The 72,089-nt window shown below is 37.8% G+C and overlaps 1 protein-coding gene across 3 annotated transcripts; it reads left to right on the plus strand.

Moving 5' to 3' along the window:
- Window positions 1-16,996: 16,996 nt before the first annotated feature.
- On the plus strand, window positions 16,997-54,312 carry TMEM106B (transmembrane protein 106B). Of its 3 annotated transcripts, XR_010322694.1 has the most exons (9): window positions 16,997-17,127; window positions 19,364-19,585; window positions 21,906-21,969; window positions 38,287-38,446; window positions 42,201-42,341; window positions 42,602-42,651; window positions 43,611-43,664; window positions 45,847-46,053; window positions 48,663-54,312. XR_010322694.1 is itself a non-coding variant. In XM_064290021.1 (8 exons), exons 2-8 carry the CDS (start codon window positions 19,366-19,368, stop codon window positions 45,983-45,985), a joined length of 828 nt encoding a protein of 275 aa, XP_064146091.1. In that variant the 5' UTR covers window positions 16,997-17,127; window positions 19,364-19,365; the 3' UTR covers window positions 45,986-47,820. The 3 variants fall into 3 exon arrangements, 2 of the variants coding, with proteins under 2 accessions (XP_064146091.1, XP_064146092.1); XM_064290021.1 differs by lacking the exon at window positions 48,663-54,312 and having other exon boundaries at window positions 45,847-47,820; XM_064290022.1 differs by lacking the exons at window positions 16,997-17,127; window positions 48,663-54,312 and adding an exon at window positions 17,293-17,418 and having other exon boundaries at window positions 45,847-47,820.
- Window positions 54,313-72,089: the final 17,777 nt, after the last annotated feature.

Here is a 72,089-nt window from a genome sequence, read left to right on the forward strand (position 1 = left end):
AAATACTGACTCCCACTTGTTTGCACATCACTGTGTAACAGTTCATCTAGTTTAAAAAGAAACAGAATCAAAGAGTAAACCAATACTAATGTAGTAATTATTATTTCATATGAACATAAAACATTATTACAGCTTATCATACATTCATTATTTATTTATTACAAAAGATTGTCAATTTTACAGCCTGACTGTTTACAAAACAAAACAGGACATATGGAATAAATCTTATCAAGCTAGATCACTTGTATAATAACTAGAAATTTACACAGAATTCACAATGCAGTAGTTAGAATCACTGGTCATCCAGCAACTTTAAAGACAAATAATTTATTAGGAAAGAATATGCTTTGTGTGCTTTGGAAGTAGAAATATTACATCATCATTGTAAGATAAATGTTATTTCACAGTAAATAATAATGCCTACAACATGATTAACCTCAGAAGAACTGATCTTGGCGTCTTGAGGAAACTAACTTTACACAGATGAAGCAAAACCTAACGTTCATCTAGTAATTCCAACTGATCTTTCTTTTCCAAGAAAAAAATAATTGATACTACAGTATTAGTCATTGGCTCTTCAAAGACAAGTACCCTCCATATTATAAACATTTATCCATTTTCTGTTGTAATTTCTCTTATATGAACTTGAACCAAATGAAATTGCCCATATTTGATCATTTTGAACTGCAGAAATTGCTATTTCATATGGTTCAGCCAAATTGTAAGAGCAAGAAAACTAAGGAATTGAAATCAAGAAAATGCAAAGAATAACACTGGTTTAGTAAATATAGAAAAACCTTCTTTACTTGAATTATATGCAAATTATTTGAAGAATAATTTAGGAAAATCATAAAAGGCATTAATATTCAAATGGCTTTTTTACTTTGAAGTATTTATATAAGACATAGTAAGATTTAAACAATGCATATGTGACATGTAAATTTTACACTTTAACTTGGTGTCATAATCAGCAATGTAATGGATGACAGATTGATAAATTGAAACATTCCACTTAACACGGAATGGTTAAGTATAATGTACGTATAATTCTTAATATAATTTATACAAATTGGCAATGCATTTGCAGAAGAACATATCCTTTATTTTTCTCTAACAATTAACAATGGCTTTTTGACCCTATCATGACTTAGATATAAAAATTGTACTGTAGGGACAAACAGATGGGTTGTGATACTCAAGCCCAAAACCTAGGCAGCAATCTGGCATTGGTTTATCAATAATGTGGTGTCTGTAATTAATTCTAAGTTATGAATAAACTATATAATTGACAAATTTTTAAGGATATATATGCTAATTTCATGTGACATTAGATTATTAATACTGATCTGCAAAGAGCACAAATGAGGGAGATGCTATTGATCTTAGTTTCAGTTTGATAATTTATAAAATTGATATAATATCCAAGTCAAATAAAATACAATCAGGTAATCAGGAAATAACACCTAATGCAAAACATTTACAGACCAGAACTTTAAAGTATCCAAAGCTCTCAAGGTAGGATGTAAGACTTTATTCAATACAAATCTCATTGACCACATTTTTTCTACTTGAGGACTGAATTTTGGGTATTCCTCTAAGGTGCAGAATCAACTGGTAATGGTTTAGGCTGAAAGAATGACTCAGTGGTTTCTTGCTTTGTCCAGTATTATCATATTTTAGTTGCTATTGTTGACTCCTTGAGACAATCAAAAACTAAACGTGGAGAAACACTTCATTAAAACTTCAGCTTACCATTTAGAATGGCTAAAATCCAGAACAATCTTAGAAGAAATACAACCAGAACGTTCCTCAGAAGCAAGGATGGTGAAACTTCAGCTTGCTTACTTTGGACACTCCATGAGGAAAGACCAATTGCTATCATGTTTGGTAAAACAGAGGGTCAGCGAAAGCAATGGAGCCCTTAATGAGATGGACTGCAACAATAGCCACAATAACGGACTCAAATACACCAACCATCGTGAGGATGGTGCAAGATGGGACATTTCCTTCTGTTATATATGAGGGTTCCATGAGTCAAAGCCAATTTGATGGCAAACAACAACAACGTGCAGAACACTGACAACAACAAATGTTAGCAAGGATGTGGTGCAACAGGAACTCTCATTCATTGCTGGAGAGAACGCAAATGTTACAGTCAGATTAGCAGTTTCTTACAAAGCTAAACACAGGCTTACCATATAATCCAGCAATCATGCTAAATGAGTTGAAAATATATGTCCACACAAAAACTTGCACATGTATGTTTGTAACAGCTTTATTCATACTTGCCAAAAATTGGAAGTGACCCAGATGCTTTCAGTAGGTAAATGGATAAACAAATTGTGGCACATCCATACAGTTGATAAAAAGCAATGAACTATTAAGCTTCAAAATGACATGGGGGATCATTAAGCACATACTGCTAAATGAAAGAAGCCAGTCTGAAAAAGCTACATTCAAAACCCAAACCCACTGCCGTGGAGTCGATTCCGACTCATAGTGACCCTATAGGACAGAGTAGAACTGCCAGTAGAGTTTCCAAGGAGCGCCTGGCGGATTTGAACTGCCGACCTCTTGGTTAAGAGCCGTAGCACTAACCACTGTCCCACCAGGGTTTCCAGAAAAAGCTACATAAAAAAAATAGTATAGTAATATTCTAACTACCTGACATTCTGGAGCCCTGGTGGCGTAACGGTTAAGAGCTCAGGTGCTAACTAAAAGATTGGCAGTTCAAATCAACCAATCGCTCCTTGGAAACCCTACGGGGAAGTTCTACTCTGTCCTGTGGGATCACTATGAGTTGGAACCGACGCGACAGCACCTAACAACAATAATATGACATTCTGCAAAAGGCAAAACTATAGAGACAGTAAACAGATCAGTGGTTTCCAGGGGCTCAGGGAAAGGAAAGAAGGATGAATAGATGGAACACAAGCAATTTTATGACAATGAAACTATTCTGTATGATACTTTAATGACAGATGCATGACATTATATATTTGTCAAAATCCATAGGATTACACAACAAAAAGAGCAAACCCTAATGTAAACTCTAGACTTTAGTTAATAATAATGTACCATTACTAATTCATCAAGTACAACAAATATAACACAAGAAGAGAAAATGTTAATAACAGGAGAAAGAGTAAGCAGGAGGAAACAGGATATATGGGAACTTTCTGTATTTTCTGCACAATTTTTCTGTAAACCTAAAACTGCTCTAAATAATACAGTCTACTTTAAAAAAAAAACTCCATCTTAAATTTCTTCCTCTGAGCTGATATAATGATGTCATCAGTAATTATTATATTTGGACTGTGTCAGAGCCTAGAATGCCAAATATATATATATATCTCAGTCAATATGTCAATATTTCTTAAGGGCAAGGGAAGTGCATTAGCTATTGCTTATATTATAATCATACACAAGATAAATACAGTCATGTTACTAAAGCCACATCTATGGTGAAACTCATTACCTACATCACATAATATCTATTTGCAAAATTTTCGTATTCTGTAATTAGCCATTTATAGGATACTGGCACTGTTATCTAACTACAAAAGCCATTTTAAAGGCTTTACTCATATTCCTAGAATACTTGCGGTTTTGAGTCTGTTATAAAGACAATATCACATTAACTTACAGAAAGTTTGAGAAATAAAAAATTCAACATTTTAGAAAATTTCCTTCTAGTCTTGGTATACACATTTATAGTTCTGTATCCAACATTTTTCCACATTGTTTCAGAGTTACTTTTGAATAATATTTCAATAAGTATAACTAGTAATACTAATTTAATTAACTATTCCCTTATTTTTAATTTGTTTCATTTCATTTTGTCATCTTTACAAAGAAGGAAGAGAGAATACCCTTAAACATATTTCAAAATAGATTATTTTACATTTCCGATTATATGCCTTACTTTTTCATCTCAAAAATTTCAAAACAACTATGGCAAAGTAAAGCAAAAAAAAATAAAGGCACCCATAATATTCTCACTGACTAAAAACTGAAAACTTTCATCTTTAAGATTAATTACCACAACTGTATTAGTTCTCTATTGCTGCATAACAAATGCAAGTGGTTTAGCAGTTTCTGCGTGTCAGGACTTTGCCTGCAGCACAGCTCGTTCTCCTGGTAATCAAAGTGTCACACAAGGCTGCAATCAAAGTGTTGGTTAGGCTGTGTTCTCAGCTAGAGGCTTGACTAGGAAAGAATTAGACTCTAAACTCCCTCAGGTTTTTGGCACAATTCATTCCCTTGCATCTGTATGACTGAGGGCCCCTACTTCTTACTGGCTGTTGAGTGGAAGCTGCTCTTGGGTCCTAGAGGTCACCAGTAGTTGCCTGCCATGTAGTCCTTCCTTATCTACAGGAATTTGACAGTATGACTGTTTGTTTATTCAAGGCCAACAGGAGAATCTCTCTCCACTCTACTTGGACAATCTTATATAACAAAGCATAATCATAGGAATGACAGCTCATTACCTTAGTCACATTTGATTTGTCAGATGCAAGTCACAAGTTCCACCCACACTCCAAGGAGGGATTTCACAAGGGCATGACTCATTGGGGGCCATGTTAAGGCACGTATACCGCAACAACTGAATGACTATAGTTAGCTTCCTCCTCTCCCCTGGACTCCAGGCTACCCGACATCTCCACTGGATGTTGAACGTCAAAATTAAAATGTTCAAAAACATAAAGCTTCTTATCCCCACTCAAAATCCTCAACCAAACCTACTTGCCCCAGAGTCTTCTCCATCTCAGTTGAAGATGGCACAATTTATACTTTGCTCGGGCCACAAAACCTTGCAGTAATTTATGATTTATTCTCAACTCCACCTATTACACTCAATCCGTCAGTAAGTCCTGCTGGCTCAACCTTAAAAATGTGTCCCAAATCTAACCATTTACCCTGTCCACTGCTCACCATCCTAGTCACTCATCCAGGTTAATGGAAAGCCTCCTTACAGTTCTCACAGCTCAGACTCCCCACAGTACATTTTCAACATAGCAAACAATTATTTTTAAGATAATGAAAGTCAGAGAGAAAAATATGGAAGGGGAAAAAGGAGCAGAAAGGCAGAGAAAAGCAGAAGGTAAGGTAGGAAATGAAGGACAGACGGGAAGAGAGTTAAGGAGAGTGAGCAGAGGTCTGTGTGTGAGAGAGAGAAAGAAGAGAGGAATGATGGGGGGGTATTGAGAAGGTGGATGGGTAACAAAAGAGAGGAGAGTTGAGAGAGAGAGAGAGCACCATCTTGGAGTCACCCTTGATTTTTATCGCTTCTTCATTTGTGATTTATCAGCAACTCTTATTGATCCCACCTAAATAATATATCTAAAATCTGTCCATTTATGACCACTTTCACCACTACCACCCTAATACAAGCTATCATCTCTTGCCTAGACTACTTCAAAAGCCTCCTAACTGGACAACCTGCTTCTGTTCTTGCTATTTTTCACACAGTAGCCATAGCGATTCTTTTAAAATGTAAAATCATTTTCCCCCTACTCTTAGTCCCAGCTTCCCACAATACTGAGAAAATAATGATGCTTGATGATCTAGTTCTATGACCATGGTTCTAATTACTCTCCCCTTTCTCACTCTTCTCCAGGCACACCGGTCTCCTTCTTTTGCTGGAATATGCCTCACAGTCCCTGATCTCAGAGTCACTGCTGCTCCTCTGTCAAAATGTTCTTCCTCTACATGATCACGTGGCTGGCTTCTGCCCTTTAATCAGTCCCAGCCAAAGCAGCATCTTCTCAGAAAGATGTATGACAAATATTACTCTTTCATTATTCTTTTACCTCTTATTCTATTTACATTTGTTCATAGCACTTATCAATACTTGGTATTTCAGTACGATGATCTATTATTTTACTGGTTTATTGTCAGTCTTTCCCACTAGAATATAAATTACATGATTCTACAAACTACATAATAGCCATCTTTTTGTGGTTTCCTTGTTTTCAAACTATTATCTAAGAGGCGACAACAAATTCTAAATAAATATTCCTTATTAATAATAGTAATAAACAGAATAAGTCTGTATTCATGCACATGCGATTGTTAGAAAATCAAAAATATTCTGAAATAAACTTATAGTGACAACACCCATAGGTTGATCTGTTCTGTATCAACTTACAAAGCAACTCTTTTTCAGCATGACTTTTTAAATACAGTACTTTTAATTCAAGTATTATCATTAAAAGATCTTGACCATTTAACAGATTTTTAAATAAAATATTAAAACATAAATTACAGAAAATGAACATTTTTTGCTGTGAAATTTAACTCGTTAGGCTTTGAATAATGCAGGAAAGTTTTTAGAGTATAAAATGATGAACAAATCAGTTAATAAGAGCAATATGCTAATGAGATACAAGTTCCTTTATAAGCCAATTAATTTCAGTCTGTTGTATACCTCCAAAACATACCCTTAAATCTTAAGACTGAGTAAGTCCGTTTGTGCTTGTGTGTTCTTGTGGTGTGTTTAGGGAGAGAGGGAAAGAGAGAGAGAAATTGCTGAATTAAGGTAAATGATCCCCTATGTCAGGAAGAACAGCTATGAGTATACATGCTACTGGTATTAGGTTGGTAGTATTATATGTTTTAAAATGGTATTTCGCCACATTGCTTGTTAAATCTGGAGTGTATTATGGTCTCCACAATCACCTATGCAATTTCATAATTGATAAAATAGTTTTTGGTGGGTCTTCCCAGCAGAGTTACCAATGCTGATTCCAGGAATTAAACCAACCTATTCAATTGAGGGTGGTTCAATTTCACCCAATTGGCTTACACTTTACTCACCCAAGGACTATCATTCATTAAATTGCAACATGAAATTCCCTTGATACAACAATAAAAGCATCATATATATAAGCAATAGAACAGCTATAGTGAAACAAAACACTCTTCCCATTTGGTGACTGTTAGAAAACCAAATCTGATAGGTGAAGTAAACCTATGGGCAGAAGCACAGAGAGAGCAGCAAAACAATATGGATAGTACTGCTTTACAGAATTATGATTCTGTTAAGGGAAAGTTCTGTCTAGAGTATTATGTAACTATCATCAATACCTCCTTATTTGTCCACATTAGAATACCTATACATTGCTTGACAAATTTAAAGTACATCTATTTCAAGTATGAATTCCATATTAAAAGTTTCTGATGTTTCGACATTACTCAGGTACCCCATTTCTCTCCTCAAATTTAAAGCATATAGGTAATAATATTATTATTACTATTTCATTATTATACCATTTCGCATTTTCCTAATAAAATATTTAACATTGACTATGCCTAATTTATGGAGCCCTGGTAGTGGTTAAGAGCTCAGGCTGCTGACCAAGAGGTCAGCAGTTCAAATCCACCAACCACTCCTTGGAAACCCTATGGGGCAGTTCTACTCCATCCTATAGAGTCACTATGAGTCAGAATCAACTCAATATCAACAGGTTGGGTTGGATTTTTTCTGTGCCTAATTTTAATCAATCACTGACATCATTTTCATATGTATTGATATTCACATAATTAATGAAACATTACTTTCCTGTGTCATCATCACTACTTATTACAGTGTTTGCATATATCCAAGGTAAGGCAGTACAAGGCGGCCATGTTCAAGGCATTTCTAGTGCACCAAAATTCTGGCAGATTTTTATTAACGTAAATTAAAATGTATGTTTTAAGAGAGCATTTCAATCTATGCAAAAGCATGTACTGTTGGTAAGCTCCAAAGAATAAGATGAAGCTTTGAAGAGACAGAAAGAAAACAGACTGGTGGAGTGAAAGTATACGGATGAGGACAACAGTAGATGAATACATTTAATTTACAATCACATAAATTTTATTCTTAAAATTAGTGTTTTTTTCATCCTGTGTTAGTAGGATTACAAAATGAGGCAGCCACTGTGGAAAACAGTTTAGCAGTTCCTCAAGAAGTTGAACTGTTTCCCACTTCTTGAACACAGAAATATCACAAACCAAACTAAACCAGTTGCCATGGAGTTAATTCAGACTCATAGCCATCCTACAAAACACAGTACAACTGCCCAATAGGGTTTCAAAGGAGCAGCTGGTGGATTTGAACTGCTGGCCTTTTGGTTAGCAGCTGAGCTCTTAATCGGTGCACCACCAGGGCCTCAAAATTACCATATGACCCAGCAATTCCGCTCTTAGGTAAATGCCTGTCATGGATTGAATTCTGTCCCCCCAAAATATGTGTCACCTTGGCTAAGCCATAATTCCCCGTATTGTGTGACTGTTCTCAGCCAATTCTCATGAAGGGTCGTTAAAGAAGGGTTGTATGCTGGATTAAAAAAGAAGCCAAGAAAGATATTCAACATTTCAAAAATACAACCAATAAAGGCTATGCTTAACAAATTTTGGAGACTTGGGGCAAGAACTAGAAAATTTTACAAAATCAAGAGCACAGAGAGACACAAAAGAAGACTCAACCAATTTGGATTTCACAAGAAAATGAATTCAGACTTGAACAAAAAAAAGGCAACATCCTCACATACATGAGGCTACATCATATTGCAACTTTATAGTGAAAAAGGAATCTGAAAACCTGCTGTCTGTTGCACTTGATTATGTCCCCAGTGGACTGTAGAGTAGAATTTATATAGTTCTCAGTCTATAGGGAGTTCAGTGGTTCTAAACATAAAAAAAAAAAGTCTTCATAATGTCCAAATAGAAGAATTTTTTATCAGATACATTTGAAACAATGACCTGTCTGTGATTACTCTAGCCAAGTTTTGTGTCATGAGTAGGAAAAACAAAGTAAGTCGAACCTTCTCGCAGATGATTGCTTTAACAAGGCTTATTTTTGTTTGGGTGTTCTATCAGTTACATACGCAAGCCTGATCTCTTGTGAAACTAAAGCCTTATAGGAAGGACAAAGTTAGAAGCAGGACACTGTAATTTTCCATTAGTCATCAGGTACTAGATTCAAGCAACAGACTGTGTCTTTCCATTGATTTACTTAGCTGGTGCCAAAGTCTGTTCAAATGTTCCCTGAGTGTTGTTTACTTTTGTATCTGTGATTCAAAGCATTGCTGCCCAGTATTCTATGAGCTTTCCAACGTATTTTAATGAAAATGGATTGGCAAATGCCATCGGAATGATCATATTAAGGAAAAAGTTCAAGTAAATCTGTAAGCAAATGAATAATAACACTTGCATGTAGATCATTAATTCTTAAAAATGAGGTTAATAAAAGTAAGGTACTAACGATATACAGCACTAACACTACTTATTTAACATTAGCTGGCAAATAATGATTAAGCAGTAAAAACACACAAAACTGCAATGGGAAGGTGGTAAGCACATTCTAAGAGAGCAGAACAGGAATGAAGTCTCAGTGGGAGAGAGAACAAGTCAGGAAAGGCAGATGAAGACCAAGGGCAGCAAGGTCTGGCAATGTGTTTACAGTTGGATTCCCCTGCAGAAGGCATCAGTATCTCGTCAAACAGCCATCCTAACAAACACTCAGCCCATATGCCCAAGGCCAGACATCAAGGGGCTAAAAGTCAAACAAAAGGGCACGCTCTTGTGGAACTAATCAGCTAGCTCTGCAGGCTACAATCCTCAATGCTTTTTTCCAGTGGAAAAAGAACATTCACTAGCCCTTTCCCTAGATAAAGGTACAAACGACATGTCAGTATCATCATCTGGTATCAGCTCATTAAAGCTACTGTCAATTATGCCTCTTGGTTCGTACTAGTCAGTCTGAATCTGCTGTCTGCTTCTGAATTCTGGATTATCACATGGATCTATTTCCTCTCTCTTCTTGGTCTCTTTGTCAAACCGGATTGTACTAACTGGACTTAATAAGCCAGAAAACAACTAATAGTAAATATGAAGGAGAACTAAAGATAAACAACATACAATCGTTTTCATGGAATTTATTATATGAGAAGGTAATATTTATTGGATTTAGAAGTTTCATCCAAATTATTTATGATCAGGTCAGGTCAGATGTGTAGGAAAAAAGCATTCAAATACAGAGACAAAGGTTCAAATTCCACTTATTAGTCACCTCCTTTATCTCAATTTACTTTTTATAAAAGTAATTTTTTTCAAATTTATAGTGTGTAATGTTAACACTTATTTCAACACCAACAAATCATTTTTCTGTTTCACATAATTGCACTGTGTAAATATTGCAATGTTAAAGACCCATAAAATACAAGAAGGGTCTTCAGAGTTTAGGTAGTACTGATGGTCAGATCAGACGATAGGTACCGTCTTAGTTATCTAGTGCTGCTAACACAAAAATACGAGGAGTGGATAGCTTTAACAAAGAGAAATTTATTCTCTCACAGTTTAAGAAGCTGAAAGTCCAAATTCAGGGTGCCACCTCTACAGGAAGGCTTTCTCTCTCTTTTGGTTCTGGGGAAAGATCCTTGTCACCAATCTTCCCCTGGTTGAGGAGCTTCTCAGTGCAGGAACCCCAGGTCCAAAGGACATGCTCTGCTCCTGGCATTACTTTCTGGTGGTATGAGGTCCCTCTGTCTCTCTGCAGCTTCTCTCTTTTGTATCTCAAAAGAGACTGACTCAAGATACAACCTGATCTTGTAAATTGAGTCCTGCCTCATTAACATAACTGCCTCTGATCCTGCCTCATTAACATCAGAGAGGTAGGATTTGCAACACATAAGACAGTCACAGCAGATAACAAAATGATGGACAATCACACAATACTGGGAATCATGGCCTAGCCAAGTTGACAAATATTTTGAGGGTACACAATTCAATCTATCCTAAACCCGTTGCCACTGAGTTGATTTGAACTTACAGTAACCGTACAGGACAGAGTAGAACCGTCCCATATGGTTTCCAAGGTGTGGCTGGTAGATTCAAACTGCCGACCTTTTGGTTAGCAGCCAAGCTCTTAATCACTATGCCACCAGAGTTCCTCAAACTACAGAAAACTGAAAATTACACATGTGACTTAATTATGTTTGTGCCAGACAAAGTTGGTCTAGGGATTCTACTATTCATATTTAACTTTTTACCGTTTAGCTTCAAATGATAAATTACTGCTTAAAGAACAGTACATATATAGTTTTCTGTTCAAGGTGCCTTGTGGTATGATGGCGAAGAACCACATTTAAACATGTGGCAAAGTGATGTAGAGAGACCAAAAGAGCATCCAGAAGTGGTGATACGACTCTACAAAATCATGGAGACTTGAGCCAGGAGCAGAGCATAGAAAACAATGACAATCAATTATTAACAAAAGTTACAAGCCCTCCTCAGAAATCTTCAGAAAAATTGGGGAGTACAGCCTCGGGAGAAGAGGTTCAGGCAGAGCTTGGCTCCAATCAAAAGGTCGGCAGTTCAAATTCACCAGCTACTCCTTAGAAACCCTATGGGGCCGTTCTACTCTGTCCTATAGTCAGGTCTGCTGAGTCAGAATCAACTCAATGGCAATGGATTTGATTTGGGTTTACTAATGGAAAGGGTGACTCTGGAAGACAGGAGAACTAGGGAGACACGTTGGGTAATTACACACATGAAATCTCTACTCTCATGTATGTTCAGTTTCTTGTCTATTTTATTTAATATTTAATGAGAGAGAACAAATTTATTGAATTATATGCCCTATATAGTCTTTTTAAAAAATTATCTTGAGCTCAGGGAAATATTCGGTGTGGAAGCGATGAGATCTACACATGTAGGAACTCCCTCGAAACATAAACTTTAAAATTTTAATTAATTTGATTTTGATTAAATTATTCATACTTTATATTTACTGTGTCATATCTAGAAGATCATCACATATGATTAGGGTGTTGGTAAGTTTTAAATGACAATCCATATAAAGCTGAATCCACTTACACTTCTCCCCACCCCTCCTCACCTTGGTTGCCACTGAGGCAACTTTGAGAAACCCCTATAGCCAGAATCGAGGGTATCCAAGCAGCTTCCTGTTCCATAAATAAAAATGAAAATTTGTTTATTTAAAACTTAAAGTTCAGTTTAAATAATGATAACACTTTTTCAAGACAGAAAATAGAAAAACTGCAAAAAGAAGAAAATGAATTTGTTCAGGGTTTTCTGAAAAGAAATGTAGGATCAACTAGTACTGATAAGCCACATTTATATCCTGCCTTTCTAACTCTACTTCATAATTATTATGTCCGAAAACCACTTTTGGGGATGAGAAGAAATAATTACTAGCAAATATAACACCACTGTTGTAATGACTTGGGCCTAAATATAGCTGTCTTTATCTAATTGGGTTTTACAATCCTTTTCCTTGCCACATTAATCCTTCCCGATTTTATAGCCAGATTTTTAAATCTGGACTTCATGGAGAGACTTCAAGGGAATCTGTGAACCGTTTAAAAATAAATACGAAGCATTTTTGTATGACTCTTTCCTTTCTTGGGAGAGGAAAGTCAGATTGCTAAAGAGATTCGTGACATAAAAAAAATTTAACAAGCGTTGCTCTGGAATACATTTTGAATGAATTCTAATTTGATAAATCCTGTTATCACTTAAAAGAAGAACTTATGGCTGTGTTATATGTGAAGTACTAGGCTAATACTTGAAAACACAAATAATATTAATATTCTTGACCTGTTGCAAAAGAGTATGCACGAAAAAGTTAGAAATATCTAAAAGCATATTTGTTTAAGACCCTATCTTAGCTATCTAGCACTGCTATAACAGAAATGCCACAAGTGCGTGGCTTTAACAAACAGGAATTTATTTTCTCACAGTTTAAGAAGCTAGAAGTCTGAATTCAGGGTGCCTGCTTTAGGGGGAGGCTTTCTCTCTCTATCAGCTCTGGAGGAAAGTCCTTGTCTCTTTGAGTTTCTCCTCCTGGGTGATCTTCATGTGGTGTGGCATCTCTCTTCCCTCATCTTGGTTTATTAGTTTGTGTTTAATCTCTTTTCTCTGTCAAAATAGATTGACTGAAAATACACCCTACACTAATCATGTCTCATTAACATAACAAAGACTACCAATTTCCAACTGAAATTATAACAACAGGCATGTTGTTGTTGTTGATAGGTGCCTTCAAGTAGGTGCCGGCTCATACCAACTCCATGTACAACAGAACAAACACCGCCCGTTCCTGCGCCCTCCTCACAATCGTTGTTATGCTTGAGCCCATTGTTGCAATCACTGTGGCAATTCATTTCATTGAGGGTCTTCCTCTTTTTCACTGACCCTCTACTTTACCAAGCATGATGTCCTTCTCCAGGGACTGATCCCTCCTGATAACATGTCCAAAGTATGTGAGACATAGTCTCACCATCCTTGAGTATTCCATCATGGGGCAAAATTCCTTTTATCTGTGAACCTGTAAAATCTAGATGACAAATTATGTTTCCTAAGTACAATGGTGGAACAGGTACAAGGTAGACATTTCCATTACAAATGGGAGAAACTGGAGGGAAAAAGGAGATAACAAGCACCAAGCAAGTCCAAAACCCCCAAGAAAAATTTACATTAGCTCTCAAGGCTTGATAATAATCCTCTGTTCGCTGAGACCATCTAGGCAATGGTCTTGCTCTCTAGACTCTGGGTGTTGGCCACACCCTCTGGATTCTGGGTGGAGGTCCCTCAGCCCTGGGCTTCAGGTCCACCTTCCAGCCTCACTGGGACAACAACTCTGCTCCTTTGTCTTTGGGAAGCCCCATTCTCCTAGGCCATCTGAGTGGCAACCCTACTACCTCAGCCCCAGGAAACCCCATTTTTCTGCCCCTTGGGCATAGTGGCCTCACCCCTTCAGCTCTGGTGGTGGCTCCATGTCCCTGGCACACCTTAATGGTAGCCCCACACTCCAAAAATGAGTTGACGAAGATTCAACTCTTTGTAAGCTAGGAGGCTGTGGCTCCACCCTTTGAAACCAAGAAGGTTCTGCTTCCCATTCTTTCTCATTAGATTAAATTTGAGATTAGAATTGGAAATAGACAAGAAACTGAAAATACCTGAGTAGAGATTCCGTATGTGTAATTACCCAACATGTCTCCCTAGTTCTCCAGTCTTCTACGGTCACCCTTTCCAAAGACAAACCCACTGCCATTGAGTTGATTCCAACTCAGAGCAACCCTACAGGACAGAGAAGAACTGCCCCATACAGTTTCCGAGGAGCAGCTGGTGGATTTGAACTGCCGACCTTTTGGTTAGCAGCTGAACTCTACCTAAACCCTCTTCTCTAGTGGGCTGTACTCCCCAATTTTTTCTGAAGATTTCTGAGGAGGGCTTCTAACTTTTGTTAAAAATTGACTGTCATTGTTTTCTGTGCTCTGATCCTGGCTCAAGTCTCCATGACTTTGTGGTGTCATATCACTGCTTCTGGATGCTCCTTTGGTCTCTCTACATCACTCTGCCACATGTTTAAATGTGGTTCCTCACCATCATACCACAAAGCACCATGAACAGAAAACTATGTGTGTCAGATTATTACCAAAGATTTACAGACCGTAAAATGTAATTAAAACACACAAAACATGAAATAATTTAAGAGCAAATACCAGATATTGTAACAGATCATCCTTCACTGGGTTAAACTAGTCCTACCACGCACAAAACCTCTTTAAACTGTTAAAAAGCAAAGATGTCACCTTGAAGACTAAGGCGCGCCTGACCCAAGCCATGGTATTTTCAAATGCCTCAAATGCATTTGAAAGCTGGACAATGAATAAGGAAGACCAAAGAAGAATTGACATCTTTGAATTGCTGTGTTGGTGAAGAATATTGAATATACCATGGACTGCCAGAAGAATGAACAGATCTGTCTTAGAAGAAGTACAGCCAGAATGCTCCTTAGAAGTAAGGATGGTGAGACTTCATCTCACTTACTTTGGACATGTTATCAGGAGGGTCCAGTCCCTGGAAAAGGATGTCACGTTTGGTAAAATAGAGGGTAATGGAAGAGAGGAAGACCCTCAATAAGATGGACTGACACAGTGGTCAGCAATGGGCTCAAGCATAACAACGATCGTCAGGATGGCACAGGACTGAGCAGTGTTTCATTCTGTTGTACACAGGGTCACTATGAGTGGCAACCAACTCAACAGCACCTAACAACAACAATAATTATTCTTATTAGAAATTATGATGATTATTATAATGAGAATACAAAAGATTCAAATAACTATAGCGGAAATCATTCATGAGCTTTAAATTCATATTTTGGAAACGACATTTTAACATATGGAAAGAGAAGATTAGCCCCATATTAGAGTGAGGCAACACGGAGGGGACACAGGGCATATAGAAGATCTTACCTTAAAAGCAATATGAACTGAACGACTTGTGTAGAAAACTGTTAAATGGGAACCTAATTTGCTGTGTAAACTTTCACCAAAAATGCAATAAAATATTATTTTAAAAAAGAGAAATATGGACACAAAGATTGGAGAGAGGAATTATTTGCAGAATTTAATACAGGATACAGCTTTTAAAAGAAAGGGAATGTGAAGATTTCGATTATGAAAATAAGGGGTTGAATGGGGGACAGTGGTTACAGGAAATGGTAGTTCTGCTATCTATCTAGGGAGTCATTCCTGAAGTCAAGCCAGAAAGAATTATATACTATTTTAATATTATATATTCTCTTACCTATTGCATCCTACTTTATTCTTTAAGGTATTATTATCATTCCCCATGTAACAAAACATCTCCACGATATGAGTTTTACTGGCTTTATAGGATGTCACTGCATGGCTGTTCCTTAATTCAAATAACTCAGTAAGTCTAAGAAGCGGACAGTCATACCTTCAAAGGAAGCTTTTTAGAAAAAGCTTTGGAGTTGCTCTTTTTTTTTTTCCCCACAACTTCAGACATGAGCTAAATAAAGCAGGATGAAAAATAACAATTTAATTAATATCCCTTTGTTAGACCTTTAGGTTACTGAAGGAAAAACACCTGGTACATAAATGGTTGTAAAGCTCTCATGAGGTTTAGGATCAATTCCTAAGAGTGGAATTGCTGTGCCAAAGGATGTCAGCATTTTTAAGTCTTGATACATATTGCCTGTCCCACTAGAAAACAGTTAAGAATTTACATCTTCACCAACATCTTCACCTAACCAACCTGGATATAATCACTGGAAATATTAAATGGTGTATTGTTTTACCTTCCATTTCTTATATTACTACTCCATATCTTCACATTCCATTGGCCAAACACACTGTGATCCTGTCAGAATAGAGAAATAAATTACCATTATGGTTCTTTGCTTGTTTACTACGTATCTTGTGAATCTGATTCTAACAATAGCTACCATTCATTAAATGTTAACCTTTCGCAGATAGTGAGAATAGTCTGCTCTTGGTAGCTATTACAATTTCATTTAAACCTCAGAACAACTCTGTATTATTATTCCTATTTCCTAAATGAGAATATCTAGGCTTAGAAGTGTTGGGGAGAGTAGCTCCAAGTCACAGCGATGACGTGTGGCACTAGGATTTTACCCTGGGTCTCACCACAGCATAGCTAATCACTGAGTTAAGGACCACGAATCAGACAGCACAAGTAAAAAAGGAGAGACAGCATAAGCAAAACCAAAACCAAACAAAAACCAAAACCAGGGGTCCTGTTCGCTTGCAGTTTCCCTTTCCTAGTGGGCAAGAGATTCTAGGTTAAAATAGATGTAACTTTTTGGCTGCCGGACCTGTGTGCGAGGCAGGTGTCATGGACGACACCTAGAGCATGGGCCGGGGGTCTGCTCAGGTGAGGACGTGCGTGTTTTCCCCTTTTGCAAGAGGAAATGGACTGCTAGGGAAAAAAGCAGGAGGGACTACTCTGAAAGCTTCCAGAATTAGAGCGGCCATAATTTACTTTTAGGTCTGGAGAAACATGGTTGTCCACATCGTAAAAGGTCACAATCACATCGGCTGCGCGTCCGGGCTTCAGGAAAGCCGAGGAAAGGCGCATGCGTAGTGCATTCGTTGGCGCTTTGGGGAGCGCTCTGCGCAGGCGCGGGCTTCAGCTGATGCTGTGTTTGTGCTGCTCCTCCCCCGCCTGCAGCCGGCGGCGCCCCACGGGCCACCCCCGCGTCCGCAACTGCGGACTTCGTGACCCATCCCCGGGCCTGTCCGCTTCGGAGCAGTCCGGGACTGCGCAGCTGCGCCCCGCTTGCCGGTGAGCGACCCCGGAATCGCAGCCTTCAGGTCCCCTTTGGGAACGGGACCGAGCAGCGGCGGCGGCGCCACGGGAAGAGACGGGCCGGACGAGGAGGAGGAGGGGAGGCCGTCGGGGCCGGGCGGCGCGCAGGCTGGGAGGTGGAGGTGTCGTGTGACTTACCCTGCGGGCCGCGCCGCCTGCCAAGGGGCTGCGGGGTCGGCACAAGTCGGGCGCTGGGGGTTGATTCGGGCCCCCACGCCTTGCGTGGCCCGCTGGCCAGTTTTGACTGTTCGTGAGGTTTTTTGCATGGTTGGTTTGAATTTTTTTTTCTTACCCTTAATGCGTAGGCTGTATGCTGGGTTTCGTTTACAGCGCTTTTGAAAGCTGCTGGTTTTCCTGTATCTCAAGCTTTTTCAGAACTAGAATCAGTATTTTGTGCAGGGGATCACGACCCATTTAAGGATAGGTTGCTGTACTTTTTTTGTTTTTAATTTTACCCAGTCTGAGATCCGTGTTGGTTTTCAGGAAATTAAGAGACTGTGATAAAAACATCGAGCATAGGGAAGAGGAGGTGTTTGGCACCTGTTAATAAATCAACGTGTCTCCAAGAATAAACGAATTGAACGCTCAGGGCTCAGACAAAAACCTGGCGAGGAGGCAGGGATGCCTAGTACCGGGTAAAATCTGGCGCTTGGCCATAAGCTTTGACGAAACACCTGTAAGAGGCAGACTCTGTTAGGCAACTGTTGCATAAGGATAGAGAACGGCCCGCCCGAGAACCATTTGGCTTTGCCTTCTTTGTCTTTCCCCTTAAGGCCTTCCAGTGGACTGCGCCTTACACCCCCACCTGCGTTAACTGAGATCCTGGAGCCATTGCCTCTGGGGCAAGCTCTGAGGCCCACTGAACCCAGCTCTTGTGGTATCTCACTAGGCGGCAAGGTTAGATGTGGGGACAGGGATGCTAATTCGCCTTTCAACCACCTGTACCTGGTAAATGGTTTGGTTCCAACTTTATGTAACTGGGCCAAATGAAGAGAAAATAATGCTTTTTTAGAAATCATAAATCGTTTGTTTTGGAACTTATATAGGCAGCTTGTATGTGGATTCTTTTAAAATTTTATTTATTTTGTTGTGAGACTATACACAGCAAAACATTTACCAATTCAGTAGTTTCTACATATACAATTCAGTGGCATTGATTACATTTGTAATCGAAGATTCTAAGAAGAATCCTCATTAAAAGGGGAAAATGTAGAACAGAATTTCAAATTCTCATGGACTCCATACTTTCTGGAGCCATGGAGGCTGATTGAACCTCCGAAAGTATTGCCCTGAGATAATCTGTAAACCTTAAATCAAAAATATTCCCCGAAGTCTTCATAAAACCAAATAATAGCATAGCTTAACTAGTAAAAAAAAGTCTGCCTTGAGCATTATGATTGTTTAAGACCTATCTACATGGGATCAGGAAACCCTGGTGGCGTAGTGGTTAAGTGCTATGGCTGCTAACCAAGAGATCGGCAGTTCGAGTCCACTAGGCACTCTTGGAAACTCTATGGGGCAGCTCTACTCTGTCCTGTAGTGTCGCTGTGAGTCGTAATCTACTTAATGGCAGTGGGTTTGTTTGTTTGTTTTTGGTATATGGGATCAAATTGACAATGACAATTTCAAAGATTAGGTAGGAACCTTAGGGGGCAGTAAGCTTATCGAGGAACAACTCAGAAAAGCAGAGTGAGAATGGTTGCACAACTCAAAGAATGTAATCAATGTCAGAGATTTTTTTTTTTAATGAAGAAATAGTGAAAATATATCTTTATTTCTCATTCTACAATTTTGTCTAGTGGTTTAATTTTTCACCTGCTGTTTGTGCTGTGTTGAGTAACTGCAGCTTTTGTCTTTAGTGGTAATTATTTTAAAGGTAGAATGTGTTTTTGTTTCATTCTAAAACAAATGAAGCCTGCATGTTTCTCTCCAGAGAACTCTGAGAAAGTACAGACCTTTGTCAGTGTTTGTATACCTATTCTTATAACAAGTTTGATGTCATTTCGTGATATTTTGTGGGAAAAACGCTTCTGAACCCTAGTAAATGGCTCACTTTTTTTTAGACATTATTTTGATAGAATATAATTCTAATCCAAAAAGTAACTTGAACGCTCCCTTGAAATTTGTTTCAAATTAATTACATCAGTACAAATATAATATTTTGACTGTACTTTTTCTTGAAGTTTACTGTATGATTTTTCTTCTTTTTCAGACATGGGGAAGTCTTTTTCTCATTTGCCTTTGCATTCAAATAAAGAGGATGGTTACGATGGAGTCACATCAACTGAAAATATGAGGAATGGATTGGTTAATAGTGAAGTCCATAATGAAGATACAAGAAATGGAGATGTCTCTCAGTTTCCGTATGTGGAATTCACAGGAAGAGATAGTGTCACTTGTCCCACTTGTCAGGGAACAGGAAGAATTCCTAGGGGTATGTGTTATTGCATTGTTTCTCCTTTACATAAAGATTGCAGGCGTTTGTACAAATATACAACCCACTTGTTTAAGCCTTTCACTGTGTTCTAAAAATTCTTAGAATTAAAACTTCATGTGAGTTATCTTTAAAGGATACACACATACACACACACACACACACGAAAAAAACCCGGGATATGAATATTAATTATTACAGTTCCTAAGGCAACAGCAATGGAAACCACCCCCCTGACCCCAGTATTTTTTCCTTCACCTGCTGTTATAGTAGAGGGAGCCCTGGTGGCACAGTGGAGAAGAACTCAGCAGCTAACCAAAATGTTGGCAGTTCACATCTACCAGCCACTCCGTGGAAACCCTGTGGGGCAGTCCTCTGTCCTGTGGGGTTGCTATAGTTGGAGCTGACTCAATGGCAGTGGGTTTTTTTGGTTATTGTAGTAGAGAGCCCTGGTGGCTCAATGGTTAAGTGCTTGACTGTTACCTCAGAGGTTGGCAGTTCAGACCTACCAGCCACGCCACAGAAGAAAGGTGTGGCAGTCTGCTTCCCTAAAGATTATAAGCTTGGAAACCTTATGGGGCAGTTCTACTCTGTCCTGTAGGGTCGCTGTGGGTTTGGGGTTTTTTTGTAATAGATATGTACTGTCTTTTGAGTGAAAACCTTTAGGACTATCTGGCGTCTATAGAGGGCGTATCGTAGTTCTTTTACTACATTTTGTGTTAGAGGGAGCCCCAACCCCCACCCCCAGACTATTTTAGTATCAGTGGCAACAGGCAGAAATAATAAAGGTACCTTGTGTTTGGAGTCCTGTGGTTAAAGTGCTCACCTGTAACCAAAAGATCGGTGGTTTAAACCCAGAAGCTGTTCCGTGGGAGGAAGATGTGGCAATCTGCTTCTGTAAAGATTTACAGCCTTGGAAACCCTGTGGGGCAGTTCTGCACTGTTCTGTAGGGGTTGCTATGAGTAGGAATCGACTTGACAGCAGTAGGGTTTCCAAGGCTGTAAATCTTTATGGACACAGATTCACACAGAGCAGCTGATCGGTTCAAACCTCCAACCTTTGGTTGGCAGCTCTGCACTTTAACCACTGTGCCACCAGGGCTACTCACTTAACTATAAAAACCAAACCTGTTGCCATCAGGGCCAAAGACAGTAAACCAAACCAAACTGTTGGCATCAAGTCAATTCCAACTCACAGTGACCCTATTGGACAGAGTAGAATTGCCTCATAGGGTTTCCAAGGAGCAGAGATTCAAACTGCCGACCTTTTGGTTCACAGCCATCTTCTTAACCACTGCATAACCAGGGCTCACAGTTAGTTAAAAGAGCCTGAATTCAAGGATATAGATAAGGCCAGCAGTATATAGATGGTACTTATAGCCATGAGCTAGATAAGAGCACCAAATTTCCTAGTGTGGATACAGAAGAGAAGAGGCCCAGCACTGAACCCTGGGGCATTCCAGTATTTCAAAGTCAGTGAGATGAGAAGGAATTATTAGCAAAGGACACTGAGAAAGAGCAGCTAGAGTGGGAGTAAGAAATTCCTGTGTGTGTGGTTTCCTGGAAGACAAGTGAAGAAAATCCACCAAGGAGGAGAGAGTGATCAGCTCTACCAGATTGCTGTTTCGTAAATCAAGTAGTGTGATTTTTATTAAGCGCTTTAGCTGCTAACCAAAAGGTCAGCAGTTCAAATCCACCAGGCACTCCTTGGAAACTCTATGGGGCAGTTCTACCCTGTCCTCTAAGGTTGCTGTGAGTCGGAATCGACTCTACGGCAATGGGTTTGGGGTTTTTTGTCTTTTTTTTAAAAGCAGGGGTATTTTAGATGTTCAGTGGAAGAAAGTAATAGAGTACTCGTTCTTTGTAATGTTTTTGACCAGCAAGACATGCGGATATGATATCAGGAGGGATCAGTCTCTGGAGAAGGACATCGTGCTTAGTAAAATAGAGGGCCAGCAAAAGAGAGGAAGAGATGGATTGTCATAGTGGCAGCAGCAGTGGGCTCAAGCATAACAACAACTGTGAGGATGGCGCAGGACCAGGCAGTGTTTCGTTTTGTTTTACATGGGGTTGCTATGAGTTGGAACCAACTCGAGGTCACCTAACAACAACAGATACATAGGTGTGAAAAAACATAGTGTCTGATATGGAGCTAAACTACCGAATAATTTTTTTTAACTTCTAGAGCACTTTCCTAGAGGAATGAGATGAGAGCTAGATGATATTCTGATCTTTCCAAACCAGAATGTGATGCAGAGCCCCACTGTATTTTAATTAATCATGTTAATAAATTTCTAAATCAAACTTTTTGTACTTTTAGGACAAGAAAACCAACTCGTGGCATTGATTCCCTATAGTGATCAGAGATTAAGGCCAAGAAGAACGTAAGTAATTTAAAGAAAATGGCAATTGTGTTTCGTTTTCTTTTGTTTTTGTGTTTTGTATAATTACAATTATTTAAACTATTAAAAGGAAAACAATATCAGGTTGTTAAATCATAAGGAGCTCTAATGGCACAGTGATTAAGCACTCAACTGGTGAGAGGTCGGTGGTTCGAACCCACTAGCCACTCCATGGGAGAAAGATGTGGCAGTCTGCTTCCGTAAAGATTACAGCCTTCAAAACCCTATAGGACAGTTTTACTCTGTCGTATAGGGTCACTATGAGTCAGAATCGACTCGATGACACCAGGTTTGCATTTGGTTTGGATGTTCAAGCATGCCGTCATATGTTTTTTATCCTTACAAAAAAAAAAAAAAATTGCCTAGTCGAGATAAGGTCTTGAAGACAGCACAATACGTGAATCTCTTCAAATCTATTTGTTAAAACAGAAAGGCCTAAAATACAGCAGAATAAGGAAACCGCAAACAACATTTTCTTTAAAAAAAAAATTAGCGATAAGGTATTTCTTCCAACCCCAGAATAAAAATAAGTATTCAAACCATCATGACAGCAGAGACCCAAACTTGCCTAGTAGATGTGTGGCAGTTGCAAAAGGAAGCAACAGGGGAGTTCGTAAGGGCCCTATGGGCAAATAGTCAGCCAAAAGGGAGAAGATTCCACTCAGAGGACTCTCTCCCCTCTACAGATAACCTTCAAGGTCATCTGTTAAAATGGGAAGACTGCATAGGGAGAGTGCAGAAAGGCCACAGAGTTCCACAAAGGGGCCTTGAGAAGGTCAGAAGGAACTGGAGCATCCTAAGTCCTCAAAGACCTTAGAAAAACTCAACAAAACTCTTACAAAAGGACAAAGATACATCCTAAGGGGAAGGAAAAAATCCAAACTGCTGAGGATCGTATCCAGTTTGTACAAGCTAGTAAAGTCTCAGATACGAGGGAGAGAATCTCAGAACTATGTAGGTGGCTACACATAGAAGCCATCTTTTCTAATACTTCTGTAATTACGAAGAAGGAAGCCCCTGAGCAATGAAACTAGGAAACCCACTCTGGCCCATTCCAGTCTCCTAAACTAGAACCTTAAAAATTCCAAAATTCCATCTTATTTACACATGAGCAACAGAAGAGAATTCCAGTCAACCATCATACAAAGATATTGGGCGGGCCGGGGGGGGGCGGGGAGGAAAAGGAGAACTGAACAAAATGCTGAGAGGTGATTAAAGTACCTAGAAAGACATGAAAAACTTTGATATAAAATGTTCAAAAATGAATTAAAACCATGGAAGCCATGAAAGAACAGCATAAGTCAGAAATTGAAAAGTTCAGAAATGAGCTGAATAAACAAGATGATGTGAAAATAGTCTACACACCCCTTGAACTAATCTGGGGAAAATTCAGAATTGAAGATAAAACTGGGAGAATAGAAGTGTAAATAGATACTATGACAAGTCCTATAAAGGAAATAGGGGATAAAAGAGGAAAAAGAAGACACAAAGTAATGAAAAGGACTTGAGAGAATATGATATAGAAGACAGAGAAGATTGAATGTACACGTAATTGGCATTTCTGAAGAAAACAAGTAGAACTGAGCAAACATTAAATATTTAATTCAGGAATACTTTCTTGAAGTAAAAGATTTGAACCCACATGTTGAAAAGACATACCATGATCCTGGAAAAATCAATCCATGCCAGTGAAATTACTAGACTTTGAAAGGTAGGGATGGGGGGATCCTTTGAGCACCCAGGCAAAGGATCAATTGATTTAAGGGATAGAAAATCAGATCGGCATGCTACTTCTTGACCACAGTGCTTGAAACAAAACGGCAGTAGAGCAACATGTTTAAGATACTCACTGAAATGAACTGAAACAAGGATTTTATAAATAGTTAATCTGATCTTTAAGCGTGAAATCTGTTAAGCATGCAGGCAATCAGAGTGAAAAACCTGAGAGTGGAGAAACCTTTTCCCACTCATTCAGAATTCAGAAGTGATGAGATTAATAAATTTGACAGAGTATAGGTAAATTTTTACAAGGTCAAAAACTAAACCTTAATTGAAATAAAGATTCAAATGGCAAACCGGAAAACAACGCCTGTAACTTAGTTGGAGGGCTGATATCCTTACTCTTTAAAGAGCTTCAGAAATTGAGAGGAGAAACGCCAGTCACCAACTAAAAATATGAATAAGAGCTATGAACAGCCAGTTCTCCCCCTGCCAAAAAAAGGCCCTTCAGCATGTAAAGAGGTATTCAATCTTGCTCATAAGAGAATTGCAAATGGAAACTACACTGAGGTATTTTTCTCATCTATCAGATTTTTATCAGATTGGCAGTCATCCAAAATTTTCACAACGTATTTTGTGGGCAATGCCCTGTGAAAACTAGCATACTCATGCATTGCTAGTGGAAGGATATTTGGCATTATCTATCACAGTTACTATTTTTGGAAACCCTGGTGGCATAGTGGTTAAGAGCTACAGTTGCTAACCAAAAGGTCAACAGTTCGAATCTACCGCGCGTTCCTTGGAAACCTACGGGGCAACTCTGTCCTGTCCTATAGGGTCTCTATGAGTTAGAATCGACTCAGTGGCAGCGGGTTTGATTTTGTTGGTTTTGATCATGATTGTTTATGCATTTACCCTTTGGCTTCAGAATTCTACTTTGAAAAATCTAAGGATAGTTGGAATTTGCATAAGTATTCATTGTGCCAGTGTTTGTGACATAGCAAAAGACTACAAACAATCTGAATGACTAACAATAGGGGACTGGTAGAATAAATTATGCTACGTTTACATGATGGTAAAGTGAATGACTAAGAACTGTGTAAGTTACTATCATGTGATATCCAGAGCACGTTTTTATTTGAAGAAACAAGCATACACATACACGTACATACAGAGAGAAACAATGGAATATGGAATGGTAAACCAAAAACTAATAAAACTAATTACTTACAGAGTTTGGGGTGGGGGGGGACTTAGAAGAGGAAACAGATAAGCAAACAAGGTGTATACACACAGACATACATATATTTATGCATACATGTACATGTTTGTGTTTATGTATATATGTATGTTGTATATGTACATAACCCCAGTGCCATCGAGTCAATTCCGACTCATAGCATCCCTATAGAACAAAGTAGAACTGCCCCATAGAGTTTCCAAGGAGCGCCTGGCGAATTCGAACTGCCGACCCTTTGGTTAGCAGCCGTAAGACTTGACCACTACACCACCAGGGTTTCTGTATATGATCATAGTCTTTAATTGTTTTAGCTTTGTTGTTTTTGCGTGCCTAGAGTCGATTCTGACTCATAGTGAACTTGTACGTTAGGGGAGAACTGCCCCATAGGGTTTCCTAGGCTATAATCTTTACCAGAGCACATCGCCAGGTCTTTTCTCTTTCAGAGCCACTAGTGGGTTAGACCTGCTGACCTTTCAGTTAGCAGCTGAGTGCTTTACCATTGCACCACCAGGGCTCCTATGTTTGGCTTTAGAACCATGTAATTTTTTTTTTTTAGCATACCTAAAAAGACAAAGTTGGAAAAAAATAACTAAATAAAAATTGAAGTAAACTGAAACTAGCAAATCTAACTGTATATCAAGTTTGTGACAGGACCACACATGAAAGAATTACTTCAAATGATTTGAAAACACTTTGACTGTCAAGGTTTAGTGAGATGTGTTCTAAATGACAACAACAACAAAATTTTGAACTGCATTCAGTAGTTGCATTGATAGTAGTAATGTTGGTGTTATTTTGAAATTATTACACAGGTTTTATAGAATAAAACAACTAAGTAATTATGTAAGTACCATTAAGATTTTCAGCATAAGAGCAAAGAGATACAAAGTCAAATAAATTGGATTCCCACTTCCAACCAAGATGGAGTAAGGACTGAATTTACCCTCCCACCTGAAACAACTAAAAAACTGAACGAATTGAAACAATGTTTTTAAACAGTGGATATCAGACAATGCAGGACAGTAATCCTTAAGAAAAAGAAAACAAAACAAAGCTATGATTGTACCAGCTTACTGCCTAGAGCAAGGTTTCAGGCTGCGGCACAAGGAAAGGAATCCAGACAGAGCTCAGCAATCTCCATGAATTGAGGAGATGGAACTGGGAGTCTCAGAAGTCAGTTAAAAGGGTAGAGTACTAGAGAGGAGGCAGCTGCACAGAGGAAAAGCTCCAGAGATACACAGAGGGTGTGCTTCAAGTCGTCACCTGAGTACTGCTCAACACATGTGAGCAAAGCACCTGAGGGTGGAAAGGAACAACTCAAAAGGAGCAGATGGAACAATCTCTGAGCTCTAAGAGAGCTAGGAATGCTTGTTTTCACCAACTCAATTGTTTTTACGTTATGAGTATGGAAAACATAATTCACAGGGCATTGAGTGGAGTATTCAGAAGAGTACTCCCTAAGTAATGGGAAAAAAAGCCTTAAAGGCTGCAATTCTCCTGCCTGCTATTGTTATTAGGTGCTGTCAAGTCAGCTCCAACTCGTTGTGACTTTGTGTATAACAAAATGTGCAGGCCTGCGCCATCCTCACAATCATTGCTATATTTAAGCCCATTGTTACAGCCACTGTGTCAGTCCACCTCACTCATAGTCGCCCTCTTTTTTGCTGACCCTCTACCGAGAATGTCCTTTTCCAGGGATTGGTCCTCCCAATAACGTGTCCAAAGTAAGCAAGACAAAGTCTCTCAGTCCTCACTTCTAAGGAGTATTCTGGGTGTACTTCCTCCAAGACAGATTTGTTTGTTGTTCTCGCAGTGAATGACATTCAGTGTTGTTCACAAGCATCACATTTCAGATGCGTCGATTCTTTTTCAGTCCAGGCACACCTGAGTCATCAAAGTGACACCTTTGCTTTTTTAACACTTTAAAGAGATCTTTTGCCACGCGTTTGCCTAATACAGTATGTCATTTGATTTCTTGACTGGTGCTTCCGTAGACATTGATTGTTGATCCAGGAAGAATGAAGTCCTTGACAACTTCCATTTTTTCACCATTACCGTGACGTTTATTGGTCCATTTGTAAGGATTTTGATTTTCTTTATGTTCAGGTGTCCATACTGAAGGCAGTATAATCTTTTACCTTCATCATTAAGTACCTCAAGTCATTTTCAGCAGGCAAGGTTGTGTCATCTGCATACCTCAGGTGGTTAATGAGTCTTTCTCTAATCCTCGTGTTGTGTTCTTCATGTAGCCCAGCTTCTCAGATTGTTTTTTCAGCATATAGATTGAATAAGTAAGGTAAAAGAATACAGCCCTGCCACATGCCTTTTCCAGTGCAGTATCCCCTTTCCCTGTTTGAACAACTGCTTCTTGATCCACGTACAGGTTCTTTGTGAACAAAATTAAGTGTTCTGGAATTCCCATTCTTTCCAGTGTGATCCATACAGTTGAATGCTTTTGCATAGTTGATAAAACAGGCAGAGATCTTTCTGGTTTTCTCTACTTTGAGCCAAGGTCCATCTGACATCAGCAGTGATATCCCTCATTTCATATTCTATTAGGTAACCCAGCGGTGGTTACCTCTCAAGTTGAGAGAGTCTAGAGTGAGTGAGTGGGCACCACTTTGTTTGCTCAGACAAAAGTATGGGTGTAGTAACAGTGATACAGCAAATACTAGTTTTATTTTGTTTTTAATAAGCCATTTTAGTCTCATTTCTCAATTTAGATAACTTAAGATACTCAAATATTTATACAACATCTGAAGGAGAATCTTCAGTAACTGTTGTGAGGCATACAAAGATTAAATCCATCAAGGGATTTAGAAAGGAGGTGATGAGGAGGACATAGTAGAGGAAGAGATAAAATGATAATTTTTTTGAATGTCTAGAATATGAAGGGGAGATTAAAGTAAGTGACATGAAACATAGAAGTAGAAGAATGTTGTAGGCTTTCCACTGAGGATTATATATTGCCAAGATCAGGAAATAGTTTCTTGAAACTAGAGCTTTTGAGGGTAATACTGAAGATAAATTTCCATCAGTGGAAACTGGAAAGAAAGAGTGAGATATGCAAAAGATATATTTCAGAGACAGTTAGAAGAACAGCAAAGGCGTGCAAGATTTTTTCTTGTATGTGCATGTTGTGGAGAATAAAACCACTCAGTCCTTAACACCAGCTCACATAAGTGAGAACTGATGACTCCAGCAAGAGAGCCTCTAATAGGAACAGATATAGTCCAAGGAACAAAGAAATTACAATGCACTGGTTTGTTTGGCTAGTCTTTGGTTGAGGTCACAAGAAGGGTGGGTTAGGAGATGGAGAGTGGGCTTCTACTGGTTAATTGGGAACAAAGGCTTACAGTGATTGAGTTCAGGGAGTAATTTCAGAGGTTTTCAGTCGTAGTCACATATCCCTGGGGAGAGGTTATAAAAACATTACTGGTTGATGTTAAGCAGCTCTAACCAGATGTCTTAGAGATTTGTGATAACCATTCCGTACCAGTACCTCATTTCCCAGAAATAGCTTGTTAAAACAAAACCCTTTTAAGTTGTCTGTGAAGGTTTAGATAAGGCTAGCTCCAGGACCCCTTTAAAACAATTTTTTTTATTATACCCTTGTTATAAAGAAACATTTCTTAGGCCCTCTTTACACAAAAAGACACCAGTGTCAAGATTGCCTGCCTTGGAGTGTGTTGTTTTTACATTCTGGCTTGATTGCAGAGTGAAATTCTCTTGGTTCCTATGACTGCTAGCAGTTAAGGAACCAAATTGCAGGTACCTGAGAAAAGTCTGGGTTGACTCTGTTGAGAGCAGCTAGGCAAATACAGAGTCCCAGGCAAGCGTGTAAAAAGACGAGTTTAACTTAGCAAAAACTGAGTTTAATTCAGTCATTTAATCCTGGTCAGAAAGGCTTCATGAAGTTCTTTACATTTCCCTTCTTTTGATCAGGGGTTTTATTGCACATCCTCTGATCACGTTAAGAATTAGTTCTTCTGCATGGACTTAGTTTTAAATCATCATTGGTTATGCTCCTTCCTGATAGCTGCTTGAACCAGCAAACATTTTATTTTTACCTTTGCTGTATGGGAGTTCTATTCTTCAGAGTGAGCTGGTCTTAGGTCTCCCACAGAGGAGTATTCATCTTCTGCAAGGTGTTTGTAGCTATTAGGCAGCTTCAGATTTTCTTCACCATACTATTGTAAAGCTCTTACATTGGTTAGAAGAATACTTAGTGGCTTAGAGTCACCTTACAATATAGTTCAATTAAACATGCGACTCTTCCAGCCCATTAAAAATGATCATTGCCTCCACATACATTAGGCTGCGCATGGGCATCAGGTTGTTTCTGTGGGTCAAAGCTTCAGTGGTTACTTTCATATGGCATTTAACAGTGCTGATTACAATAACTTAACATTAAAACCATAACACTGGAGAACAGAATTGACCTAATCTTGGCACCCACTCCATTGGGTAACTAGCTAAACATATCAGAAAAGGAAAAACCAAACGTATTTTTTTTTGTAATGTGTAACCAGGTGGTCTTTTCACATATTTTTGTAGTATCATGTTCTACTTCTCCTGAAATGTTAATCCAGATGTGCAAGAGGTTATTTATAGCATGGACCCCTCTTTGCTGGGCTAACAGGAAATTTAGAGCGATTTGATTATCCAAAACTACTTTGACAAGTGAGTTCAGTAATTTCTCTTGAGCAGTCATAGCATTGGCAACATCATCTGCTATTTCTTCCATGGTTCTGGAGATGTTACGGATGACATGTTGTAAATCTCCTACTCTGCACTAAGAGAAATATCCTCAAAAAATTATAACCTAAACCAGTGAACTCCTTTAAGGGGTTCCCTCTTACCTCTCCCTTGCTTATCTCTTGACCAGTTGTTTCTGCTCCTTTCCAATAATTTCAGGTGGTTAGTCCAGTGTAAACTCTCATTGTAAGAATGGATGTCTAAAGGGGTTCCCCTATGGCCTGTCATATTCCAATCATCCAAACAAGATAAAGCCCAGGTATAGGACTCATCATTTGGATGTGAATTGTCAAAGGTGAGGTATCTTGATCCTCCACAGAAAAATACATAGCTGTATGGGCTCTTTTTATGCTGGTCCTGGCATGTTTACCTGGGAGAGGGGTGGTTTGGTTTATCTGTTCAAGCCAATTTTCTGTCAAGAAGTTGTTGGAAATAGACAATTGTTCTAACCTCACCAAGCCTCCATTTGGCCACAAAAAGACCTTTTTCCCTGTATACACGCTGTTAAATTTCCTGAAAAAGCCACATTCCAGTGTCTGAGATAGGTATTATATGAAATTAAGGGATCATTTTTACAATCTGAAGAGGAGGCCCAGGGTATTTTGAAACACTCTTTAGCTCTAACCCTAGTTAGATTGAAACATGAGACCTGGGGTTGAGCCAGTATCTCAGAGGACACCATAGTCCCACATATATGGCTGACCTAGAGGTGATGTTAAAATTAGTGGTAGCAGGGGAACAAAACTGTAAGTTAGTATGGGAGTAGCTAATGGATCTGAGTTCTCATGTACAGTTTTGGGTAAAGGATGACAGATCCGGCAATCAGTAAGATTTGTGAATCGTGCAGCTGCCTGAATGAGCTTAAGAAAAGCATTCTGCCAGCAATTAATGGGAGGTGCGATGAGCAGCAGGTATGGCAGATAAGTTTAAGAAGAGTTTCATAGTGGAGAAACACAGCCCAAAAGAAATAAACGGGTTATTAACATTTAAATAATAGCAATAACAAAATAAATTTCAGCAATGAAAGGCTTAAAGGAGGATAAAAAGACTATTAACCAACAAAGGACAAATATAATTAAAACACTAATAAAAAGTTATAATGTTATTTCAAAAATTCATGGATCTTACTAATTTTTTTTTTTTACTAAATTAACCAGTGATCACATTAATAGCAAGGAGTTAATAGAATATAAATGGTAGAAACAGTTATAAAACTTAAGGCAAGAAAAGAGTAGTCCTAAAGTCCCATACAAGTTAAAAAGTTGGATAAAGCAAAAATAACTATAATGGTCAGAAGGTGGCACCACAAATAAGTTAGATTATTAAAACCAGTAAACACCCACAGGTAAAGAGTATATGATCCTAGTGACTAAGAAAAATTCAAAGAGTTAAAGCCCTCATTTACATAACTTATTTCAGAAATAACAATTGGCATAATATATCACCAAAACCACCAGCATATAATTCCTCAATTATGTATAACAGCTAACAATACTGAGATATCAAAAATGGTAAAGAAAAAGGCAGACACTCCAAATTTTACCGCAGGCTGCGTAGGAAGTTTCAGGCCAGGTCCAGAGTTCTTGGGAAAGTAGTCTACCCAGCTGTCATCTGTTTTTGTTTTCCTGGCAATGTTTGAATTTTAATCCTTCCTGAGGCTCAACTGTCCATTTGGGAGTCAGGGCTTCCTTCAGTGGGGATAAATGAATCCAGCCCTTGACTGCCTATAATTTGGCAGCACAAGAATTTGTGAATAAGACTAAGTAGGGTCCCTTCCATCGAGGCTCAAGGGAATCCTTTAATTGATGTTTTTTCCAATAGGCATAATCTCTAGATAGAGGAAAGGTAGCAGGCTCTTCAATATTCTTAGTGTTAAAATCCTCTTTAAGAAAGGTAGCATGTTCTTTAGCATAGTGAATCAAAGATTGGCAATACTTCAATAAATCAGCTTGGATTAAATTTGAATCTGCAATGACTACTGAATATGGTAAGTTCATTGTCCAACCCATGACAATCTCATAAGGAGTTAATTTATGCAGGGTGAAAGGCATGTTCATTGACACTTTGACGGGAGGGCCTGCAGCTAGGTCAATCCTGTAGACACTGAGCTTCACCAGTTGAATTTTTATGATTCTCTTGGTCCTTTCCACAAGGCCAGAAGACTAGGGATGATAAAGACAGCAGAGTCTCAGAAAAATACAACAAGTGACCTTTATTATTTGTCCCATACAGTGGATTCCTCTGTCACTGCAAAGCCCAGCTAGTATTCCCCACATGGGAAGGATATATTTTAATAACATTTTTGCGATAAATGCTGTTGTGGCTTTTAGACAAGGAAAGGCCACAATCCAATGTGAATATCTGCGAATCATAACTAGTAAAAATATATAACCATTGGCAGGTGTTAGGTGCATAAAACGTATCTCCCATTTGACCATTGGCCAGTTGGCAAGGGATACTTTCCAGGTGGGGGTTAATAATGTTTACCTGGATTAAATTCTGAGTAGATAGAATATTACTTGACTAGTTTGTCCGCGGCCTTCCAAAACTGTCCCAAAAAATGTTTTTGTAAAATGCCTGTTGTTTTGTCTCTGCCAGATGTTCTTTCATGGAGAAGGTGGGTGCAAGGGGAATATGCAAGTCCTTGGGGACAACAGATTTGGCATCAGGCCCTTCCCACAGGGAAGATTATTAAATTTACAGCCTTCTTTTATTTACTGTTCCACCTCTAATTCAGGAGCATATTCCTGGTGGCAGGCTAAATCATGCCAAACTGGAGGGTCCCGTTTAGGGTCTTCAGTTGCTATACCCTTGGCTGCTCCAAGGGATTCTGCATTGCGAGTGTGGCATTTGCCATGAATAGAGGGGTAATCAGGACAGTGCTTCTAAGGAGGTCTGTAACAATCACTGCTAGAAGCATTCATCATAATGAAAGCAACATGGGCGAAAGAATGTAACGTGCTTGACTGCAACTAAAAAACTTTCCAAAAATTGTCTTTCTAAAAAACTAATCACTTCATCATCAGACATGTTCCTCATGTCTGTGAAACAGGTTCAGAGTAAGGGCACATGTAAACAACCTGGCAGGACAGGTCTATTGCCAGGCCTATGCAGAGCTGCGTAGTGGAGCCCTGATAGAACTCAGCATATCTCCAGTCCTTGACTTCTTCCTCAGAAGCTGTAACAGCTAAGGATTTTTAAAAAGTAAGAGAAATTAAAAAGGCATGGACTCTGCTTAGCCAGACCTAACTTAACATGGATTAAGGTTTTCAAATAATTAGAGTTTGGCAGTTTCAAAGGGCGTTAATTCTTTTATTCCCTGCTTTTTATCCCGGGAAACCCTGGTGGCATAGTGGTTAAGTGCTATGGCTGCTAATCATAAAGGTCGGCAGTTCAAATCCACCAGGCGCTCCTTGGAAACTCTATGGGGCAGTTCTACTCTGTCCAATGGGGTCACTATGAGTCGGAATCGACTCAACGGCAACGGGTTACGAGGTTTTTTTTATCCTGGTCGTGGCAGGGACTGTCAGCAGTGGATTGAGGTGCAGCCTTTTTGGCAGCCTTATCGGATAAACCATTCCCTCTAAATCCATTTGGGGAATGTTGTTAGGTTGATGGGCCTGGATTTTAACTACTGCAATCTCAGATGGGAGCAAGAGAGAGTCCAGGAGGTCAGTCACTAGGGGATTTTTAATTTTAATTTGTTCAAGACCCCATTTGTTTCCATAACATCCCCAAATTATCAGCAGTTCCAAAGCCATACTTCAAATCCATGTAAATGATTACGGATTTTCTGGACGCCATCTCACAAGCCCTGATGAGTGCAGTCAGTTCAGCTTGTTGGGCTGAAGTAACATCTGGTAGTGGGTTGCCTTCCAGGACCTCAGTAGATGTAGTAGTAGTATATCCACCTTAATAACGAGAACTAGAGGAATCTGGTTTTAGATATGACCCATCAACAAAAAGAATCAAGTCAGGATTGGGGAGGGAAGTCTCTGCAGGTCTTGTCTTGGAGTGAGTAACTGGTCTGTTAAATCCAGGTGATCATGAAGAACAGTTTCAAAATCATCAGGTATAGGCAACAGGATAGCTAGGTTAATAGTGTGCAGCATAATGTCAGACACAGCTAAAAGTAGGACTTCATGGCAGGTTACCCTGCTGGCGGACAAATACTGGATTAGGGAAGAATTTAAGATTGCAGCTACAGCGTGGGGACATACACACCAAAAAATTGCGTGAGTACAATATTGGCTTGGCTTCCCCCAGCCAGGCTGTGGTGACAGCTGCTCTAAGGCATGGGAGATACTCCCTGGCTACTGGATCTAATTGTAAGCTGTAGCATTCCATGGGTCACTGCTGCCCCCCATGTGTCTGAGTGAGGACCCCCAAAGCTTTTCTAGTTATTTCCAGGACATACAAAGAAAAATCCAGTTTATAACTGGGAAATCCTAAAGCTGGGGTGGTGGGAAGTGATTCCTTTAACTTAAAAACAACTCGGATGCTCTCCTCAGATAACTGAAATGGATCAAGTGCAGGTCCCTTTAAAAACTGGTAAAGCAGCTGACCTATTAGGGAAAAGTAAGAATCCAGGCATGACAGTACCCACAAAACCCTAAGAATCCTCTCAGCTGCTGCTTAGTGGTAGGGATAGGGAAAGCCTGAATTGAATCCTTCCTTTGTGAGTCCATATAAACTCTCTTTGTTGACATAATATGCCGTGAATGTTTACTGAAAGTAGAGCCAATTGTAATTTTTTGAATACTTTATGCCACCTAGTGGCCAAATGCTGTAGTAACAATATTATCCCTAAAAAGCATGCATCTAATAAAAGGGAACAGACTAACAAATCATCAAAGTATTGGAGGAGAGCAAAACCATCAGCGAATTATAAAGACTGTAAATCGGTGTGTAAAACTTGGGAAAGGTAAGTGGGCCTTTCAGGATACTCCTGGGACATAACCGTCCAGGTAAACTTTTGATTATTCCACATAAAAGCAAATAGGTATTAGTTTTCTGGGTGAACCAGGACACCAAAAAGGTGCTGCATAAATCTATTACAGTAAAATGGGTAGTTTCAGGAGGAATATTAAAGTAGGTGGGGGTTAGGCAAAATCAGAAAGCACGGGATGACTGCACAGTTAATGGTTCATAAGACTTGCACAAAAGACCATTCTCAATTCTGGGATTTCTTTACAGAGAAAACAGGAGTGTTACATGGACTAGTGTAAGAGATAACGAGTCCCTTTTTTAAGGAAATCTTGTTTTATTGTGGCTAGTCCTTCCCTTGCTTCATTCCTTATAGGGTATTATGAAACCCTAGGCAAAGACTTAGCATGATCTATTTGAATTTTGATGGGTTCAGTTGACAAACCTCCACCAACATCTGTGGAAGACATGGCAACTAATATTTCTGGAACTGCAGAACGGTAATCTGAGGCAGGAGGGCCACCCAGCATCCCAGTGATGGTCACTGGGCACCCTTGAGGTGGCAGCAGCACTTCTGCCTGCCTGACACTGGAAATGGAATCAGTGGTTGGGTGAGGGTTGCCTTCCTGTAAAGACATAGTAAGTCCCTGAAAATAGTAGTTTCTTCACTATCCATAATTCACTCATCCCAGATAACTTCTAAAAAGCATTTTTGCCTGTTCAGTAAATTGTAGATGATAATTCCATTTAGATAAAAGGTATTTAAACAATCCCATTTACATAAAACGTATTTAAACTTAATAAAAAGGGTTGTACACCTTCTGTAGATTCTAAAGAAACATTAACTGGCTGAGAAGAAGTTACAGTTTGCTCGTGGTTCATAATTCCCACAATTTTAGAAGTTTTATTACTCCAGGGTAAGAGATTTTTCAATCACATGGGATTCAAAGCTGACAAAGTGGTTCTTGTATCAGTTAAAAACTTGCAATTTTCCCTATGTACTAATAGTTTCTCCCTGACTATTTAAAGCCACTACTGGAAAAACCCCCTTTGATCCCCAGAGCCCCATCAACTGATCCTACTGGAGACAAAGCAGGAGGTAGCATTCCCAATTTATTCTTTAATTTAGATGTTTCCATTTAAAATGTTGTGGTTTCTTACAGTAAAAATACACTGGTATTCCCAATTGGTTTTCTCCCCTTTGGGCTCCAGTATTGAACTCCTGCACCCCAGGAGTTTGCAGCTCCTAGGCTATCTGTTTTTCTTGCCTGGTATTAGTTCTTTGTTCACAGGCCTGATTTTGCTGCTCAGTGGTTTGAGCCATTTTGTAAACTGTCCAAAAAGGTTTCTACAGGGAGCTGTTTCCAGTCTAAGCAGTGGCATTTGACCAGTTTTGAAGCTCTAGGTTCAAACCATTGACAAAAATAGAATTGAAGGCAATCTCGGAATCTTTTGATTTTAATCCTTAGTGTTTAAGGAACATTTCTAATCTATCTCTAAAATTTGTACACTTCTACCCTTGTTCACAAGCTCGAAGGTTTGTTTTTGGAAGTACTCTTGGGATTGCTTTAATCAACAGATGATAAATTTGCCTAGTTTCCAACAATAGATCTCTAGTAGTTTTTAGTGAAAAGGGAATCAGCAGAGTCCCTTTCCCATACCATCCAGCCTCTGTGCAGAGTCCCTTTCCCATACCATCCAGCCTCTGTGATACACAATTGGGCCTCCCCAGGCCCCAACAACATAAGAATAAATTGATAAAAGTCAGAAATTCCTATCTGGTAGGTAGAGGTGAGAATTTGGAGTTCCTCAGTAAATTTACCTAGATCTTCCCTGGGCTTGGGAAAATCCTTAACTGTGACTCTTGGCTCTGTCTTGCTCCACAGTGTAAAACTTACTTGTGGAAGTTACCCACTTTGGTCGGGTTGCTTAATTTTAAAAGGCGTCTTGATGTGGGGCTTGTCTTTGGCCATTATAAGTCCAAAGTCCTCAGCACAATAAGGAAGTTCAATTGCTATGTTTTTAGAATAGAAAAGGAGACGTGGAGGTAGAGGCAGATGAAGGGAGGCATCTGCCAGAGGAGGAAAGAGAGGAGTGGCAGCAGGAGAAGGAGGTGTAACAGTGGCTGCCTGAGTAACAGAAACAACAGGATCACCATCTGATGGCTTAGACTGACAGTGCGATTTTTCCCCTGGTTCACCTTGTCTAGACACTACTTGACGTCACAGATTTCATTTTACTTGGATCCAGAATCAACACCCATGGCAGCAGCAGTCAAGAAATCAAATGACTGCATTGCGTTAGTCAAGCCTGCTGCAAAAGACCTCTTTAAAGTGTTAAAAAGTAAGGGTGTCACCTTGAAGAGTAAGGTGTGCCTGACCCAACCCATGGTGTTTTCAGTCACCTCATATGCATGTGAAAGCTGGATGACAAATAAGGAGGACCGAAGAGGAATTGACGCCTTTGAATTGTGGCGTTGCGGAAGAGTATTGAATATACCCCGGACTGCTTGCTAAAAGAAGGAACAAAGCTGTCTTAGAAGAAATACAGCCAGAATGCTCCTTAGAAGCAAGAATGGCAATACTGCATCTTAGGGATTTGTGATAACCCTTCAGTACCAGTACCTCATTTCCCAGAGACAGCTTGTTAAAACAAAACCCTGTTTAAGTTGTCTGGGAAACTTTAGGTAAGGCTAGCTCCAGGATCCCTTCAAAACAATTTTTTTTTATTACATCCTTGTTAATAAACATTTTTGTTAATTAAACATTTATTAGGCCCACTTTACACAAAAAGACACCTGTGTCAAGGTTGCCTTCCTTAGAGTGTATTTCTTTTACATCCTGGTTTGACCACAAAGTGAAACTCCCAGTTCCCGTGGCTACTAGCAATTAAGGAGCCAGATTGCAGGTGCCTGTGAAAAGTTTGGATTGGGTGATGAGACCAGCTAGGCAGTGAGTCCCAGGAAGGCATGAAGACCGGTTTAATTTAACAAAAACTGAGTTTAATTCAGTCATTTAGTCCTGGTCAGAAAGACTTCATGAACTTCTCTTTTACATACATAATATTATCTCCTTTTTTTATTTTAAAGATACAGGATAACAGTTATCTTCAAAGCAGAGTTAATGTAAACAGTACTTTTTTTAATTGAGTATTTAAGTACTTTGGGATAGGGAGGCTCAAAAAGGACTGATTATAATGAGGTTGGTGAGGCATGTGGATATGCTGTTTTTTTAAGGGCTTTACAGGTGGTTCTGATAAGCAGTCGGGATTATATAATGACAAAACGCACACATGAAAATGCTGCTTCAATGAGTTCAGAAGGAATTCTTGAAATTTGTATTTTTATCAAGCTCCCCAACTTAATTCCAATGTGTAGCCTGGTCTGGGAATCACTGCAACAAATTTTCTGTCATAAACCTAAAATCCCACTCTCCCTGAAAGTGAATTCATCTTTTAAAAAGAACATTTTCAAACTTAAGTAGACGGACAGAACCTTTACCAATACTTTTAAAATACAAAAAGTTGGTTAAATTATATACCTTTTCCTGCTAGTGTAGTATATTGGGAGAAATTTCAAGTTTAAGATACTTTTTCAAAATGTTTCATTATGTAATTTTTGATTTATATATATTTGAATATTCAATTTTCCTTTTCAGAAAGCTGTATGTGATGGCATCTGTGTTTGTCTGTCTGCTCCTTTCCGGATTAGCTGTGTTTTTCCTTTTTCCTCACTCTATCGACGTGAAGTACGTTGGAGTAAAGTCAGCATATGTTAGCTATGACGTTCAAAAGCGTACAATATATTTAAATATCACAGTAAGTACAAACTTATATTAAAGATATTCGACATAGTCTGTTTTCCTGTTAAGCAGTACCTTTGACCTTGTTTGGGAGGATGTTTTTTAAATGTAATGCTGATCATATTGCTTTCTGTGTGTCTTTGTTGTATTGACCTTCTCTATCATTCTTGTTTCTGCTGAAAATGGCAAATAATAAATACTGGCAATTCTTTGCATATCAAATGTACTACAATAGCATTTAGCATTTCAAGATGCTTTCAGGAAGGTAAAATAAAATAACCAGTTGATTGCCAGGAAAAAAATGAAAGTATTTGCAACATTTGACACTGAATAGCACTGGTGGCACAGTGGTTAAGTCATAAGCCTGCTTAACCAAAAGATTGGCAGTTCAAATCCACCAGCCACTCCTTGGAAACCCTATGGGGCCCTTCTGTTCTGTCCTCTAGGATTGCTGTGGGTTGGAATTGACTCCATAGCAGTGGTTTTTGTTGTTGTTGTTTTAGCCTTTCAACATTTGATTCTGAATAGCTCCTGGCAAGGTATTAACATACTTGCATTCAAGAGATGTTACAGCTGGAAAATTTTCACTCCTTTGTATATCGTGAAATATGATTTTTGCCATTTTTAACGGACCATTGCTTTATTGTGTTTAAAGGTAAAGTACAGGTGACAGATTTCTCTATCGTAAATTAACACATTTGAAGATGTACCCTCTATTTGAAAAAACCTCAGAGAAGCACCCCATCTGGACTAAGGGAGAATGAAGAAAACCAAAGGCACAAGGGAAAGATTAGCCTAAAGGACTAATGGACCAGAGCTACCACAGCGTCCACCAGACTGAGTCCAGCACAGCTAGACGGTGCCCAGCTACCACCACTGACTGCTCTGACAGATCACAATAGAGAGGGTTCCACACAGAGCTAGGAAAAAATGTACAACAAAATTCTAACTCACAAAAAAAGACTAGACATACTGGTCTGACAGACTGAAGAAACCCCAAGAGTATGACCCCCAGATACCCTTTTAACTCAGTACCGAAGTCACTCCTGAGGTTTGCTTGCAAAAAAGCAGGCCCGTAAAACAAAATGAGACTAAAGGGGCACACCAGCTAAGGGGCAAGGACTAGAAGTCAGGAGGGGACAGGAAAGCTGGTAATGGGAAACCCAAGGTCAAGAAGGAGAGAATGTTGACATGTTGTGGAGTTGGCAACCAGTGTTACAAAGCAATATGTGTATGAATTGTTTAATGAGAAACTAATTTGCTCTGTAAACCTTCATCTAAAGCACAGTAAAAAAAAAAAAAAAAACCACCCTCAGAGAAAGACTTTTACCTGTTAACATTTGTTTGAGAAAAGCATGGTTTGCAAACTACTGCATTAGGGGAAAAAAAAAAAAGATGTATATTAATCATGCTGTTACTGACCATTTATGCCTTCAAGCATCAAAGTGTATCTGTTGGCAGTCATTTGTTCGGAAGAGAGATACTGGACTCAGTTGGTTTTTCTTGTGGAAATGGTTGGTTTGATTGAAATTAAGGTAGAGATGTGTGGTTGAGAAGAGGGAGGGATGGAGTGAAAAGGAATGTGTGTTAAAATGGGATTGCTGCCTAATTACAAGATAAAAATAGAACTTCCTCAGAATACATTCACCCTCACTTGTTATTGTTAGGTGAGGGAGAGTCAGTTCAGACTCTTTGCAACCCAGTGTGACACAGTTAAACTGTCTCGTAGGGTTTCCTAGGCTGAAATCTTTGTAGGAGCAGATCGCCAGGTCTTTCTCCCACAGAGCTGCTTTATGGGTTTGGATCACCAGCCTTTCGGTTATCAGCTGAGTGCTTAACCATTGCATCCCCAGGGCTCCTATCACCCTCATTGCATTATTGCAGACTCTCAAAAGCTGTCAATCTATGGACTTTTTTTCTTTTTTAACTATCTGTGTAAAAACGTGCACCAAAACATTCATAGAGCAATGCTGATTATGAATCATTTTATTTGACTGGAGAATTCATTTGGAACAACAGCACATTGTCCCATTTGAACATGGTTTCAGACAGTGGCCAGGTTTTTTTTGTCCAACCTCCAAAAACTGTTCGAGTATCAAATACTGTAGATTTATGTATGTTATCTGGTTTAGAGTTAATCTTTTCTTTTTAATGGTTTTGTAATACTGCGTGTAAGAACTTAATATCCCCTTTATTAATGGGCATTAATTTTCTTTTTATTTTTTGCCACTCCAAAGAACACTGTCATTAACGTCCTAATGTTTTTATTTCTGTGCAGTAGATTCTGGGATGTATCATAGTCAAGGGGATACATACATATAGATACATATCTATAGCTGTATAATTTTTATTTTAATGGATGTTGGTAGATTACTTATCAAAATGACAGTAACACTTCACATATTTGACAGCAGTGTTCCCTTTGTCCATGTCCCTGCCAGGAATAGAATTTGTTGCTTTCTACAAACCTTATTGATTTGATGAATATAAAGCAATATTTCATTTTTACTTCCATTAACTTTTTCCTGACTACAGACTCCCTGACTCAAATTGAATTTGAGAATCTCTCTGAATGTTTCTTAGCCATTTAGGTTTTTTACTTTTTTAATTTGCCTGCTCGTATCCTTTGCCTACCTTTTTTTTTTTTTTTTGCCTTCTATTAGGCCTTTGTCATTTTCTTTTTAATTTTTAAGGTCTGATTGTACATTATAGATGGTAACCATTGCTATCTGCCTTCTGCCTTATGAATACTTTTTCCAGATTTATCATTTTTACCTATTGATTTTATTTATGCTATCTTTTGCTCTATTTTAGATGTTTTATTATCATCTGTTGTTTCTTAATTTAACATTTTTGTTTCTGTTTTCATTGACCGTTTCTAAAGTAATTTGAGACAATAGTTGTGAATAAGAAATGCAGAAACCGATCCCAGTTGTTACCTAAGTATAGAAATGATGCAGCCACATATTTCTTTCCAACCAAATGGGTTTGAATCTATCTTATTTCTCCTCTATACTGACTTGGTATAAATCCTGCTAGTATATAAGTTAAAATACTACTTTCCTTTAAATGAGAAGAGAGCCCTGGGGGCTCAGACTGCTAACCAAAGGGTCAGTTCAAATTCATCAGCCGCTCCTTGGAAACCCCATGGGGCAGTTCTGCTCTGCCCTGGAGAGCTGCTATGAGCCAGAATCGGTCAACTGCAGCGGGCTTGATTTTTTTTTTCTTGCTTTAAACAAGAGAAGTTATTTTGAGTACTAGTTAACATTTTAAACGGTCGTCATTATATGTAATAGAGTAGGAAGCAGCTTTTGACATAGTCTACGGATACCAATATATATTTGTAATTAGTAAAAAAACGTAGATTACATATAGAATAAATTTATTATTTTTATTAACATTTTGCTAACTAAGGCCTCAAATACATTTTCTAACATTCATTTTTCCATATTCCTATACTATATATTTCTGGACCTGTTTGTTTTTTGTGAATTTGTGTGTTTATTATAGGTATATTGTATGCATAGTGCTCATCCATAAAACCAAATAATGTTCTTTGGTTTTATGGGTGAGCACTATGCATACAATATACCTACAATATTTGGTATATTTGTATATGCATACAATATACCAACATCATTTGATGTTCTTTGACATTTTTGGTAACACTTTTCTTCTTCCTAGATGAAGTCATTGTTCTTATTAATTTGAATATGTATTATGCATGTTTTCAGATAACATCTACATCTTCTGCCTTTTTTCTCTTGCAGAACACACTGAATATAACGAACAATAACTATTATTCTGTTGAAGTTGAAAACATCACTGCACAAGTTCAGTTTTCAAAAACAGTTATCGGAAAGGCACGCTTAAACAACATAACCAATATTGGTCCACTTGATATGAAACAAGTAAGCCTCAGTCATGAGATAATTTCGAGGAGTTAACCAAGCCTCAACTTTGTGTATCATGTTAACTTGAGGAGGGCAGGAGAATTTCTCAAAAATTTGACTTTGAAATATATAAGACTTTTGCATGTATAAGAGGAGATCTTAGAATCAAGCTCATAAAGAGAGAGATTCCTGAACTCGTTGAAGGTATGAAATGAATCTGAAGTATTTGGTGTTTTGATTCTATTCTCTGTTGATTCTTTTCATTTTTTGCCTTTCAGATTGATTACACAGTACCTACTATTATAGCAGAAGAAATGAGTTATATGTTGTAAGTTCTGATTTTTTTAATAACTTGTCTTACTAAATAGTAAAGCTGTAGAATAAAGTATAAAGAATATATATTTTTTTAATTTCCCATAATCTTATCAGTGAATTTTGGAATATTCCTTCTGGCCTGTGTTCATCTCCATTCTTCCCTTATGCTTATACACAAAATTATGATTTTTTTGTTTTATTTTTGAGGATTAGGATTATAAACACCACTATTTCAGTTTTTATTTGTATTCACTATGTTACGACAGCCCTGTGTTCATATATTGATGCTTTGGTATAAACCCAAAACCAAACCCAGTGCTGTCGAGTCGATTCCGACTCATAGCAACCCCATGGGGCAGAGTAGAACTGCCCCATAGAGTTTCCAAGGAGTGCCTGGCGGATTTGAACTGCTGACCCTTTGGTTAGCAGCCGTAGCACTTAATCACTACGTCACCAGGATTACTACTTTAGTATAAGAGGACTATAAATGGTAATAATGTGTAATACTCTAATATTGGTTTGAAATTTTGAAGCTTTTAAATTAGATTTAAATGATTATTATTCTTGTTGATTAGAAGAAATAATTATAAGTTTTCATCGTCTTTTGGTAATAAGCCTGGACCTAGAAATTTTGGGTAACTAAGGATTTCAGATGGTTAGTGGAAAGTATAAGTAATTTGTGGCCCACATTAAAACAACTCTCCAACTGTAAGAGTATTAAAGCATATATAATTTTAGAATAAGAAGTCATGAAATATGTCAGTTAGTATTTGAAGTATAGAAAATGCTCAATAAATAAAATACTTATTTTCCTAATAGTATCTACATTTGTGTTAATATAGGAAGAGGAATGGTAATTAAACTGTTTTTAATAGTATCTATTAGCTTTAATATAGGAAGAATGATGGTAATTAAGCTGTTCTAAATTTATAATGTCATAATTTGCATTTATTGATATATTTTCTTTGACAGTGATTTCTGTACACTGATATCCATCAAAGTGCATAACATAGTACTCATGATGCAGTAAGTATGATTTTTTTTTTCCCTCTGAAAGATATTTTTTGTTAAAACTTTATATTTATCACATTGGCTTATAGCATATAGAGTATCTTAGCTTTATAAGAGTGTCATAAAGTAAGATAAATGTTATCCCCTGTACAAATAAGTAAATGAAAGATTAGAGTAGTAGTGAAGGATCACATGGCTGACAAATAGTGAACCTAGGCATTGAAAAGCTCAGGAAAATGGTATGGGTTGGGTAAAGAGGAAGTCTTAGTTCGACATCCAGTACCTTTCTGCCTGTGGTAAATTTTTGTTAATAGTAATGAGAAGGAGAAGATAGTATCAGCTGTCCCTAAAAGGGTATACATTTTGTTTGAGGACAGTGATGTTGGCATATGCTGAGAGCAAGCAGGCCCTACCCTGTGATGTCTTGTGTATGGAAGAAATCAGCTTCTTAATTGTTCCAGGATGAACTGGATTCTGGTTTAGGAAAGGAAGTAAAAACACACTGCTATGAGTTGAAAAGATGCTCCAGAGGGCATGGTAGATAAGATTGGGAGCAGTAAAGTAGGATAGGATTTGGGTGGAAGGACGCTGGCCAGAGAATGAGAATGAGTGGCCTAAGTGTGTGCATATTACATATTTCCTAGCACCTGTAGAGCAGAGAAGTCATAGGCTGGTCTAAAAATTCTCAATAGGAGGTAAGGTTGATAGTTGTCTGAAGGTCTGTGGCTTAGAACTGGCAGAGTCACAGTCAGTGGAGAGCATTAACCGTTCTTAGAACTGGCAGAGTCACAGTCAGTGGAGAGCATTAACCGTTCTTTGAGTTCAGGGTTTGCACCTTCACTGCATGAAGGAATACCAGGGCGTGAGCTGGAGGAGCCTGGATCAACCACGATTTCCCTTCTTCCTCCTAAGTGTTTATTTTTAATTTTTTACCATACTTAATATATTTGTAACTTGAGATGAAACATAGTACCATTATTTTGACAATTTTTTTGTAAATACAAATTTTGTTAAAAAATGTTTTAATTTTTTGAGACCAGGATTTAATTTAAGAGCAGAGCAGTGACATTTATTGGGATTTCACAATTATAATTTGATTTTTATAATCCCTTTTAAAAATTATAATTCTCATACTTACCCACTTAAAATTAGACATGATTTGTGAAAGTAAGCAAAACTTTCCCAGAATCTCACACTACCTCTCTTCCTTACAATTTTATTTCATTATTAGCATCAATGATGAACATCTTCTTAATTTAGTTCTTGAAAGTTAATATTACAGCATTATTGTTTTTTACTTTTTAAATTGTAAATCTAAGGTGTTCTAGCTATAAAAAAAAAAAAGGCTTTGTGGGAATCACCCTGAAAACCTAAGCACAATTTTTCTATAGGAGTAAACATTCTGAATTTTTTTTAAAAAGACAAATTTAGAAAAAAACTTTAGAATGTTATCGGCTTTTTACTTGGGTGTTATGCAGTGGTTAAGTGCTCAGGTGCTAACTGAAAGATTGACAGTTCAAACCCACCAGCCATTCCTTAGGAGAAAGATGTGGCAGTCTGCTTCCATAAAGATTACAGCCTAGGAAACCCTATGGGGCAGTTCTACTCTATCCTGTAGGATTGCTATGAGTCAGAAGCGACTCGATGGCAATGGGTAAGCCAATCAAACATTAGTGAGTTGTGGATTTGGTACTTTGATGTTTAGCTGACATTTGGTTAACAGATTTCCTATGATAAAAGAACTGTATGATTACTTTTAAGTGTGGGGTACCTTACGTATTTTTAACTGAAGATAAATGTTTTCAAGAAATTACGTTTATTGTGTTTTATTATTTGGATAGGGCTTGCTCAACTAGCATTGTGGTTGTCTGTTGCAGAAATATTCCTTCAACAGCCTCTGTTCACAATATTGTTGTTAGGTGCTGACAAGTCGGTTCTGACTCATAGTGACCCTACAGGACAGAGTAGAACTGCCCTATAGAGTGTCCAAGGAGTGGCAGGTGGATTTGAACTGCCATCCTTTTGGTTAGCAGCCGAGCGCTTAACCATTACACCACCAAGGGTCCATTCACAATATTAAGTTATCATTAATCAAAGAATCTCTCCTGAAGAGAATTTTTATATTTAAAAGTATTTTCACTTTAGAAAATCTTTTTATATAACTATTTTTGTTTGTCCCCATTTATTTTATTTTTAGAGTTACTGTGACAACAACATACTTCGGGCACTCTGAGCAGATATCCCAGGAGAGGTACCAGTATGTAGATTGTGGAAGGAACACAACTTACCAGTTGGGCCAGTCTGAGTATCTGAATGTTCTTCAGCCACAACAGTAAAAGCTGAAGGAGATACAGCTGGAAAAGAAGAAATGCCTATTGATATTTTTAAAACTTTCAAAGATAAGGTACTTCCTAATAGGAGATCTTTAATTGAACAAATCTAAAGTTTACACTCCTATTTTAAGAGTACAGTTAGAAGTATGTGGACTTACAGTTACTGCAACTTTCCACTCTGGTGTTAATGATATATTTGTATCAGGATATGTTACTTGGATCTAAATTTACCAATTGGTTTTCTTTGCCTCCCTCCCGCCACCCCCCCCCTCCACCCCATAGGGGAAAAGTGGAACTTCCTCTGTAGGACAATAAATTATTTAAAATTCACAGATCCAATCACTACAAAAATATAATTTTGGTGATGAACGTAATTTGAAAACTCTGTTTCTGAATGTTTTTATAGAGAATTACTGAGAGCCTATTATTCATGGAAGACTTTTAAAGAATAACTTTTTTTCCTATTTTATAAATTCCCATTGTTACATGGTAGTATTTCAGCTACCTGGTATTTCAGCTTTTAGCTAAAATACTTTAGCTTTTCGTTTGTCGAAGTTCTGCTCTTTTGCATGTTTTGCCAGTCTTATTTCAAGCTAGTGCTTGCATAATACTTACAAACCAAAATAATCTTTGCAAAACTCTATACCTAAAATTTTTAATACTCCTGAATAATGTTTTTCATGTCTTTCCATGTTATAGTTTTGTGACATTTTTGTGTGATCTTCAAAAGTAGTCATTTAATGTGCAATATTATAAACTGTGCATGGCTTTTATATAGCTTTAATAAATGTCAAAGTCATACAGATTCAAAACTAAAGTAAGTTGCTCAGAAAAATAAGTGAAATCCAGAAACCTGTAAAATGTGGATATGGTTCCAGCTATATACTGCATCTGGCGTATAAAGTAGATTTGAAATCACATATTTTGATGATCCTCGTTATGTTGCTTTTCATACTGAAGAATTGTGAAGACCCTTGCTTTGGGTACCAAAGCCATCAATTTTATCAGTATTTTAGAGGAGAGAATTATTTCTTTTGTAAAATATTCAAGATCATTAAACCACTAAATGACGATGGCAATATTGAAGTCAAACTTAGTGCTTTTAAAAACTTAATCACCTTGCATATCACATGGGTATGATGCTCTAAAAGCTTGCTACTTTTAGTTTTGATTTTATTTAAAATTGTTTTCAAGTGTAAATTACTGGCTTTGCTGTTTTATTTTTTTAATACATTTTCTATTTGGTCTTTTTGTCTTTTCACTCACCAAGTTCTGAGTACCTTTAAATACGTATTACTGAGCCTAGGGTATGAGGTATAACACCAAAAAGTAAAAGGCTTGAGATTGATTTATTTCTGTTTCTCAGTGACAGAATTCACGTTTGTCCCTGCATTCCTCATCCCCAAGTGCCTAACTTAGGTTTGAAACATAACCTATTTATCAGCCTTCCACTCTGAACTGTAAAAGATGAACTACATTTATTGTATTTTTTCTCAAGTAGCACACCCACGTAAACGTGCACACACATATAATGTGCAGAAATGACAAAGTTACATAAAAAAAACTTCTGGTATAGCACCCCCTTGTATATACCACGCATGTCTCACGACATTTCCAGAAGTGAATTTTGGCCGCATTCCCAACCCAAAAACCAGTGCTGTCCAGTCGATTCCGACTCATAGCGACCCTACAGAACAGAGTAGAACTGCCACATTCAGTAGTCCAAAAATGTTACTTTTGATCATATTTGTATAATAAAAGTATAAGCCATGGTCAAGAAGTCATGAATCAAGTTTGATAATAACCTAGTAATCTGAAAATAAAAAACTGAAACTTTGTGTTTGTTTCTGTTAATTTAAGTTGGTAATTATATCCCTGTCACTTTGAGTTATCAATTAAAACCTTGAACCTTTTGAAGCCTGTCCGTAAGTTACATGCTATCAATTGGAAGCTTAAAGCAAAGCCTGCACTGGCATAAATGGCATAAAGTAGCTGTCAGTAGAAATCTTGATTCGGTCTGTATTGGCATAATTATCACAGTCATCTTCTGACTCTGGCTTTTAATTGGAGGCGTAAACAAAGCAGAACTGATAAACAATTGCTCTTGGCTGAACAGTTGAATGTGAAAACCTTATCAGATCATCTTAAGTGAAACCATTAAACTGTGTTGGGTCTGTTTATTTCATAGTCTTATTATGTCTTTTTAACACCAGTGTCTCATCAGTGATCATAAGTTATCTTAGTTATATGTTCGCAAGCATATAAAAAGACCCTTGCCACTTGTATACCTCACATTTGAATTTTGTGATCTCTCTGCTAGAACCAGCCAGTTATCGATTATATTGTGCACATTTTATCAGTTTATAAATCCAAATCTTAGAACCCTTTAGGATCACAGCAGGAATTAAACACAAGTCCTACAGTGCTGATTTCAATCTGAAAGTCATTGCAAGGATGGAAGAAATAAACAGCAGAGTGGCAGTGAGAGAGTTACAGGTTGGAGAGCCGTCCATTCACAAATGGAGAAAGGAGAAAAGGGAGCTGGAGAAAATGAATCTGCAAAAATGCTCACATCGTTGGCCCAAAACGAAATGGCCTGAGTTGGAGAATGACTTGAAATTCGAGTAGATTTATTTCTCAAAGAGAACAAAATCAAACAGTCTCTACTGTCACATTGCAGATCAAAGGGAAGCTTCTGGCAGATGAAAGCGGACTCTCAAATTTCAAGGCGGGTTTCACCTGGGAATTCACGGAAAGGAACGGCCTTTCCATGAGAATGAGAACCATTGTAGGCCAGCAACTTCCAGATGACTAGGAGCAAAAATTGGTCAACTTTGAAGGGTTCCGGAAGTCAGATGATGATGGTGATGATAATAAACTAAAATGGCTTAGTTTAAGATGAAAACATTTTCTGCTGGTGACTTTTATTGATTTCAAAGACATGATTATCAAAAATTATGTTTCAACTTAAGATTTATGAAAACAGTAAAATGTAGACAACATTTTTTTGTAGTTTTAGGGCTAAGATCATTTCTTAGTAATTTCCAGCTCTACGTGCATTCGTACTCTTTGGTTTCAACATGGCGTCGTATTTCCATCACAAGTCTGTTCAGTTCACCATTGGTTGCACTTGATTAAGGAAAATACCTACCTTAAATGAAGTTTCCATGGGATCAGTTTTATCCTGGCAATATTAAGTCCATTGGATAGAAAAATTGAAGTCAGCAGCATGTAAAAAAATATGAGTGTAGCACGCTTGTGAAAGTAACGCGTAGGGGAAGCTGCATGGTTTGCCGAAAACATACATGTGTGTTACTTGCATAAAAATACGATAATTATTTAGAGTTAATGAAGCCCTGCCTTCTGCCTTTAAGCACACTCAGGTCTCCCCTTAGCTTTCATGATCATTTTCTCCAAATTTTCCTGAGTGAGCATTTTAATGTATGAAATGTGCTAGGTAACTTCTTTCCCTTACTCAGTATTCCTTTCATTCGTTGCTGTCTCATCCAGTCTTATTTAAACCAATATCACCACTTTAAATTCATTATGGATTTTCTAGTCAAACCCAATCTTTATTTTCATTTTTTTCTTACGTTTTGCTGATTACTACTGTGTGTGTGTACGTGAAACCATACACTTTTCTAATGTATTGATTCTACTTGTATTTTTAAAATCATTCTCATTTCAATTTTCTCTCATTACCTATCTTTATTAATGAGCATGATCTAGGTTCCTTTTTGTCTGCCCTTTCTCCTCCTGTGACTTCAACAGTCACCTATATCTAGATTAGGGCTTCCAAACCTGTTTCTGGATACCTGACTAGTCACCTATCTAGTTTCACATTTAGCTAGTGACGTAGAAATACAGTATTTTGATAACTTTCTATATGTAAAATCAAAAAAGTTAAACTTTATTATATCCTATTAAAAACCCATTTATTATACCTAGTTTCATTGTACAGTTTAAGTCAGAAAACACTAGAATTTAAAAGGAAGAAAGAAAACAATGGTAGGGGAAAAAAATGCTGCGCTATTCTTAGGGGTTAAGTAACTATCTGGATAAGCTGAAACAAAACAGACTGTAAAATAACACTACAGAAACACATCCAGGTATGAGAGCATTATAGCTGTAAAAAATCTGGGAAGAGTGAATGAGATTAACTTCCCTTAGGTCAGTGTCCAGTTCCTGTTTTTAAATGGTAATTGGATAAGTATTGAAACATTTTTTAAATACATTTATAATGGTGTTTTCAGAACTTATCCAGAAGACATGGTAAAAGATGTTACAAATCTATTTCTAATACTTGCAGTAATAACTTTCTCTTGCATTACACCTTAATAGACTGTTCTTTCTAGCCAAATCCAATATTACAGCAAACTCTGCTGATACTACCTTCTGTATATAGAACTTCGCCATTTTCTGAGCTCTTCCACATACTTTCTTACACAATTCCTCACAGGCCTATGAGTCAGACAAAGGAGGGCGAAAGGGTCCTCATCTTTCAGAAGAAGAAGGACGTGGAGAAGTTAAAGGACCTCTTGCGGGTCATAGAGTTAGTAAACAGTGTAATTGGGGTTGGATCTAGTTTTTCTGTCTCCCACATCTGTGGTCTGTCATTTAAAGTATCCATTGGACAGCCCTACCTGCCTCAGGTTAGTATGATTAAAAATTAGAGAAAAAGGTCACGGAATTAATAGTCAACAATCAAAGTAGTACTGATGGACTAAGATTTATATAGTTCTAAACTGGTATTTGAAATTTGTCAAGTGGGGCATAAACACTTATAAAATACATTGGAGCATAATGTATAGCTTAATTTTTCTGTTAAAATTTACTATTCCTTGATTACAGAATAACACAACTGATACATTGTCAGAGAAATTCATAAATAATAGAGGCTGATATATTTGAGTTTTGAAAATAAGAGCACAATGAAAATATTAGATAACCAGATAAATTGTTTAAAATTGCTAAATGACCATCTTTATTCTAGTACATCACATTTAAACGACTAATTTGTGTGCAGTTTTTCTAGGCCTTTTTTGTTTAGGCCAATGAGATGATTATTTTCTATAAAAATTTATAAGAATATATGACTCACTTCAGATCTTCTGAATTATAGCTTGAAAATAGCACAGTAAGTGCTAAAATACATATGAAGTGACTGCCAAAACAGAATAAAAGTAACTTATTAGGAGACTTGAAACTTTAGCCTTAATGAGTCACTCGTGGTACTTAACCTCGGCTTTATTGCAATATAAATTGTACAGTGTCATTGGATGACATCCCCCCAGTTCTTCCAACCCCATTTCTTGTTTGTTTTGTTACAGTTCTTAGATACTTGTTTCTGATACTTTAGTAATAACTTTCTCTTACATTACACCTTAATAGACTTCTTTCTAACTGTGCTGATATTACCTTATGTATATAGATACACTTGGCCATTTTCTGAGCTCTTTCACATATTTTCTTAATTCCCATAGGCCTATGAGTCAGACCAAGGAAGGAGATAGGGTCCTCATCTTTCAGAAGAGGAAGGAAGGACATGGAGTTTCTTATATAATGATTATATCTTGTTTAGGAAAATAGTTTCAGTTGAGTACCCCCAAAGTAAGTTACTGCTCAGGATAGCTAGTATTTATTGGATACTTGCTGTTTGTCAGATACTGCACATCTTTTATATATTATTATTCCTCAAAACAGTTCTCTAAAGTAGTTACTATTACTCTCCCCCATCTTACACCTAAGAGAAATGATTTTTAGAGACGTTAATACGCGTATGCTAGAAAATGACAGATTTGGAATTGAAGCCAGTTCTGTTTTGACTCAAGCATTATTGCTATTACTATTTAACCTGTTTTCTTGCTAGCCTTTAAAAATATTCTATTTGAAAAAAATATATTTGTTGCTGCACTTACACGTAAGATTATTAGGATATTTTATTATTTTGTATATCTGGTATAGTGAAAATATTTACCGTTGGCTTAAAAGATACTCATGCATATCTATTGGACAATAATTTTTTTTCTTTTTAAAAATTGTAAAATTTTAAACATATCATTCTTCTTTGATAAGCAGTATGACTTGAATTTCAAGCTACTATTTTTTTTTTTTAAGGGTGTAAGAAAAAGGTTAGTTACCATAATGTCACCAGGTAATGGTTTTTAGCTTACACATCTGGAGGCAGCAACTACTTGACTCAAACACACCTAAGAGTGAATTTTTATTTCTCTTTTTTGTAAAATCAGATTTTAAATGAGATGTTTATCTTAAACTATTTTATTTTAAGGAAAAAATATTACATGTTTGAGAGGGTGGGGTAAAACAATTTAAGCTTTATTTTAAAAATGTGGTTTTTACTTTTACGTTAAAGTAAAATAACATAGTTTTACAAAAATAATAGTTGCCTTCTACATTTGTTTGCAAACTGCACCGTCCCCGTGAGGCGTTTTCACGTTACAACAACATGAAAAAAAAAAAATTGGTGTAGCAGCCCTTATGAAAATACCTTGTGGAAGGAGGGAATGGTGGGCAAACAAACTAGAAAGCATGCATTATTCGCATAAAAATACGGCATATGTGCTTGGATCAAAACCTTCTATATCCCAGATCTACTTACTTCAAAGTAAATACTTGTCAACTAAAATTCCTGATTAGGAAGAAGAATTGTGTGTTTTTATACATAGTCAGAATGTAAATTTCAGAGTAGATTTTTGAAATTATCTTTAATTTGGATAAAAGCAAGTAATACATTTGTAGTTATTATGGAGATAAAAATGATAACTTCCACTTCTTAAATGACAGATGTGATTATGTATGTAGTTCTTCATATGTGGCTTTAAATTAAAGAATATAGTACGGTCTGTGTTTGACCCGGAAACCCTGGTGGCATAGTGATTAAGTGCTATAGTTGCTAACCAAGAGGTCGGCAGTTCAAATCCACCAGGCACTCCTTGGAAACTCTATGGGGCAGTTCTACTCTGTCACACAGGGTCGCTGTGAGTTGGAATCGACTCGATGGCAGTGGGTTTGGTTTTGGTTTGCTGTTGGACCCTAAAAATCTCCCATAATAAAAATATGTGGCAAATTTTTCATAGCTAAATCTAACTTTTCTAGAAGGAACTCATTGCCTTCTGTTTAATTACATTAATTGAAATGTGTTTAAGAGAAGTGTTTCCAGCATATTTTGTATACCAAAAAAAAAGAAGGATTAGTGTTGGGCCAATGGCCAAGAGGTAATATTACTACCCATGGTAGACTGTTACAGTTCAAATTATCCCACGTCCCCCAGAGTTTTAGAAACTAGAAGTGTGGGAGGCACTGTATCAGCTATAATTGCATGATTCTAAGTGCTGTACGTGCTGTTCATCCTTGCATTATTTTGTAAATGGAACAGTGCCAAGCTGCAAAAGATGTTATTTTTTTTTTCTAGATGCAGAATTTCAATTTCATTGTATGATAGCTTGTTTTGAGCATAAAATGTCAGCAAGTCATGCCTTGTGTGCTTTGTCTTGTATTTCCTTTTACAACTAAAGATTTTAGAAAATTATTTGGCATGCTTGCTGACTGACCTGCTTGGTCAGATACTTGAATTACTAGTTACATTTGTATTACTAGTTAGATTCTAGCCCTTGATTTTAACTGTGGGATGACGAATAATAATAGAGAATGTGAGAATATGTTTGGGTGCTGTCTTAGTTATCCCGTACTGCTGAAAGACAAATACCACAAGTAGATGGTTTTAACAAACAAATTCATTTTCTCAGAGTTTATGAGGCTAGAAGTCCAAATTCAGGGCAGCAACTCTAGGGGAGGGCCTTCTCTCTCTGTCAGCTCTAGAAGAAGGTCCTCGTCTCTTTGTAGCTTCTGGTCCTGGAAGATGTTCCTGTGGCTTGGCGCACCTCTCATCCATCTCACCTCTGCTGGCTTGTTTAATCTCTTTTCTGTCTCAAAAGAGATTGACCCAAGACAAACCCTGCACTAATGCCGCCTCATTCATATAACAGGCAACCTATTCCCAAAGGGGATTATAACCACAGGCATAGAAGTTAAGATTTACAGCACCTATTTTTGGGGGGGGTGGGGGGGGACGTAATTCCATCCATAGCAAGTACTTTTGTTTATATTATGTAGTGGTGTCCATCATAAAGCACTTACTAAATTTCCAAGTTTAGGTGTTCTGTAATTATAACTTGTTGCTGTTCATGTAACAAAACGTGCTTATGATAGTAAATGAATAGAAATGCTGTTTTTTTAAATTCAGCTCTGTTCTTGTGTATGACAAAACTGTAAAAATTTTAGCATGAAAAATAAAATTCATTTCAGTCAAATATTTTGGTTATGCTTTTGAAGTTCTGTTGCTGTAAACAAATCCACGTATGAATGTTACCTTAAAAACTGTTAAATCCTTACAATACTAACCCTCCAAATAATCCACTTTAAGACCCTCTCTGATATCTCTCTTTCATCCACTTGCAGTCATTGGTTGCCAAATGCTGTAATATCTCTGGAATCTGCCTCATACTTGAAATCTGTTATTACTCCAATTTTTTTTTTTTACTGAAAAAAGCCAAAATCCTTACTGTGGTATTGAGAACCTTTCATTATCTGACCATAACCTAAATTTCACAATCTTACTTCCTCTTATTGCCTATCACCTGTGTCCCAGCCAAACTGAGCTCTTTGTCATTCCTTAGAAACATTTCTTTCTTTATGCCTTTGCTCATTCTGTATTTCTTTTTTGCTCCCAATCCTGTCTGGGTTTTTGTTTGTTTTCTGTTTTGTCATTGTAAAAATATAGATAACATTTACCAATTCAACATTTTTCACATGTACAATTCACTAACACCAATTACCTCAGTCATGTTATGCAACCATTACCAATACCTGTTTTTAAATGCCCAGCACAAGTGTCCTTTCATTCTTGAAGGCTTTTGTCAAATTCAACTTTCTCGCCAGACCTACTCAACGCTTAGCAACTTTTTTTCTGAGTATGTACTTTTAAAGGAATTGCCCAATCACAAAGACGTTTTTGAACTCTCATTTTAAACTTTTATTTTAATCAACACTTAAACATGTTTTGCCATTGTAGTGTTTGAATTATGGTTTTTAAAATCTTGTACCAAGTAGCATGAAGTTCTTGAAATGTGCCCAAAACTTTCTTGATAGAATAATAGAGAAAAACAGGACTTATTTTTAAAATAACAGTGATAGAGAAAACATTTTAATATATATTTCAAATATTTAGTCTTCGAAAGGAACTTAAAAAAATATGTCTGAGACTTTGTACAATGGATGTCATCTTGAAGTAGTTTTATATAGAAAATTCTGTCATTTGGTTTCATGAATCCCAGATTTTAAATACACTGATTAAAAAAAAAAAAAAAAACTGCCGTTGAGTCAATTCTGACTCATAGTGTCACTATAGGCAGTGTACAACTGCTCCATAGGGTTTCCAAGGAGCAGCTGGTGGATTCAAACTGCTGACCTTTTGGTTAGCAGCCTGAACTCTTAGCCACTGTAGCACCAGTGATATTTTTAAAACATTACCAAGAAAAGACTGGAACTGAAAGAATTCTAGTCCCAAGTCTGCTTCAGATATTTTATTCTTTAAGAGGATGCGCCTGTCATCCCACAAACAAAAACCACCTTTACTGCCTTGTTGATAATTTGTCAACAGTTCTTTCTACCATTTAGAATAAATTTAAATGGAGACATCAGTGGTATCTGTAACAACCTATGTGAAGTTTAGAATAAGGTTAAAATCAGCTTTTTCAAAAGGGATGTTTATTCAAACGTGAACTTCATGTATCTGAAATTGTATACTTTGAGTAAAAAGGTCTCACCCCAAAAGTTATTCATATATAAACTATAATTTTTAAAAATTACTCCCTGACCTACTTATATATTTGTGTCTATTTTGAATAGCTTTTCTGCATTTTTTTTGAGATACTATAAAATTTCCTAAAATTACATTATTTGAATATTTGTTGCTTATGCTGATTTTAAAAGCAAACTTTCTTCAACTAATGTCTTCTTTTCCTTCATAAAATGATCAAATAATAGCTAAGATGTTCAGAGCTTTTTCTCTGTCAGGCACTGTAATAAGCATTCTTTATGCATTATTTTATGTAATATTTGCAGCTTTATGAGGTAGGCACTATTACTGTTATTTTCCAGGAAAACTGAGACTTAGACATTTAAGTAACATTCCTAAAGTTACACAACCTTATGTATTACAGAACAAAATGTTGCCTGGTCCTGTGCCATTTTCATGATCCTTGGTATGTTCAAGTCCATTGTTGTAGCTGTGCATCAGTCCATTTCACTGAGGGTTTTCCTTCTTTTTGCTGACCCTCTACCAGACATGATGTCCTTTTCTAGTGATTGGTTTTTCCAGATGATACGTTCAGAGTGAATCAAAGTCTTGCCATCCTCACTTCTAAGGAGTGTTCTAATTGTATTTCTTCTAACACTGATTTGTTCTTTTTGCAGTCATGAGAATATTCAATTCTAAAGTCATACATCTAGTAAATGGTGGAACTAGGATTGGAACATTGTCCTGAATCTAGAAAACTGCATTATTAACACTTTACTGCTTTCTTATCTCCACGGATTGATGTACAGCTTCCAGATATCTACTCCAGATAATACTAGGTAATAATGCTGATGTGAGAGCTTAATATTTGCAGCATTTCACTTATTTTGCCATTAATTATATAGAATCTCAGTCATTTCAATTTTTTGCCACTTTCAATGTAATATCTAGTAGTATCTTAATAACACGTGAATTTTTCATTGATATTCTGATATAGGAATGACAACAGGATATAAGCAGTTTTTTTTTCTTTAAATGTGTATGTCCATTAAGGCAGTGCTTTGCAAAGTGACAATGTTTGCATTGAAGAGGCTGATTTAAAAAAAAAAAAAAACTAATTTTCACTTTGGAAATCAACTTGGAATTTAAATTTGACTTGACCTTTCAATAAAAAATAACAATGTCAGAAAAGTGATACATTGCTTTTCTTGCAGGCTGTTAGGGTTTTTAGGTCCTGCTTTTAGCATTTTTAGATTGATTAAAGGTAAGGGTATTGTATAAATATTATCACAATCTCCCTTTTATGCAGAGTATTTTTATCATGTTTTTCAAAGACTGTTTAAAGACCCATTTTATGATACTTTGAGTTGCAAGAACTCAAAATAGCACTGTGGCGGTGGATACCCAAAGTTTTCAATCCAGTAAGCTTTAAGTGTAACTACATACACGGCATTGTGTTTGGTACTATAAGGGTACAAAGATAAAGGTAAAACAGCCCCAACCTCAAAAAGAGACAGTTTAGAGAATATGAATAAAGTGGTTCACCCACTGCTATCTCTTGGACTTTGTACTCTCCCCTAGTCTTCAGAACTCATTTCAATACTAAGATGGACACTGGAGCTGGAATACAGCTATAGAATTTTAGCGGGATGGGAGAATGGGATACCGGACAAGGAAGATCATGGGAAGTCTGAGAAGAACTTTCTGATCATTGTACTGCAAATGGATTACAGGTGTGCCCGCCCTCTGCTGGCCAGGTGGATCCTGGGTTGGCTGGTCATCTCAGGCTATGTGCATCCTTGGTTTGTCCTACTGGGCTGAACAAATGCTATTTTCTCTGAGTGTCACGGAGAGACAATTTAGGCAAGCCCTATACTTAAGGAGATGATGAACAAAATAATTTCTGTTTGTTAATCCTATTCTGAAAGGAAGTATAGGACATCATTCCCAAACTTTCATTAGAATAGATTGTACCCTTGTTAATTATTTTCCCTTAAATTAACTGAATTTTAAAATACATGTGTGTTGTTGTTGGATGCAGTTGAGTCGATTCCGACTCAGAGCAACCTCGTGACAGAGTAGAACTGCTTCACAGGGTGCTCTTGGTTGTAATCATAATGAAAGCAAATCACCAGGTCTTTCTCCTGCAGAGCTGCCAGGTGGGTTCAAACCACCAACCTTTAGGTTAGCAGCTGAGTGCTTAACCATTGTGCCACCAGGTGTGTGTGTGTGTGTGTGTGTGTGTGTGTGTGTGTATAAAAATATGATAACTGACTTCTGAGGATGACCATACATATTACATACCAATTCTGGATATGTATACATACTGATTTACAAGGAGGTCAAAATGGCATTATATAGGGTGAGTGAGCACTTCAAACATTCTTTTTAAGGCAACATGACTTTAAGTGCTGGTGGCTTTTTTCAAGTCCTCATTCACTTTTCAGTTGTAGAAATACAGTATTCAAGGACACTTGCTCTTAACAGTGAGTATTTTTATTTAGTTATCTAGAGCCGTAGACAAAAAATACTGCCAGCAAGCTGCCGCTTTGAATTGTCTTGCAAACTGCCTATTTAAAGTTTCAGACAGTTTGCTGTAATAGGATTCCAGTTGAGCTGCAGAGACGTTTAGCCAGGCCAGCTGGCTGTATCCAGAGTTAATTGGAACTCCAACTAGGGCAAATAACAGATGTTTTCATCAGTATTTATTTTTCAAAGCTAAGTTACTTTGTGGCTGAAAAGTTGAAACATTAAGGCAGCCTAACAACCATGTCTATTTATTGTCTTTATGAGCGTTATTTTCTATTCCATATCATAGGTAATGCAATCATCCGATTTTTTTTTTTTAGCCCTAGGTTTTATGGTCTTAAAAAAAAAAAAAAAAGATGAAGCTAATGTAAGCCTACCTTTTGTAATTCAAATCCATTAGTTTCAGATATCAATTGCAATCAAGTGTTTGAGTGGGAATTTACACTTGAACTCACAAGTAAAGAAATGCCAATAAAATGTAATATTTTCCTTCCAGACTATAAAATATTTTTTTAAATGTATACTAACCACTAGTGGCAAAATTGTGTTGCAATGATCATACATTCTCATTTGCTAAGTGACTAGCTTTATTGGAGAACAATTTGTCATTTATCTCCCAATTTAAAATATGTGTTTGCCTGGATAGAACAATCTAGTTTTAGTATTTTTTTCTTCCTGAAATACTTGTATGAATAAATATGGAAGTATGGATTTCAAATTTTAACGTATCAGATTAAACATGCACTGCAGTATGTTTTTCCTCACTCAAATTGATTTTTTTTTTTAAGAAAAATTTATAACTCAAAAACCAAGAAGAGGAGCTCACATTTGACTACAAACTGAGGAAATATCCATGAAATAGGAAAAAAAAACCGTAAAAAACAGGATCATATTAAAGATAGAAAGTAGTCCTTGGGATAATACCATCCTAAAAGGTAGAAGCAAGAGGCTGCATGCCTGACGGGGTAGAAACAGGGAACTAGAGAGGGCCCAAGGGACACTGAACAGTGTGATCACCTCCGGATAAAACAATGAGAGCTGCCCCTAACCAAACCAAATGACTTCAAAATACAGAAAGCAAGAATTGACGTTAGTGGAGGATGTAACGTTTCTTTCTCTGAAACTAAAAGTTAAGGATATAGAAGATTTGATTAACTTAATCATTTTGATCTAGCAGGTATGTAAGAGCTCAGGCTGCTAACCAAAAGGTCGGCAGTTCGAATCCACCAGCTGCTCCTTGGAAACCCTATGGGGCAGCTCCACCCTGTCCTATAAGGTGTCTATGAGTCAGCATTGACAGCAGTGGGTTTGGTTTGGTTTGGTACCTTAAAGTAGAGAACACAGTAGTGCACAGAAAAAAATGAGTCAAAGTGGACTGAGCAGCCACACCAAATTTCGGAAAGGATATATACCCATTTAGTAACTCATGGATTGAATTGTGTCCCCCAAAAATGTGTGTATCAATTTGGCTGGGCCATGATTCCTGGTATTGTGTGATTGTCCACCGTTTTGTCATCTGATGTGATTTTCCTATGTGTTGTAAATCCTGCCACTATGATGTTAATGAGGGAGGATGGGTGGCAGTTGTGTTGATGAGGCAGGACTCAATCTACAGGATTGGATGGTGTCTTGAGCCAGTTTCTTTTGAGATATAAATGAGAGAAGCGATCAGGGAGACGGGGACCTCATACCACCAAGAAAGCAGTGCCACGAGCAAAGTGAATCCTTTGGAACCTGAGTTCCTAAATGAAGAAGCTCCTAGGCCAGGGGGAGATTCATGAGAATGACCTCCCTCCAGAGCCCAGAGCCAACAGAGAGAGAGCCTTCGCCTGGAGCTGACACCCTGAATCTGGACTTCTAGCCTACTGTATTGGGAGGAAGTAAATTTCTCTTTGTTAAAGCCATCCCCTTTTGGTGTTTCTGTTATAGCAACACTAGATGACTAAGACAGTAACAGTGTAAATCTCAAGTAGGATGATGTGTGGTTTTAATTTTTTTCCCATTATTTATAGTTTCAATTTTTTCCTACAATTTAGCTGGTGTCAATTGCATAATTAAAACAAGAAGTATACTCAGTACAAATCAGAATTGTTCCACAGAAAGATATTTGAGGTCGCTAAGGAAGAAATATAACAAAAAGAAGTTATTTCAACCATATGGATCTTTTAGTACCAGTGCGAGCAACACAATTACTAAAAATTAACTAATTGCTTATGATTACTTTGATAACTGATGCGAATTTACTATATGGGCAATCTTTTTTTAAATGATATGTAAGAAATCATTTAGATTTAGGTACTACACATGTTTTTAAAATTTTATTCAATGCAATGTAGTACATAAAACATTGCTATTACAAAATCTATTTCTTAGATGAAGACAGATTTTAATGTTCTGTTCAACATATTAATACATGATTTTCACAAAACAAGAATCTTACATATATTAGCTAGACAAACAAGGGTTATGGAAATCAAATTGATATTGCTTAGTCAATGTTTACATGAAGTGTTCTTGTTGGTGCTAATCTGTCATTTATGAGTTATTTACAAACAATGTAATGTGGGTGAATTGTGGGGACACTGTAGAGGTGATTATAGTGTTTGGATTTATGTAAGCTCAAGAAACAAAGCAGCTGAAGGGCTAATAAATCAGCTGCCCTTTATGTGAATGGCTTCTCTATGCATTAGTCATGTATCTGTTGGGACACCTTATGATTCTAATGGCATAGTTCCTCACAAAGGTAATGTAACGCCTTCATTTTGGTAGAGATTTCTAATTGTCTTACAATACCCATTCTCCTTTCTTAGATCCTTGGTTTTTAGGTGGGCACATTGCCAGTCAGTCAAAGACCATACCAGCCTTTCTCGCGGCTTGTTGTTGTTGGTTGCCATTGAGTCGATTCTGACTAATGCCAACCCCATGTGTGCAGAGGAGAACTGCACTCCACAGGGTTTTCAAGGCTGTGACAGGCCTTACTTCTGAGGATCCTCTGGGTGGGCTTGAACCACCAACATTGCAAGGTTAGTAGTCCAGTGACTAACCATTTGTACCACCCAGAGAATGGCATATGACTAAATCTAGCCAATAATATGTATGTGGAAGTATTATATGGGACTCATGGTAGTCTTTAAAGAGTAAGGGCATGTTCTTCTTCCATTGCTCTTTTCTGTTGCCTGGTACCCCAACTTAATAGCAGGACCTGTAGCAGCCCTTTGAGACTATGAGATAACCATGAATTTGAAAATCACATTTGTGTCAGTAGAACTGTGCTCTACAGGGTTTTCAATGGCTGATTTTTCAGAAGTAAATTGCCAGGCCTTTCTTCGAAGGTGCTTCTAGGTGAACACGAACTACTAACCTTTTCAGTTAGCAGCTGAAACCATTAACCATTTGCACCACCCAGGGACTTCAGAAGTAACAGTAGTAGACATCTTTTGTTTAATGCTTTCTAGTGCAAGTTAAGTGCTCTCTCTATGTTGTATTTGTTAATCCTCACTCTAGTACTAAATGTCAGGGGTTATCACCATTTACTAATGAAGAAACCAAAGATCAGAGAGACAAATAACTTTCCTAAGGTCACACAACTAGTAAGTGGATGTACTAGGATTTCAGCATATCGGTATGAATCTAAAGCGTCATGATAGAACAAGCTGCTTGTTTTAAACTTTTCATTTTCTTTATATATATATATATATATATATATATATATATATAAAATCAGTTTTATTCCCTCAAAAATAAACAAAAGCACCCTGAGACCAGAAGAACAAGATAGTACCTGGCAACCACTACCAAGCATTCTGACCAGGGACAGAATAGATGGTCCCGGATAGAATGGGAGAAAATTGTAGAATGAAACTCAAATTCTTCAAAAAAAAGCCAGACTTACTGAATCAGAAAACCTAGATTAATGGAAACAGAACAACCAGAATGGAAATGAGAATGTTGACACAATGTAGAAAATATAATCAATGTCACTGAACAGTATATATAGAAATTGTTAAATGGGAACATAATTTGCTGTGTAAACGTTCACCAAAAACACAAGCATTTAAAAAAAAAAAAATACACTGGAGCTAGAGCTACCAGCCTCTACAACATCCTTACCTTCTAACCATACACCCTCTCTACACTAACACACACACACGCAAACACACTTCAAAGTCTTTGAAATCGTACATAGTATGTTTGCCAAACCTTAGGCATTAATGTAGCACCTTTGTGATAGCCATCATTTCTACTTATCTAGCACTCCAGATTCATCTCCTCAACTATAATTTCTATAATATAACAATTTGATGGAAAAAATATTTTAAAAATACAATGAAATACATAATTATTAAATTGAAATATATTTATGACAGAGAAAAGTCAAATCATGTGCCAAATTGTGTCCCTAGGTGGATACATTAGCAGCTGATGACCATAGTCTCAGGGGACTTCTAGGTCAATTGACGTAGTTCATAAAGATAATGTTCTACATCCTACTTTAGTGAGTATTATCTGGGGTCTTAAAAGCTTGTGAGTGGCCATCTGAGATACAACCATTGTTCTTCCCATCTGGAGCAAAGGAGAGTGGAGAAACCAAAGACTGAAGGAAGCAATTAGTCCAAAGGAGTAATGGCCCACATGAACCACAGCCTCCACTAGCCTGAGACCAGAATAACTACATGGTGCCTGGCTACCATTACCAACTGCTCTGACCAGGGACACAAGAGAAGGTCCCAGTTGGAGTGGAAGGAAAATGTAGAACAAAATTCAAATTCATAAAAAAGACCAGACTTACTGATCTGATAGAGATTGGAGGACCCACCGAGACTATAGCCCTAAGACACCCTTCTAACTTGGAACTAATGCTACTCCCCAAGATCACCTTTTAGCCCAATAATAGGCCTATAAAATAACACGTGTGAGGAATGTACTCCTTAGAACAATCAACTATATGAGACCAAAAGGGCAACATTTGCCCAAAAGCAAAGACGAAAATGCAAGAAGGGGCAGGAAGCTGGGCAAATGGAAACAGGAAACCCAGGGTGGAAATGGAGAGGGTGCTGACTCATTGCCGGGATTGCAAACAATGTCACAGAACAATTTGTGTATAAATTGTTGCATGGGAAACTAATTTGCTGTGTAAACTTTAAAGCACAATAAAATGTTCAATATTAAAAAAAAAAAATCAGCCATTGAAAACCCTATGGAGCACAGTCCTACTCTGACACACATTGGTTTGCCATTAGTCAGAATAGACTCAAAGGCAACTGGTACTGGGAGCAAGTGTGTTATACCTTGGGAAATTCAGTTATGAGGCTTAAACCATCGGGCTAGAACTAAAGAAACCAGAGTTCTGGGACCACCTATGACACTTAAGAGCTGTATTTTGCCAAATTATGCAGTCTTTCAAAAGCTCAGTCTCCTTGTCTCTAGAGTAGATTCGGCACAATCCAGGCACATCGTATATTCTTCCACAAATAATAGAAAATGCACCAGTAATTTTCATGTCACCTACTGATTACTTTTCATCCTTCAAGTATTTTGCCTCTTCTCCATGTCTCTGGAAGCAGACAAAATGGACCTTTTGACTGGAAGGCTTTCTGAAAAGTGGTTGAGCACTATTTCAGCTATGCTACCTGAAGTGGATCATGGCTGGTAGCTCACAAGAGACAATCCAAGGAAAAAACGAGTTAATTTTATAAATCTGAATTGTGATTCTCAGAGGATATTAAATAGCCAATACTTTCTGCAAGGGCCATTCAGGACTCCGGGGAAAAATTGATGTGTCTGAGTAATAATAAAGTATAATCATAGTAGCCACATGCACCTCACAGGGGTACTAAGCTTTAATGACTCAATATTTGTGGAACGCTTTGAACACCACTGGAGTTATGTAAGCATAAACGGTTAAGTAGGGACATCATATACCATTGTTATTTCTGCATAAAATCTCTCCTGATAATTTCTTAGAATGTGTTTCTCTTATAAGGTAGGCACCATATGAGATTAATATATGAATAAAATTATGGAAGAAATATAAAACAATATATAGTAGTAATTTCCAGTGAAATAATTATATTAGTGAAAGAAAATGGGGCCATTAGCTGCACCTCTAAAAAGTCATTCCTAGGTTGTAAAGTAGGAAAATGAGAATCTGAAATAGACAAGTACTGTATAAATGCCTATAAAGAGTTTGTAAAAACAGTTGGTCTTTTTTTTTCTTCCTTATGAAGGAGACAGCTAAGTTTTTTGGTTTTTTTTTCTTTTTTTTTTTTTGTACACTGAGGTAAACTTAATGATATTTTCTCTATCACTTGATATAAATTTTAGACATTAATTTTACATATCTTCCATCCTGTCTTTCCATCCTCTCCTCCATCACTAACATCTGTGTGGCATAATAGCACTCTCAATGCTCCTAGGTTAAAAGTAAATCTTCACAACCCTATTTATTTTTAATATATTTTCCAAAAATGCACCACTCATTGTGATATTGCCTTTCATCTCAACTGAGGTAGCTATCGATAGGATACATTGACCCAAACAATCTCGTCAACAAGCTTTGCTGTAATATCTGGATTTCCACCAAGAAAAAATTCATTTCTGCCAGTGAGTATCATCTTTTAAAATGAAAAATCCCCTGAGAGGATTCTGTTGAGGAGATTGCACTTCTTGCCCTTGATTTTTTCCTTTCACCTAGCTGATACTGTTTTCCTCAAGATGAAAGGAGTATCTAAGGGTGAGAAGGAAAACAAAAATAAGGTCACCTCTTCATAAGGAGAGTAATTCCAGGCAATGTTTTGTTCTTGTGTACATATGTCACTATGAGTTGGAGCCAACTCTGCGACACCTAACAACAACAATTTTAAGTGAAGCAACTCTGTTTTAACCAGGTTCCATATCCTGAGAGAAAACAGAGAGGGCACAGAGAGGTGGGAACACATGAACACAAAACCCACATGGTTCAATTCTTCCTGGGGTCAGATGTGATTGCCAGTAAGCATCAGAGTCATAAGACTCCAATCCCAAGACAGTATTTTCCATTCACCAAATGTTCTTGCTATCATTCTACTTTCTAACAACATTGACCTTTTGAGCACAATTCTTTGTATTTTATGTGTTGAACACAGCAAATTTTGTCTTTCCAGTAGCATTATGATCAATACATCTCAGACTAGTCAACAGGGCCCTCTACCCCAGCAGGTGCTACAGTCTCCTTTCAGCCATTCCCCAGAGAGCCAAAAGGATATGGCTATCAGGGCTGTGCCATGGGTACTTGGGACTCTGGATTCCCTGCCCTGAAACTAAAGCCTTGGACCCCTTTCTCAGGCCTGTGGAGCCTGTTGACCAGCCTGCAGGAGGAGCACTCACACCTAGACAGTAGAAGAGGTATCCATGAATCTTGATTGTGTGGGTGTCCCACTGGCACAGGAGTCCCTTCCAGTATAGGATGATGCAGTTGTGGGAAGAGGAGGAGTAGGCAGTGAAGTGGGGATGAGCAAGGGACAGGGGACTGGCTTTTGCCATCAACACATTCAGCAGCAGAGCTAAGAAGAGCCTGAAAATTCTAAATTTAAACCTGGCCTTCCATCCTCAGGCTTCTTGGAGAATCTTTAAAGACAAATGCCCAGGAGTGGGGTCTGGGGCCACCAAGTGGGAGGAGTATTCCAGACATGGACTGGGTGGGGTGACGTTCTCATCGTTGTTGGTGTTGGGTGCCTTTGAGGTGGTTCCAACTCATAGCGACCCTATGTACAACAGAATGAAACACTGCCCTGTCCTGCGCCATCCTCACAATCATTGTTACGCTCGAGCCTATTGTTGCGGCAACTGTGTCCATCTCATTGAGGGTCTTTCTCTTTTTCAGTGACCCTGTACTTTGCCAAGCATGACGTCCTTCTCCAGGAACTGGTCCCTCCTGATAACATGTCCTAAACATATGAAACATAGCCTCTCTATCCTTGCTTCTAAGGAGTATTCTGGCTGTACTCCTTCCAAAACAGATTTGTTCATTCTTTTCGCAGTCTGTGGTATATTCAATACTGTTTGCTGGCATCAATTCTTCTCCAGTCTTTCTTATTCATTGTCCGGCTTTTGCATGCATTTGACGCAATTGAAAACACCATGGCTTGGGACAGGAGCACCTTAGTCTTCAAGGTGACATCTTTGCTTTTTAACACTTTTAAAACTCTTGTAGCAGATTTTCCCAAAGCAATGTATTGTTTGATTTCTGCATTTATGGGCATTGATTATGGATCCAAGTAAAATGAAATCCTTGACAATTTCAATCATTTCTCCATTTGTCATAATGTTGCTTATTGGTCACGTATGGATGGGATGAGGAGAAACCTCAAAACTTCCACGAAATTTCTCTTTCCCTGCCCAGATTCCTTGATCCACAGTGGCTGCCCAAAGCATGCTGCTTGGCAGAAAATGAGATTAATTTTGAAATTATGCTATCCATGTTATTTTGTATAAACTGGTGTTTTACTCGTTGTTACGAATTGAATTGTGTCCCCCAAAAATATATGCTGTAAATCCTAACCCCTATACCTGTGGTTGGGGGACCCTGGTGGCACAGCGGTTAAATGTTTGGCTGCTAACCAAAAGGCCATCAGTTCCAATTTACCAGCCACTCCTTGGAAACCCTATCAGGCAGTTCCACTGTGTTCTGTGGAGTCCCTATGAATCAGAATCAACTCGACAGCAACGGCTTTGGTTTGGTTTTTGTCTTGGGCTGTGTTCTCTAGAGAAGCAAAACCAGTAAAGGCATAGATAGATGTAAGGAGATTTATATAAAGGAAATGGCTCACTCAGTTGTAGACTGGAATGGCCAAAATCTGTGGGTCAGGCTGGAGGCTTCTCCTGATTCATGTAGCTACAGAGGCTGGAAAACCCAAGATTGGCAGGTCAGACATCAGGGCTCTTGCTCACCGGCTGCGAAGACCAATGAATCCCGAGATCAGCAGGCAAGATAGCAGGTAAGCTGCTAGATCAAGTCCCAAGAACTGGAGGTCAGACAAACAGGAGCCAGCTGCAGGATACAGAGCAAGCAAAAACCCACGAGCCCTGCCAGAAACTCTGCTGGTATTCATTGCGAGCCACATTCCCAATGAAACTCCCTTTCAAGTGATTGACTATTCACAGCAGATCCCATTATGGAGGTGATCACATTATATCATATCTCATCATGGAAGTGATCACATTATCATACCACTGCCAAACTACATCGTAACTGCCAAACCACTGAGAATCATGGCCCAGCCAAGTTGACACACAGCCTTAAAGATCACAGTTTTTTTTATACCTGTGGTTATAATACTATTTGGGAATGGGTTTTTATTAGGTTAATATGGCATATTACTGTAGACTGTGTCTTAAATCGATCTCTTTTGAAATATAAAAGAGCGGATTAAGCAATCAAGCAAGCACAAATGAAGGAAGATAGATGCCAAGCCACATGGAGATCAACAAGGAACCAAGGAATAGAAGCTGAAAAGAGACTAGGACCTTCCTCCAGAGCAGACAGAGATAGCCTTCCCCTAGAGCCCAGCAGCCTGAATTTGGACTTCTAGCCCCCTATACTGTGAGAAAATAAATTTCTGTTTGTTAAAGCCATGCACTTGTGTTATTTCTATTATAGCAGCACTAGATAACTAAGACACCCATATTTTCTAATGTTGGTCTCATAAAAGCATAGTTATTCTTATAAAAGTACAAAATATTTAACAGTCCGTTGACTTGGTTATTACATTTTTATATCTAAACAAGCTGCTCCTGATTATGTAACAAAGCTCTTATGGCTTTCTCAAGTACCAGGACAGGGTTGAAAAGATGTTACTGATGCAGGTGAGTGTATTTGTAACATTTTCATGCTATCATGTAAAAGGAGGGGAGAAAATGAAGGAATCCATGCATATGATAAAGCTTTCTTGAAATTACTATTGTACATGTAGAAATGTCCCTCTTTTCCCTATTGTTAGCAAAGCACTGATCTGTATATAAAGTGGAAAAGTGATTGAATTCTTAATAAGAAGTCTGCATAGATAAGTGGCTATGATATAGAAAGCCATAATACAATAATACAGTATATTAAAAAATTATTGTGGAACTTTATCTTAGGCAATAGAATGGAAGAATTTTAGAAATAACCCTTTTTATATTTCTAAGGAAGTTGAGACCCAGGGACTTAGGGAAGGCCCTATAATTAAATACCGCGGAGCTAGATTCCCAATCTAAAGATATTTCCGCTATAATCTCTCACAAATGGCTGATCTGTCATTAAGACAAAATGCTCAAAAAGCTACTTAATATTACCTAAGCCTCCCAAGATAAGACTATATTTCCGATAAACTAGTTTAAACATTCCTCTGTCCCATATGTCCAGATTCCTAGCTTATTACACTGTTGCTTAATGGATAAACTGAAAAAGAATGATTGTTGTTACTAAGCAAATACTCCACAAACCTAGGAAAAAATATTTGAAAAGTGTTGACTGCATAGTTATAGTCCCTCGCTCTGAATTTCAGTACTCCTCAACTAGACAGTGAAGGGACCATTGAATTAGACATTTTCATTTTGGGACAAAATCCAGGAGAAGCCATCATTTAACTCTACAAAGATGTTTGCTTTAGATCTTTGATTAGTAATTAGTATCACAACCCCAATTCTCAATTTTTGCTAAAACATTAGAATAAATGATCCAGTGTATACTTGGCAACAATCTGATTCAGTTTTTTATAACATAAACAATCAAAAGGAAGCTAATGGACCACAGCTATCACAGCCTCCACCATAATGAGTCCAGTACAACTAGATGGTGCCCACCACCACTGACTTCTCTGACAGGGATCACAATAGAAGTTCCCAGACAGAGCTGGAGAAAAATGTGGAACAAAATTCTAACTCAAAAAGAAAGACCAGACTTTCTGGCTTGACAAAGCCTGGAGAAACTCTGAGAGTATGGCCCCTGGACACCCTTTCAGCTCATTGATGAAGTCACTCCTGAGGTTCACCCTTCAGCCAAAGATTGGACAGGCCCATAAAACAAAACAAGACCAAAGGGGAGCACCAGCCCTGGGACAAGGACTGAAGGCAGGAGGGGACAGGAAAGCTAGTAATAGGGAACCCAAGGTTGAGAAGGGAGAGTGCTGACGTGTCATGGGGCTGTTAACCAATGTTACAAAACATTATGTGTACTAACTGTTCAATGAGAAACTAGTTTGTTCTGTAAATCTTCATCTAAAGTACAATAAATTTTTTTTAAAAAAGGAAGGTAAATATGAAAATTATCTTAACAATTAAATTTTAAAAGAAAATACAATGTAATATACTGAAGATAATGTTTCCATTTATCTTTGAAGCAGAACTAAAAGTTAATTGCATGAAGAAAAAAGATTTCAATTCTTTGTTGATTCATTTGCATGGGAAAGGAAAATGTGCCTTTTTTTTTTTTTTTGAGGTATAACTTGCAGCCTTGTTCTATTTTAATTACCCTCTTAATCAAATTTATTGTCTTTACTCATAAGGCTGGCCTTTATGAGTTCTAAACTAAAAACTCAAGCTCCAATTATTTGTGAAGGAATCTGCGCTCTGGATGGGTCCCAAATCCAATCTGGCTTCTCGTAGTACTGGCCAGTCTATAATGTCTGCTTAGCTCTTCAAAGCTCTTCAATACCCCGGCAGCTATTACCTGCTGGTTAAAAGGTTTCTTGTTGTTGCTGTTTGTTTGTTTTTAGCAAATGAGAGTTTCTTCATACTGAATATGCAAGGAGTTTGACAAAGACCAAGAAGAATTATTTATGCACAGCTTTTGGTCTTGTTATGTGTGGCTCCCTTCTTTTCAGTACGCTAACCCACAAACCCTAGCATAGTGTGTCACTCTGATCTTTGTTTTCTCCACCTAGTGAAACTGCAACATTTTTCTTCTATTTTCCGAGATTGCAGCTTGAAACATATTCAGAGAGAAAGCCAGAGTGAATGTGGGCACACCTCATCTTCTTCCTTTTCCCACCGTGTGGTGTATGGTGCAATTGATTACTTTTGTATGTGGCTTTTCTAGCCATGGTCTTGTAACTCCCACACAGGTGATTGGGTGGGACTCTGTGATAGGGTAGTTGTGGCCCACCAAGGGGATTGGTCAGTTTTGCCTTAAAAGAGAGCCAATTCCAGAGCAGAGGGGAGAATCCTACCACCACCAAGGAAGAACAGCCGGGAGTGGAGAGTGCATCCTGGGATCCCTGTGCTGAGAAGCCCCTGGAAGCAAGAGGCTGAGTGAGAGAGACAGAGCAAGCTGTAGCCCTGAAGATGGTGAGAAGTAATGGCAAGAGAGACCTGACAGCAGAGACCCAGCAGCAGGAGATGGCGCTGTCGGCTTCCTGGCTCATGGAGAGAGAAAGCTGAGTGCCTTTGGGGAGATGCCTAGGGCCAAGGAAAGGCTTGCCTGAGAGGACGGTTGGGAAGAGGCTGTCCTGATGAAAAACTCTATCCTGAGTGATTCTGAGCCTGAATTGTAGCTGTTACTTCCCTTATAATAAACCCCTAATCATGAGTATGACCTTTGAATTCTGTGTGGCCTCTGGAATGAATTATTGAACCCAGCAGAGAAGTAGAGTGCTGTGTGAGGGACCGTTGATATCAGAATTAGTAAAGATAATGGAGAGAGAAGACTTGTGTGGCCGTTGCTTCATGGGAGTCAGCCTCACACTGTTGATCTGGGTTCTTCTTCCCCCTTGTGGGGTTGGAGGACATCAGACCCTGTCGTCACGCCATTGTTACTTGGTGCTTTCCAGTGTCAGGAAATGGTTTTTTTTTAATGCATTTATAAACTTTTTTCAGCATTTATACTTATCCACAATGGGGGTATAAATCTTTTTCTAGCAACTCCTTAGTGCCAGAACAAGTGATTAAATTTTGAAAAGTAATTTCCGTAATGCTTTTCAGAAGTGGTATGAATAGCAGCAGAACATTGTCTGATATAGTGCTGGAAGGTGAGCCCCCCAGGTTGGAAGGCGCTCAAAAGATGACTGGGGAAGAGCTGCCTCCTCAAGGTAGAGTCAACCTTAATGATTTGGATGGAGTAAAGCTTTCAGGACCGTCATTTGCTGATGTGGCACTACTCAAAATGAGAAGAAACAGCTGCAAACATCCTTTAATAATCGGAACCTGGTATGTACGAAGTATGAATCTAGGAAAATTGGAAATCATCAAAAATGAAATGGATCACATAAACATCGATATCCTAGGCATTAGTGAACTGAAATGGACTGGTATTGGCCATTTTGAATTGGACAATCATATAGTCTACTATGCTGAGAATGACAACTTGAAGAGGAATGGCGTTGCATTCATCGTCAAAAAGAACGTTTCAAGATCTTCCTATTCCATGTTTTCATACTCTTAAAGTTTAGCAAGTAATGTCTTAGCTGACTACTTGTTTATTCAGAGTAACGGACTGTGAATTATTTAATATTTATTTTTTAAAAATAATGACGTTATATCAACGGCACTTTGGGTTTTATATTATTTTAATGGACTTGATTTTTTTCCAAACTAAATCACTACATGTTTTCATTACATTTAAACTTTTATTATGAAACCACAAGAATTAGCAGGCTGCCCACTAGAAAATTTAATTTTATTTGTCATAGTCATAAAATGACATAAAAATTCAATGCATGAGAGATGCTTATTTTATGTTTAATTAGGCATCGAGACATTTTTAAACTAGAGAGAATACACCAACATATAAAAAAGATTGACATAGTA

This window comes from Loxodonta africana, chromosome 8, assembly GCF_030014295.1.
Source record: "Loxodonta africana isolate mLoxAfr1 chromosome 8, mLoxAfr1.hap2, whole genome shotgun sequence".
NCBI lineage: Eukaryota > Metazoa > Chordata > Mammalia > Proboscidea > Elephantidae > Loxodonta > Loxodonta africana.

What these genes read in the sequence shown, in the direction of transcription:
- TMEM106B (XM_064290021.1), top strand. Translation starts at nt 19,366, where the DNA reads ATGGGGAAGTCTTTTTCTCATTTGCCTTTGCATTCAAATAAAGAGGAT. An exon ending in GTCCACTTGATATGAAACAA is followed by an intron (nt 42,342 to 42,601) that starts GTAAGCCTCAGT and finishes TTTGCCTTTCAG; the next exon opens with ATTGATTACACAGTACCTAC. An exon ending in AACATAGTACTCATGATGCA is followed by an intron (nt 43,665 to 45,846) that starts GTAAGTATGATT and finishes TTTTATTTTTAG; the next exon opens with AGTTACTGTGACAACAACAT.